At 49.1% G+C, this 69190-nt stretch overlaps 3 protein-coding genes across 21 annotated transcripts; 1 reads left to right on the forward strand and 2 right to left on the reverse strand.

Annotated features, from left to right (window-relative positions):
- Nucleotides 1–13863: 13863 nt before the first annotated feature.
- Nucleotides 13864–31989, forward strand: CLDN18 (claudin 18). Of its 2 annotated transcripts, none has more exons than XM_054836004.1 (5): nucleotides 13864–14083; nucleotides 27037–27201; nucleotides 28432–28537; nucleotides 28895–29005; nucleotides 29615–31989. In XM_054836004.1, exons 1-5 carry the CDS (start codon nucleotides 13864–13866, stop codon nucleotides 29790–29792), a joined length of 780 nt encoding a protein of 259 aa, XP_054691979.1. In that variant the 3' UTR covers nucleotides 29793–31989. The 2 variants fall into 2 exon arrangements, with proteins under 2 accessions (XP_054691979.1, XP_054691978.1); XM_054836003.1 differs by lacking the exon at nucleotides 13864–14083 and adding an exon at nucleotides 22254–22667.
- A 4506-nt stretch (nucleotides 31990–36495) lies between these two features.
- Nucleotides 36496–53341, reverse strand: DZIP1L (DAZ interacting zinc finger protein 1 like). Of its 18 annotated transcripts, none has more exons than XM_054835800.1 (14): nucleotides 53255–53341; nucleotides 50240–50405; nucleotides 49106–49633; nucleotides 48193–48277; nucleotides 47166–47290; nucleotides 46624–46785; nucleotides 46254–46391; nucleotides 45019–45159; nucleotides 44438–44468; nucleotides 43567–43611; nucleotides 42975–43111; nucleotides 41596–41788; nucleotides 41003–41207; nucleotides 38579–39280 (listed from the first exon to the last, which is right to left on the reverse strand). In XM_054835800.1, exons 2-14 carry the CDS (start codon nucleotides 50399–50401, stop codon nucleotides 39130–39132), a joined length of 2103 nt encoding a protein of 700 aa, XP_054691775.1. In that variant the 5' UTR covers nucleotides 50402–50405; nucleotides 53255–53341; the 3' UTR covers nucleotides 38579–39129. The 18 variants fall into 18 exon arrangements, 14 of the variants coding, with proteins under 14 accessions (XP_054691771.1, XP_054691775.1, XP_054691779.1 ...); XM_054835804.1 differs by lacking the exon at nucleotides 50240–50405 and adding an exon at nucleotides 52925–53126 and having other exon boundaries at nucleotides 49106–49620; nucleotides 53255–53307; XM_054835796.1 differs by lacking the exons at nucleotides 38579–39280; nucleotides 53255–53341 and adding an exon at nucleotides 36496–36545 and having other exon boundaries at nucleotides 50240–52910.
- A 1042-nt stretch (nucleotides 53342–54383) lies between these two features.
- Nucleotides 54384–61108, reverse strand: A4GNT (alpha-1,4-N-acetylglucosaminyltransferase). The gene is made up of 4 exons (XM_054835485.1): nucleotides 60940–61108; nucleotides 57754–57974; nucleotides 56555–57004; nucleotides 54384–55596 (listed from the first exon to the last, which is right to left on the reverse strand). The coding sequence occupies exons 2-4, from the start codon at nucleotides 57868–57870 to the stop codon at nucleotides 54985–54987; spliced, it is 1179 nt and encodes a 392-aa protein (XP_054691460.1). The 5' UTR covers nucleotides 57871–57974; nucleotides 60940–61108; the 3' UTR covers nucleotides 54384–54984.
- Between the last annotated feature and the right edge of the window lie 8082 nt (nucleotides 61109–69190).

Consider the following 69190-nt stretch of genomic DNA (forward strand, 5'->3'; position numbering starts at 1 on the left):
TTCTGAGTGTGAGAGCCAATGTTTTGGGCCACCAAGGCAGAGGGACAGCAACTGCATTGTTAGTTCCTTCTTCATGACACGCTTCCCTCCCCATCATTCCCCTTTTGAGGTGAACGAATGTCTTCCAGAATGAAACCATGGTGGCAAATGGCTCACGAACAGTTTTTCTGCCTCTCGCAAAATAACCGCTGGGCAGTATCACCTTTCTCATAAGAGACTTAGTGGATTCGCAGTTCTTGTGTGGTTTCAGGGCAAAGGGAAAAACGGAGCTAGAAAAGCAAGCTGATGTAAAGAAATGAGCTAATGAAGTGAGATCACAAAGTGTGCAACCCCAGCCGGTTGTATCTTTCCAGTTACCTTGGTAACTGTGTAGTGATATGATGTTGCTTGGTTTTGTATCCTTCAAGTGAAAGAAGCTCAAAGTACCCACCACGGGCAAAAATATTGGTAAGATATCATATTCATCTACAAAACATAACAATTAAGTTATGGACTCGCTAGATACTGTATCAAAGGGGGAAATATATCTTCCCCAAAGCCTGGATAAAATGATTTCTGGTTTTTTTTTATGAGCCAGCAATTTAGTGCATCTTTTGATGGGATTTCTTAGGGCCAAATCAAAGGGATCACAACAGGACAACTTTTTTTCAATGACATGGCTAGCTGAATCTCTACATCCTTGCAGTCTTACATCTTTCTGCTGATGGTAATGTTGGTTAGGGAGAGATATGGACTCCTGTTCAATAGAAACAGGACTTGAACTATGTTTGGATGGGGATGGACTTTCTCAACAGAGAGTTGAAAAAACCCCACCATCTCACAGTAGTGTAGAAACCTCTCTGACAGATGATAGACATTGATTCGCATTGATAGTGAGCCTGGGCAGGTTCGGATCCGCTGGTTGCCTTTCATGCCATTGGCAAGGGGCTGTTATAGACTCACTGGTGGGAGCTTTAGCGGTAGAGGGGGATGGATGCCGTGAGCTCGTTCTTTCCCCCAGTTGTCAAATATTGAGGCATTTCTTTTCTCTGAGTGTGACTGGGAGTGCTACTGCATCCCAGTTATGTTCCCCATCACCCCTGCAGTTCTACAGTTACTCAACACCACTGGGTAAGACAGTTTAGGGTGGTCAGCATGGGGGAAGGGACCTTTATCTGACCACCCTACCTGACCAACCACCAGCTCCTGCTCCCATATTCTCCCTTTCCAGCCTCATCTGTGGCCCCCGACCCCAAGGCCTGGGGTAATGGTGTCGCACAGGCACAGTGTCTCTGGGGCACGGTGCTGTTCCTACGGTCTGGAGAAAACCATGGTCTGCTTCAGACTGCCTTGGTCTTCTTGGCCCAAGAGTTTCCTTGGTCTCTTTACAAAACCTGCAGCAAACTATTAAAATGAAAGGTGCTAGGAAGGTGAGAGGAAGCAGCACTCCACTGAGGGGGGGGAAAACACCCAAATAACTTATTTAATACTGAACGTCATCTCCTTTCCAGCCTCTGCACCTGCAGGCATTGAAATAGCACAAGAAAAGTTGGGCTGGGAGTATTGTCAGCTCTGGATGCCAAATCTGAATGGCCAGAATTTTGCAGGTAAACCTGGAGCCTCTCTGGGGGAAATGTGAATTACATCTTTGCACTGGCCTCTTTTCCCATGCTGTTTTCTGTGCAGTTCTGCAAAGCCCTGGGAGTGTGACCTGGAGACTGGGATGCTCAGAGCTGGAGGGACATGATTTGGTTTAAGAGCAGATGTCTTGGAGAAGAGCAGGGTTGGATACAGAGCGTTATCTCCTTGTACATCCAGGTAAAGCGGGGCTGGTGAAGGTCTTAACCAAAAAGTCCAAATATGGCCTCAGAAAAAGCACGTGGCTTGCCTTTGCCAATATTGCGAAGAAGTTAAACTAGAAAAACAGTCAAACAAACCAACTCTCTGGCTGGATATTAGTCTAGGGGCTGGTCATGGGAGATCTGTATGCATAACGTTATGTTTACAGTTGGACTCAATGATCTTAAAGGTCTTTTCCAACCAAAATGATTCTATGATTCTGTTCTATGATAATTTATGTCTTAGTTCACTCACAGCCAATTCAAGCTCACCAAAACATGGAAATTAAAAAAAAAAAAAAAAATTCCTAGGGCTACCAACCTTACTTCCCTGCATAAACATCTAATATCTGCCTTTTAAAGGAGAAACCATAGCCACGTTACTACAAACAGAGCAGGTAGAAAGATCAGGGCAGAGGTGGTAGCGTGGATTTGAAGTTTGCAAAGTCACTCCACCCACTGCTCAGACCCAGCTGTTTCTGCGTGGTGAAGCACATGGAAAGGAGGAAAGGCAAATCGGACATCGATACAGTGCTGTGGCCGAAAGCTGGTCCCTGCCTTTGGGAGGAGAGTCAGAGGATGACAGACGGATGGACAGGCAGGGGGAGCGGGAGGGTGTTTTGCTTTTCCAGTGCCCTGAGCAGGTTTGCAGGCGCCTGGCTGTGCGTTCAGGGCTGTAGAGCCAACCGGCCGCTATCGACAGCACAGCCCCACAAGTCGATAAAAAGGAGGGAAGACGAAGAAGAGCAACAACGCACCTGAAATGGGCTGGAAAGACTGCAAAGCCTAAGTATGTAAAGGCTGGCTAACCGGTGCCCTGGACAGAGGGAGCAGTGAGGAGGAGGGAGGTGGACAAGGTGGATGAACGGCCTTTATATATATATTTTTTTATTATTATTTTGTAATCTGTGTTCAGTGATTCTGCAGTGTCTCAGATGAAATAGCAAACTTCTCCCATCGATTAACCCACCAGCCCTTCGCACCATGCCCTTGAGGGGTGCCCGTGTCCTGCTGGGGAAAACCCGTGTGCTGCGGGGCACAGGACATGTGCGTGGGCACCATCATCCTTTATCTTTGTACCATCTCCTTGAAATACCAAAGCAGGTCTCTGGATGGAAAACTGCAGAAAATTCCTCCAGACAATAAAATGATTCAATTCACTGCCTATAATAGAGGAAGTCCATCACAGCAGGGCGAGAAGAAATCAGGCCAGCACTGGATCGACGAGTTTCTGCTGCCATCCTGTGGCCACGGTCCACGTTGCTTTGCCTGAGCCTGATCTCTCTCTTTTTGGGAGATTTCTGGTTTGAGGAAGGTGGAGGCAGATGTCCTGGTGTCCTCTGGGCAGCTTGGGCTGGGGCTGCTCCTCTCCACGCTGCTGCTGGCATCTCCCTTCCATGTGCATGCAAACGCTCAATGCTTTTTCCCCGGCAGCCTGACATTTTTGCAAAACTATGTTTTTATGAAAGTTTCCCCCGGGTTTAGACCTGCAGGGTTCGTCTGTGCACGCTTCTCCACCATAAAAAGTCAATTTTTTCCAAGTTGGGTGGGTTTGTTCCCATCACTCCTGCAACAGCAGAATCCTGAAAACTCCAGAGATCACACAACTCCCAAAAAGACAAAGTAATTACCAAAACTTTTGTGTATTCAGTTCGTAGCCCAGAGAATTCTTTTGTTCAGATCAATCAGCTTATCAACACATTTAAAGCCAATATGAGCCAGGCACCCTGTGCAGGGTCAGGATGCTCTCAGGGTGATGTGAGGACAAAACGAGAGGCTTCGGTACGTGCCACACGCTCAGGGGTCTGCAGGATCTCCTCCTGCAGCCTGTGCCTCCTGTAGAAATTAATTAGTCAAATGTTTGTGAGCTGCTTTGAAAAATGCAGAGCCCTGGAAATATTCTTGATGTGGTCAGTGACAATATTTATAGGCTTTTTTTCTTCAAAGTAATCCACGCACTTTAAACATTGTCGTTGCTTTGGACGTGACTAATTTTTAACAGTTTTGCTACTTGCCACGTCAGGAGGCAGCTTGAGAAAGTAATGTAAATGACAAAGATGACAAGGGGAGGAAAAAAAAAAAGGCTACACTTAAGACTAGGAGAACCCAGGGGGGAGTCTGTAGTTTTACCCTGGTTTGCCCAGCGAGGAGATGGGAGAAAGGTAACTTGGAAGACAGGAGGCTGGTGCACTACACAAAACTTGAAATTCCCACCAGAGAGGGGAGGTTTGGCCAAAACAAATGCAATAATTTGGCACTCCCATCTCTCCTACTTTTTTTTTCCTGAAAAATCAACCCAGGATATGCATTAGACACCCTATGACTCTGAAATGGGGGTTCATGCAGCCTTACGTTAATGGCACTGCACAGAAACATCTGCACTGTGCACGTGAGAATGCTGTGCCAGCTCCATTTTGGTTGCTTTTCCAACAAATTTTACCTAAGAAAACTGAGTTGAAGAAGTTTTTAGATAGAAAATTGAGCCTTTTGTTAGAAAAAAGAGCACATTTGCTTTCCTTGAAAGAGCAAGAGATAGCAGCAAAGGACAGGCACAACAAAAGCAAGTAGAGAAAAAGTGTATTTTTCTACAGTGAAACTGCACTTTTCCTTGTGACTTTCTTGTCCAGCTACATGTAAGGACAATGTATAGATCTGAATGCTTTTGAGTAAAAAAAAAAAAAAAAAAAAAAAAAAAGACTAATTTAAAAGACAAATATACAATGCGAAGGATCTTCTGGCATGTCCCCTAATGGGCTGGAGATTTCTTTTCCTTCCTTGCAAGGATGCTCCATTGCAGCAGTGGGACTTCTGAGTTCCTGGGCTGTGTAGAAAGCTGCCCTAGAGGGGGAAAACAAATCCTGACTCTTCAGAGCTATGCAGGGGAAGGTGGGAGAGTTTATTTCTCACGCCTTGTCCCCAGCGGACTTTGCTGGAGCCTTACAGGGACATCTGTCCTCATTCCTCATGTTCTGCATCTTCCCTTTTTCGTTCATCCTAAAATCAGAGGCTCGTGAAATCCCCTCCTTGTTTCTTTTGCTCTACCCAGAGCACTATAAAACAGGGCTGAAAGGCACCTCGAGAGGTCTTCTAGTATGGCCCACATAGGCTTTCTTGGAAGGCAGAAGTAAACACAAGGAAGAAAAAAAAAAAAAAAGAGGATGAGTTAGAAGAGTGTCCTAGGTGCTTTCTGCCCACCAATGCAGAGGAGCACTGCCAAAGTAAATTTTTTCTTTCCAAAGAAACTGGAAACAGACACAATTGTTCTCTTCAATGCCAGGCTTTAGGTCTTGAGAAAGCTGGGGCTGTATTATTTGCAAGCACAATTCCTGAATTTCTAGAGGGAATCTGTTGGTGTCAAAGCAATGAGAAGAAAACAAAGGCTTGGAGAAAAAGACTTGAAATGGTGTTTGTGACAGATGCGTCTGAGCCTTTAGATTCTGGCCACAAAACCTGAAGCGGAAATTTACCATCTGTTTGGGCTTTAGATGTTTAAAATCACCCTCCTCCCTCCCCCAAAATATAATTGCTGCTGGTGGAGTATGTTTAATATGGTTTTCCTATGTAAAAGGAAGATGTGGTTGGCACGTGCACTGATGGTATTTCAGAAAGTCACCCACTTCTGCCCGGGTGACCTAATGGCCACGGCTGCAGCATCCTGGTGGGTGGGATGGAGCTGCAGGGGGTCACGCTTGCTCCCCCTCGATGCGACGTGGGAGAGCACAAAGGCAATGCTCTTGGCTAAGAGGAAATGCTGATCCACGTTGGGGCTCTTGCAGACAGGTGAGAGGAGCTGGGGTACAGTTGCGTTCGCTCTGGTTTCCCTCCGGTTACCTTGGGTCAGCTCCCAGGTAACCTCTCCACCCCTCCAGACTTCTTGCTCTGGTGGGCATTCATGCTGCAAAGGGAGATTTGGGGACAGAGAGGGTTTGCCAAGGAGGTTTAAGATGGGGATTTGAGCCTGAGATACACAGATGGCTGGTGGGGGTGAAGCGGAGCTTTTCCAGCAGTGGTGATCAAGAGGCTGAAAACCACCACGTTTTTGGCAAACCACAGAGAAGCAGGGCACCAGGATGTTCTGATGGGAACTGATACCACAAAACACTCAGCTGTGCCTTCTGTGAGCGGTGGAGAAAGCCGTTTTGCATCATGAAACCACCGACCGAGAGCGTCATCCTTGCGATGGCGTTCAGCGTTAGCTCTGTTCACGCCTTGGATATTGCAACTAGAGCGTGCCCACCCATCTCCCTACAGCCTCCGTGCAGCCTGGTGCTTGCTCAGTTAAAGTGCGACATCAACTTCCGGAGCCAGATCTTGAGAAATTATTACTGTCGTCTTAAATACATAAAAGCGGAAAAATTAGTTGCTCTGTGGCCCAAAACAGTGTTTAAAGTTGTTCTGGTTGATCAGGAAAACAGAGTTTACCATTGCCCATCAAATGTATATGCTTTAATTTATATATTATGTAAAAATATTTCTGTCTACCTCTCGCAGAAGCAGAAAACTTTTCCATGGATTGCTTCCAGTATAGAAAGAAATGAAGGTATCAGGGTTCAGAACACCATATTGCCCTGAAATGTTTGAGCAGCAGCATGTCATCGCCTCTGAAGTCCTTGTGCACGTCGAACACGCTGACCTTTCAGGCAAGCACTACTTAATTGAAGACGGTAGGGGCTGAGTGTGTCACAACACGCATACGAGATATTGCAGTTTTATTCTACTATTAACCTAAGTTTCTGCTTTTCTTGGCTTTTAAGTACTTAAATATACAACCTCGGTGTTGTATCGGCACAAGAGGAAGGGTTTGTAGCGAGTTGTAAAAATAATAAAAAAACAATAAAAAACCATTGATACGCTGGAGGGGGCTGAAGTTGTGCAAGAAATACAATACAAGATTAGAGAATATGATTCATGTAGTAAGATGAAGCGATAACTCCCGTGCCACCTAGAAGAAAGATAACAAAAGTGGTGCACATGATATTTGTATACAAATGCATGAGTGGAAACAGCACAAAGTGATCAGGAAATTATTTAAGGTGAGAAAAGAAGGCCTATCGATCTAAACCTGGAAAAGAAAGGAAACCTAGGCTGGCTGTCAGCAAGAGCATCGATTTATGGATAAGTACATTGTGAAAAGGCGCTGTGTGCTTGTCGGGGCTTGTCCCGCGGGACCACTCCCACCTGCTTCATGGAGAATACCTGTGCCGTTCGGTTCACAGTGCAAGTTTCTGCTGTCACTCAAAGCCACCGTGTCGAAGCCCATTATTTTGGGCCGTTCTCAGATTCTTCCTTGCAAAGCTCTGATCCAGGAGAATATCCACTGTTCAGGAATGTATTTAATTGCACGGTTAATTACACACTTGTTTGGCTTGTATTAGTGTCAGTGATACAAGATCCTGTACCTGCAGGATGGTATTGGTACAGGTACCTGTATTGCTTGTACTTCCTTGCCTGCAGAAGTCTCTGCCTGGGGTCCCGGATTGAGCTCCCTGGGTCATGTCCCTCTAGAGACTTGATTTAAACAACCTGTTCCCAAACACCAATAAATCTAGAGAAGAAGTGTTAGCAGAAGCCCTGCCAGCTGGGTTCATAAAGGTGTCTAGGTGCCGATGCAGGATCCTGTAACGGGGAGGCGGGGGGCAATGTCATTCACTTGTCCTCTAGATGCACTCAAAGGTCCCAGCTTCTGTCTGCCAGTCTGGTCCTTCTGCTTCCTTTGACAATAACCTTGTCTGGGGACGCTTCAGCGTGGGTTAGTTTTATGACTGAAAAGTCAATGGTAGAAAAAGGGAAGGCTGTAGAGATAAGTTGAGGTTGGGTGGGAATAGAGGTTTCTCTACATCTTCAGACACTACCTCTTGTGTTGCTGCTCCTTCATGGTGTTTCCTTATCACAAAACAGGGAAACAACCAGCAATTAAGGAGTTCTCCCGAACTCTTTTTGGCGGACAAAAGCTCTCCTGCCCATACGTTTCCTCCTCCTCCTCCTCCTGGGGACAGGCAGGAGTGCAGTAGTTGAGTGAAGTTCACCCTTCATGACAAGCTCATCTTGCTTGGGCATCTACAAAGAGCTGTCATGGTTGAGCTAATGAGCTTGTAGAGGGAAAGTGCTCTTTGTTGCTCTTCAAAGACCCTGATAGTGTGAAGCCATGGCTGCTGCTCTGTTGGGAAAAACAGAAACGCGCAGTGCAGCTCTACTTCCTGTGCCCTCCCAGGCTGCAAACCCATTCTTATCCTGCTCCTCTGAGTCACCCCCTCCACCCAGCCCTGCCTGGCTAATTGCAAAATGTACTTTATATAAAGTTTCCTGGTGTGCTCAGCATTTCTGGGACCACGCTTGCACGCCGTCCCCTGTTAGAGGCCACCCAGTGATGGAAGGAGTGACTTCTTGGCACAGCCTGGCTCTTTTGAGGGTAGCTGCCTTTCTTGCCTGATGACTAACATTCTCGAGTCAACCTTGGCAATAAAAGTCATGGGCAAGTAACACCATTAGAGGTCTCTAACTTCCTACAGGTAATGAAAAGCATACATAATTTTTTGGGGCATGTGGCTAAAAAAAAAAATCATAGGAAAATACATTTTGGCTGGACCTACGCATTTCTTCTGAACCTCCTTTCTGCATCCTATCCTTTCCTCTTTTAAATCTCTTTATGTTCTTGTAAGTAAAGTTAGAAACAGAAACGTCATTTTGAAATGAAAACTAGAAAAATTTTCCCTTTGCTGGATTTGCATATGAAGATCTTGGCTTCTCTCTCCCAGATTAGTTTTTAAAACCAGACCTGGAAGAAAACAGTCCTGAGTTCATCTGCTTCCACGTTCACGCCAGTTCTGGGTTCTCCAGTGTGTTCACTCTGCAAAAATCCCTGACAAACCAAGCCCCCCTCAGCTCCCCAGACCCCCTTCTAAATAACACAGTACTGCAGCGCCTGGTCCTGAAAATAATTAACCCACCGTTTCACTTGGGCATACCTTGTTTCAGAGAAGCAGCCGAGGCCTGTGCCACTTTCCAAGCTCATTTTTATTGACCTCTGGCAGGTACTGCAAGTGCAGTGCCCAGCAGTTTATCTCCATCACCATGTAGGAGTTCAGCGAGGCCGGGATGCAAACAAAAGCGTTATTAGCACGTTATTTGGCTCCTCATGGGTAGAAAAGATGCAAGATTCTTTTGGCACAGTGGTACTTTTTTTTCCTCCTCAAAAAAAAAAAAAAAAGGCAGGAAAAAGGACTTTAATTGAAGCCTGCAATGTTGTATAAATGGAAGATCTAAGTTTTAATTGAAAAATAATTATAACCACTTAATCATTTTAAATGAGGGCTGTAATTGCAGTCAGTTCATAATAGCCAAATACAGACACTTAGATTCCCGCAATAAAGCAGGGATGGTACAGCTTGATTTGCTAATAGCTCTTCCACTTCTCTCCTCTTTTGTCTCAAAGATTAATTCAGGCAAGGGCTATTAGCGCCGTTAATTGGTTCTGCAATTTAGACCTTGTGCTTGTGAATGAGTGACTGATGCAGACCTATCAGCCAATAATGTGAACACTTTGTCAATGTGTTTCTCATTGTCCGGCTGCACATAACTCCCCCAGCAGCGCCTCCGCCACCCAACCTCGTCTCCCTGGAGGGATCAAGAAGAGTGGGTCTCCTCCGGGGTGAGGGATTCACTTAGCTTTAGATAGGTCACCTAGATGCCTTTGAAATTACGGCCGGCTTATGAATAAAATAATTAGGCAGTCAAGGCATCCTCCTTGGTAGGGACAAATCCTGTATTCAGGAGAAATCTTCTCCACCGTGCTGGAAGAAGGAGGTTCAACAGGGTTGTGAAGTTCGTGAGGAGATGTGTGAGATGGAGAGCGGATATTGGTGGTGGGAAGGGGCTTCTGGCTCCAGGCAGGGTCCCGTGAGGGGTCCCCTTCCTAGGGGCAGTAGTGACGACTGAAGCCAGTCTAAATTACTAAAGCCACAGAGAACAAGACCAACTCTACTCTCAAACAGGTATCATTTTTCACTTAAGCAGTCATGGCATCAGTGATGGGCAGTGGGAACAGCTGGTGGGCACAGCTGGTGGGACTTGGGCTAGCAGGAGCAGCTGGTGGCATCCTCCCTGATGAGGCCCTTAATAAAACACCCAGGGAAGGCTTTGTCCTTGCCATGTCCATTTTGTTAGAGATAGCTGGCTGAGGTGAGGCTATGCTACTTAGTATTTACCAGAAATAATTGTCATTTTAGGCCCAGTGCTAGTGAAACTTCAGGTCTAAATTCATTGTTCCATCCTCCTTTTCTGTTCTGTCTATTTTTAATTTGGTCTTCTCCCAGAACTTTTTATTTCTAAGTTGTGTATAATTTGTTTCTTGCATTACATTAATTTATTGATATATTGCATTATACTAATGCAACACTACAATATTTATGTAGTCCATTATTTATTCATTTTTACAGTTTATCTTTTTTCCATGGTTATTTTGAGGCCATTTCACAGAAAAAGCCAAACCCACTGCCACCACCATTTGCTGAAAATCCCACTGCTGCAAGCAGTGTTTGCAGGTTATTTTTCTCCAGGGCTGATTTATCAACACAAGGAAGGTTTTTTCCTGGTTCAGCTTCGATCTGGAAGAAAACAGGAGGAAGAAGCAGAGCCAGGCAGTAGCATGGGTGAGCATCTCCCACGGTCCATCGAGGCATATCGTCCTAAAAAGAGGTAAGTTGGCGCTCTCTCTACACCTTTCTTCATGAGACACCCTGCACAGCGTAAAGGCCATTAACCTCTGTAGACAGACCAACTCCAGGTCATCCACCCGTTGTAGCATCTTCCTCAACTTCAGCATCTCTTAGGCTGTTAGTTTGGGAAATTCAGGTGGGTTGAACATCCAGGTATGAAAATAGGGTGTCCCGGGCTGAACGTTGCCTTCCAGTCACATCACTTCTTTTGTCTGCAGGGCCACCCAGTCCATCTGAGGTGGAGCATGGGGAAAAGCATCAAACTATTGCTGAGGTTTGGCAGTGCACAACAAGCACATGAATATATATTCACAGGCATATCTTTATGTTTTAATCTTATTTGTAGCATCAAATATATGTTTACAACTATGCTTCGGTAGAGTTCAGCTCTGGCGTGGCTCTTTTTATCCTGAGAGGAGATGCTGAGAGATCTTTGACCCTGTGGAGATATTTTCATCTCCCACTGGGGTTTTTTTCATACCAGAGGTGGCAGCTATTCAGAAGGGGTTTACACTGGCATTCCTTAAGGTTTTTTAGAAATTAAAAAAAAAAAAAAAAATTGGTTTTATAACAGAAATTTAGCAGACCTGGGGAGGAGATTGGGGTGAACTTAATTTTTCTGTTTAAGATATTAAATTAACTAACAAAAAATGAAGAAAAGCCACCCATCACCTTCCTTTTTTTCTTTTTTTTTTTTCCCTTGTTTAAATCTATTCCCTTACAAGGAACAAATCCTGCTGATTAAAAGCACCTGCATTTCCACTACCAAACCTTATTCTGACAATGTTCATCAGAGGGTGGACCAGTCCTCGCTCTGGGGAAAACCACAGTCTAGGAATAAGCTTTTACAGAAAACCTAAGTAGGGCAGGATGCGTTTTATTTCAATGTTGGGAAATCGAGGAGGAATTGCTCAGATGAGAGGTGCTGCGAAAGCTGGGCAGAGGAGGGGAAGCAGCAAAGGCAAGAACCCGGGATGGTGGTTGATGACCTGGGTGAGAGTCGCAGATTGCACTTCAACATGAGAAACAGTTGTTAAAGGTGCTGGTGAGTTTTGAATGAAGGAAGTAAGTGGTACTTTCGCGTCAAGTTGGTAAGTTTAGGTGGTTGAAGGAGTTCAGTCCTTGATTATTTTCACTGTGAAATGCTGTCAGTAAATAAAACTGTTGTTTTGGTTACAGCTATGAACTTTCTGCTTGTGAGTGATGCTGATGTGAATGATCACACCCCAGGACCTTACTCTTCTGGCTGCCGTGAATTGGCACAGTCTTTGAAATAAATGGAGTGATAACTTGAGCAAGAACTGTCCCTTTGCACGTATATAGCACTTCCCACCCAGAGACTGAGGCGTTCCAAATGGAGATGCATTTTTCAGGCCTCCCACATTGGTCGCATGCAAGGCGAATTTATCCTTTTAGTTAATTTATTGAAAGCAATCCCTGGCTGTCATGACTCTTTGCCGTCACCAGGTGATCCAAGTTGCGACAAACACAGGGAGTGTATTTGCGCTCTAGTCCTAGGCTCTATATTTAGTTATGCGATACCGGGAAAGCTTTCCATGATTAAGCTATGTTGACCGATACCGAAAGTCATTGCAGCCACGGCACACAGCAGGTGAGGTGTGTCACCAGGACTGGGTATCACTATGTCCAAAAAAGGGTCTGGGACAGAGAGTGAATTTTGAAAGTGTACGTGAATCGTGCATACTGTTCTTTTGGGGAAAACAAGGAAAATGGGGTAATGTTATGTTTAAACCGGAGGACTCTTGGTAAGATGCATGGAGTTATCTTTTCCCTGTTTGGTGTTTACTTTTGGGCACTAATTTGCATGAATGGTGTGTAACAAACTTCAGTATTAGGCATAAAATTTTTGGAATTTATTTTTGAGACCCTGGGATAAATTATTTCAAGTAAGAGCAACATCTCCCTCATGGATGTTCTCAGATAGCAAGTCAGAGCTTTATGAAGAGTTGCTCTACTTTGAGTTGGGAAAGGACTGGATGACTTTCCAAGGTCCCTTCCAGCTTGCTTGGTTCTCTCAAAAAGATGCAGAAACAAAATAATCTCCAGAACCCAACCACTATGTTGACACAACAGGTCAGATCTTCTTCAGAAGCAGCTTCACAGGCAAGTCTGTCTACACAGTAGACCAAGCATCTAGGAGAGACCCCATGGTCCTTGAGTGAGGGTTAATGTAGCTGGATGGGAGGGGTCCACTTCTTCATGTTCCCTGATGACCTTCTGCTTCCACCACCTAAATATCACCCCAATGGGCTCCACTTGTTCTGAAGGTCCCTTTCTGGACCCTTCACGTGTCATGTGTGAGTCTGGCACTGCCAAAACAGGATTCATCATCATTTCCTTGTTCCCACGGAGAGCAGCTTTCCAGCAATGTCCCCTTTTATTCTCCAACCTCAAACAGGTTGGCACCAGTGGAAAACTGGGCTGGGAAGGAAGTGGTGAGGGATGTAGCAGAACAGGGAAAAAAAAAAAAAAAAGACATTACCCAACAAAGTGATTTTCTGCAATAAGGTCAGGTCTCTTAGGTGCTCTTGTCTTACAGTAATGCATAGCACCGTGTCTGCCTTGCTCTCATTCTTTGTCCATCTAAACAAGTCCTTTTTCCTTGGTCTGCCTGCCAGCCTTGGTCCTCCCACAGCAAACTGCAGGTTCACACCATTCACTCTTCAGCAACCGCTGCCTTTCCTGTGGGCTCCCAGCTTGACCTCACGATGCAGCAAGGTCCATCCAAGCATCTGCTGCAGCAGTGCACTGTCCTTTGCTATATGCTATCCTCTTGGATACACTATCCTTTGTTTAAATGTTTTGGTTGCGCAAAAATCTATCCCCAGGTAGATGCATGGTAATAATTGCCTCTTCACCTGGCTCAAAAACATCATCTCTGCCAGGAGAGGATTAGGCTTTCCATAATTTTTGTCTGTTTCCTCTGATTTAAGCATCTCCGTGCTTGGCATCCTGGAGCACGCAGTCACTTCTGCAGAGGCTGTCCCTCGGCTTTTTCAGAGGAACGTGCTGGTCCCCATTTGCCCCGCGCCGGCTGCACCTCTGCCTGGAGGGAGAAGGTAAACAGAGCGAGGTGTTCATGCCATGCGTAACAAACGGCTCTTGGTACCGAGCGAGGAAAATTATCTCACCGAAACAGATAAAGGGAAAAGGGTAGGTTTGTATGGCGCGGACCAGACCTCTCCTGACTCCCGTCCGTGACGTAGGCTGTGCCTCCAGCTAAAAGTCCCTTCTGCCCTGGCTGCCTGCCCCAGACCTGGCTTGTGGAGGCTTGTGCGCGCCGAGGACCTGCCTAACGAGCGCTCGGCACCATGTCTGTGACAATATGCCAGTCCATGGGCTTCGTGGTGTCCGCTTTAGGAATAGGAGGCATCATCGCATCAACATGTATGGACCAGTGGAGCACCCAAGACCTCTACAATAACCCGGTGACGGCGGTGTTCAACTACCAGGGCCTCTGGCGCACATGTGTCCGGGAGAGCTCCGGTTTCACCGAATGCCGTGGCTACTTCACCATCCTGGGGCTGCCAGGTAGGGCTTGCTCACCGCGAGGGCAGAGAGGTGGGAGGGCAGAGCCATGGGCACGTCGCCTCCCACCTACATTGCCAAAAGCCATGTGTGAATGGTGGTGATGGGTGATTCTTTTTTTGGGGGGCAGAGCGGGGAACCCAAGTTTTAGCCAAAAGGGACCTCAGGTGCTCATCCTGTTTGGCCAACAGGTGCTTTAGAGGTATCTCAACCCAAACCCCCTCCCATGGCCAAGCTGAGGTTCAGCAAAACTCATTACAGCTGATTATGCTTCGGGTGCCTGAGATGTTGTCCAGGCAATACGCCCAGGGCAGTAGCTGCTCTGTGAGGGGGGATTTGTCCCCTGTGCCCAGCTTGGGTATACGCTTTTACCCCAGCTGCGTGGCCGTGCATGGCTTCCCACCAGAAACCACTAATATTCTTGGCATCGGAGAAGATCCTCCTCTAAGAGGATATGTCACAGTTCAGCTCACTGTATTTCTGCACAGGCTAACAACACCAGGCTGGATTTCTCCCTAATTCTCCTTTGGTTCCAGTTTTTTCTTCCACGGGTATCATTCCTGTCCTGGTTGTGCCTGGAGTATCTAGGGGTGCAAACAATTAGGTTACAACGGGATTATCTGGATTGCCCTCTTGCCTTAACACAGTGAGAAAAAAGGCACTTAGACTATTATATCCATCTAGCCTCTATGCTTTGACACAGCAAGAGTGGAGAGAAGCAGCCAATTATATCAGCAAATCATTGCAGAACTTCTGCAAAATGGCATTTCCAAAACACACAGAAATAAGCATTGTGCACAAAAAATGCTTCTTTCACAAGTAGTCCATCTCTGCGCAAATCAAACCAGCATAACCCAGTGCAGCTGTGGCCTTGGGCACCAGTAGGAGGAAGCGTTTCATCCCCTGAGCTGTTATTTCCATGTCGTTCATCCTCTGGATCCTTGTTCCCAACTGCTGTGCTGCAGCATCCCCGTGCAGGTGCCAAGGGTACCCGTGAGCATCATCTTCTTGCTGGACCCGTGGTTTTGAGTGCTCTTGTTTGTTCACGCAGAGTCTGGGGTGCAGACAAGCATTTTCCTAGAGGGATGCGCGTCTGATTCTGCCCGGGGCATCCAATTGTGCAGGCCCTAGCAAAAGTTGTAGCGGGTGCAAGGGAATGTAGGATGATATCCAAAGAGGGATGTCCATGCGGGGCTTGTATTAGCACGCTGCTGTCGCAGTCAGCAAAGCCGAGTAGTTTCACCAAGGAAAAATGCGTGCAGCAAGGGGCAGGACAGGTTGGTAAAACTTGACTCCAGCAGGCTAATTGCTTATAGGTAAAGAGATTAAAGTTGCCATCCGAGGAGCAAATAGAGGTGTAAAAAGCAAATCCTCCCTGTGCACACATACACCCATCACACGCTGCACAACTTCCTCAGCTCTGAAAGCTTAAAACTACAGAAAATGTGACTCTGCGGAAGAAGCAATTAAACTTTTCAAGTGTTCAGCTCTGGGAACTACTTTAATCTTTGAAGAAACCAGAATACTTGAGATTTGGGATTTTTTTGTTGTTGTTGTTCTTTCAAAATACCTCCATTGCTAACCTCAGCATTACAGTATAAAAACAAGAGTGGTTTTTCTGCAGTTCTCAAGCTGATATCTGTAGGATGGGCATTAAATTCCGAAATGGGAATACACAGTGATGATGAGGGGATGGATTTCCTTCCTTTGGCGGATGGGCTGCGGGACATCGGTCTGTCCCTTCTCAGCTACATCCGGCGAGCTCTGCGGTTGCTTCCCAGTTGCAGACGAATGGGCACCCTATCCCAAATGTCAGGATTTCCGATGAACCGGTCATCTTAGAGGGGAATTGCCATGCGCGATTTGCTGGGCTTATTGCTGTCGCCTACAAAAAGGGATTAAAAAAAACATCCAAAGAATAAAGCACAAACTTTAAAAATAAAGGTGGGTGGGACCCTGAACCCCCTGAAATTGCTGTCGTGATCCTCAGCAGTGTTGGAGTTGGTGACTTCCCCGCCGGTGTGTAGGTATATGAATATTTATGTACTTTTGTCAGAACAAGATGCTTTCTGTGACCGGTGCTATCAGCACTGCCCTACAAAGTGAGGTGGATTTTTTTTTTTCTCCTTTCTTTTTAATGAACAGGGCTTGCTCTTCTAAAGTCACTCCCTTGCTTCCCCCCCCTGCACACCTCACTTTTCCCTCCTGTTATATATTGTCTGACACTTCCAGTCTCTGGAGAAGCTGGTGCAAAAACAAGCAAAAACAAGCTGCTGTGCTTTATAGATTGGCTCCATCTCCTGAATTCATCTCCTCCTGCGGGCATTTCTTCCCACTCACCGCCAGCGAAGGGCGGCTATCCCAACCAGAAGGGGAGGGAAAAAACTGATGCTAAAAATCAAATTATTAATTTGCGAAGATATTATTTAAGTGGCTCATCCCAGTGTTTATTTTAACCGTGCTGCACCTTGATCTCCATTAAACCCCCCTTGCTAACCACACCGTAGTTAATGGTTTGTCAGCATTTCCATTATAAACCCCTATTTATTATTCTGACAATGGCAATTTATATTGGGAACAATAGTGCCAGAGTGAATAAAAATAATAGGACTCTAGCAAAACAGCGAGGTGACCTGAGTACATCAATGAAGTTTTGGTTTCTGAAGTGTTGTTCTTTCTTCAATCCCTCGGTCCCATAGCAAAGATTAAACTTGTCTTGCCCATCATCTATCTTCAATTTAGTTGGGAATTTTAATTTCAAATAGATTGAGGAAAAATCAAGATAATAGATGAAAATGAGAAATAACGCAGGTAGTTTATGGCTCTCACCCTCGCTGCTCAGCTATAAACAGTCAGTCTCTGGTGAAATATGCCACTCGAGAGCTGAGCCTGTTTGTTCTGATTTTGCTTTTTCTTATTATTTTTTGCTGCTTGCTTTGGTGTGTTGGCAGACCTTACTGTGATTGTCTGGAGGACGCGATTTGAATTTGAACATGCAAATAATAGACAAATAGCTGAGGTCTGGCAAGGCTGGTAGTTTCACCTAGTGTGGAAGTCACAGGGCACTTTCTGGAAAAAGGAGTATATTTCAGTTGCTTGCAAGTTTGCTAAACTACAATAACGTGGGCAGTAATTTTCCTGTTGTCTGTCTTGGTATCTTATTTTCAGACCTCTTGGTTCAGCCATTCTTGAAAAGGACATTTTTGACCCTTTCAGAAAGGCTGAGGCCTCTCTCTGCTTGTGGAACAAAAGGCTGGTGACTTGAAAAATAAGAATATTTTTTTCTTTTCCAACAGCAAACTTTGAAAGTCTGAGAGCACTCTGTTAAAATTCTCCAGCTGGTAAATGGGTATGTGCTGCTAGAGTAGAAATTGCCCATGGGAATATAGTCACGACTGTCCAGACTTTTGCATAAAACAACTGCTTCCAGTTTTGTTGATGCAGGGTAGTAGAGATGGGTGGATGGTCCCCAAGGAGAATTCATGTCTGCGAAGTCTTAATGTTGGTGACTCTGGATTTTTTTTTTTCTTCTATATTGATGTTCTGACAAGGTATTCTTTTATACAACCAACACGTGTTTTGTGGCATAACCCTAATAAAACCCTTGCTCTGGGGATTTTGGAGACAAGGCAGTCCCCTGGCCAAAGAAACAGCACCTCTGCTCCCTGGAACTGCTTTATGCCCAAAGTTTGTAAGGATGAGGACTGCTAATTGCCATATCATTATCATCCACTGGTGACAGCTGCGGCAAAGTCTCTTCCAAGCTCTGCTTGCTACTTAAAATCTTTTAACCCAGTCAGTTCAGCTGCAAATTTTGAAATGTCTGCAGGCAACAGCTGTGACTTGCCTAAAGTCTTTTGAGATCAAGTTTTGTGCACAGAAGGGTTTAGGTGGTCCGGGTGGGCTGGAGAGTTGATATAACCTACCAAAGGAGCGTGTGAGGCTATGGTGAGTTACATTCACAGCGGGAGCTGAAAGAGGTGTGAGGATGAGGCAAGAGCTAATGTGAGACCTTTAGAGATGTCTTGGACACCCTGGTCTCCAGTGATGCTCAGGGTAGGGAGAGGTGGCAGAAAGCCTGGTGGGTGATGTTGGGAAGTTAGACGCATGCATCAGATCTTGCTACTGTCTCATGCCTTTACACCGTGAAAGGACAAGAGACGTGAAAAATAATCCTAAAGGCTCTGGGCTGAGGGCCAGAAGAGGAGCAAGGGAATGAAATGGCAAGATGCTGTGGAGATGTGGGGCTGGGCTACAGCTCATAGACATGTAGGGAAGGATGCAGCTTTGTGCACCCCAACTCTCCTGAGGGACCTCCAAAGCTCCTCTGGACCACCTGAAGACCAACAGGGTAGAGTGGGTTGAGCTGGGATGTGGGTCTTCCATGACTCCCTTTCCCCACTGAGTTTCAGAAAGGCCAGTCAGCCCTTCTCATTCTATGGACTGGTGGACCACATGCTCCTGGAGGCTGTGGTCATCACAGCAATGGAGGGACAGAAAGAGAAGGGTGCGTTTGCTTTGTTTCAGTCTAAACAAGCTGGAATGGACTGGCAGGGTGTGAGCTGTATTTGCAAATTTTAAAGTAAATATGAGCTGTAGGTGATTTTTATGGGAGAGGCAGTGATAACATTCAAGAGTTGCAATGGGCCCAGTGAACGGTTTTGAGATAATATAGAGTCAACTCCTGGGTAGATAAAGCAAGTATGAACTGAAATAAAGGTTGCAGAGGGGAGCGGTCACAAAGTACCTTCCTTTTCCTACTTTGGGTAAACCACTGTGGGTGTCCCAATACTCAGAGCGGGAGCCAGCCCTGTTCCCTGCGCCTTGGTGAGGAAGCTCAGCCTTTGCGAGAGTTGTCTCCCCACCGTGTCCCTTCCTTAGATAATGCTCAGCATTACCACTTGGCATTGCAAGCCCTCTGGCCCAAGCATTCAACCACCTTGCTGGAGACTGAGCAACAGGCACATGCTTGGAGAGAGGTCCCCCTGTCCTTCAACCGCTCCTGTCTGTAGATATCTCCCAGGGGTGGCTGGTGGCATCAGGTTGTGGTAAAGATGCTTAGATATGCTCTACAGCTATCCTATCACCCAATCCCTTTTCAACTTGTGCTCTGAGCCAACAGTTCAGATAAAACTCCCAGGTGATCTTCTGTTATTGAGCTGGGTGCTGGGGAAAATGAGGTGATGAGATTTTTGAAAAGGGAAACATATTTTTCCCTATCATGAGTGGCTCAGAAACAACCGTTAACAATAAGCTTAAAATAAGACCATTTCAGAAAGGCAGAGAAAATGGGCTAGGGGAAAAGTTGGGATAGAAACAAGTTTGCAGGTTTTTTCTCCAGAACTTTGCTTCAACCAGCCACTGAGGAAGGTATTTGTGGGAGCTTTGAGTTCCCGTACTCTGATTAGCATCACACTTGTAGACACTAGGAAATGGCAAGCAGCTAATGCTGGGATGGCTGGATAGCACCTCAGGCAATGTTCTTAGGGATGAGCAAATAGAAACTCCTCCAAAACACCATAATTCCTCAAAGACAGCAATACCTGGAGTGCTGAGCATGGTTGGGTGTTTGTCTCTTAGCTAAGGACTGCAGCATGACCCTTGTTACTGAAGTTGCTTGTTCAGCTCCATTTTTGGAGGGAGCATGCATGAAGTTTCAGGACAGAATGTGCAGCCCTGTGCTGGTTTATCTTCTTCAGAGATGTTATTCAATTTGGCCCTCAAAATCAAATGTATACCAGTTCATCTGAGCTTTCTTGCATGTCTGGAGACTGTCAATGATATTTTTTGATTGCTCCACCATTGCTCTGAGGTTTCGATGCCGCTGAGTAAGAGGGATGATGAGAAGCGGCATCCCCCATCAGCAGGAGAAAACCATATCCCCAAGGAAAGACGAGGCAGCACTGCCTGGATGGCAGACTCCAGCTCAGGGCACCATAAGGGACAACCCAGGGGATGGCCCTCTTTCCAATAGGTGTGTTGGGGGGAGCGATGGGGCTTGGGGGTGTGAAATGGTGGAGGGAGAGAGAAGGAGGAGAGAAGGTCCCTATCGGTTTGAAATGCTGCTCCAGCTGCACGCAGCTGAAACCAGCAGAAAGGGTTAGAGGAAGGAGTGGTGGCTCCCCTCCCGGCAAAGCAAACACGCAGGCATGGTGCACGGGAGGGCCACCTCCACTGGAATTCGTGCAACCACCCAGTTGCCCAATTTAGCAGAAAAAAAAGTCGTTTAAAAAGTTCTAGAAATTTTTGGAAAAAACATCTGGGGAAAAAAAATTGCCCTTCATATTTCCCCCCTCTTTTTCTTTTTTCTCTCCAGGGTTGGTTTTGGGGTTTTTGTGAGGGGGTTTTTTTGTTTTGTTTTTGTTTGGGTTTTTTTGTTTGTTTTTTGGAGCTGTGACCAGTCCATGGGCCCATTTTTCTGGGCAGCTCTGCAAGCTGTTGCACAGTAATGCTGTGGGGTGACACAGCATCATCCATCTCTGGGACTTGGTTTGAAGTGGTTTAGCCTGGAAAAAGAGCGATGTGGTCTCTTACCACTAGATGGCAAGAAGGAGGAAAGTCCTGGGACATGAAGAGTCCTGGAGAGTGGCTGAGGAGCATCAGGGCTTGGGTGCCACCAGCTTTTCTGGATTGGGAAACAATTCTGGCTGTGGGGCAGTGAAGGATGGGGGGGAGAGCTGGCCACGTTACTTGTTTTAGCACTTATTGTGCTCCCAGCTTCTAGGTCCTCTCCAGCCCTGATTTTTCACAAAGCGTTATCCAAGATGAGGTATGTTAGTCAGCATTTCCTCTCCCTCACTGATGAGCAACTCTTACCATCTATGGTTCCTGAGGGCTCACTTCAATGTTTTTTATTTACGCTATTATTTTTGCTGGCAACTTCTGACCTTTAGATACATTGGAGCTAACCCTTCCCCCGATATAAACTTACCGAATTCAGTGGAAATGACTAAATTTGAATAAAACTGCTGGAAGCAAAGACATCTTCTGCCTCACCCAGGAGGGCTTTGGTGGCTGTGATTTGTGGCCACTAGACATGTGAATTGTGCTCTGGCTGCTACAGCAGAGTCTGGTGAAAAGCATTTCTCTCCGCTGCCCACCAGCTTGCTGCTCAGCCACAAAAGCAGAAGGGATGTCCTGGGCGGTCGTTGTCCAGAAGGCAGAAGCGATAGCCAATGTGTAATAACAGCTGTGTAGCTCATCCACCCACGGAAATCAGCCTCTCCTCTCTTTTTGGTGGCTTTCACATGGCTTCACCACCAGGCGATGGTATTGACGGTGCCTGTGGCACAGAGTGGGATCAGGACTGGATAAAGCAGGAATTTGTTTCTAGGTCAGGGCTGACGTAAATCATCCGGGGCAGGGCATTAGATGAGAACGGATTGAGTGTGAAGGCTGGAAGGTCCTTGTAACTCACTGCGCTCCATCAGCAGAGTGGCGTGGTGAATTTATATTGCTCCTCTCAGCCCAGCACTTCTCCACTGTGCAAAACAATAATTACTTTCATAATTTTTATATCTTCTGCTCCCTTTTCCAGGACCATCCCCTCAGCCAGTGTAGCACCTGTAAAATGGTCCCTGTGCCCTCCCTCTCTCCACATGGGGTTCAGTGAGGCCATGTAACGGGTGATGGGGATGTGGGCAGGAGAACAGAGTTGCAGGAGCTTTGCTGGATCAATTTGGTGCTCTTGGCTTGGTGCCATGGTCAGCATCCAAGGCAACCTCGGTGATGCTCAAAGTGGCTGTAAGGAGTGTCCCTGTCCCTCTTTGTTCCCTGGATTGAGCTGGTGGCCCCGCATCCTCCTGTAGACCTCGCCACTCACATCTCTGTCTACCACCACACCTCTTGTGTGGATGGTTGCATGGGTGGCCGGGTGTAGAGATGTCCCTGTCTTGGTTTGATGGCAGATCTACTCCCTCTTTGCATAAGCAGAGGGCCGGGGAGGTGGTGACCTGGGCTAGATGCTGAGTTCACCTGGGAACGTGGTCCTTCCCTCTGCCCCTCTCAGCATGTTTGCACCGTGCCAAGCACGCAGGAGAAGCCTGATGGACAGCAAAAGGGTTTCAGTAGGGGCACGGCGCATGTTCCAAGTGGGTTGCCCAACACTTGACGGAGCGTGGCTGGGGAAGGACAAGCACTTCTAAAGGACAAAAGCTCATATCTCTGGCCCTGCCAGCACAAACCTACCCGGCGAGAGTGAAACTGGACTATCTTGCAAAAACACTTTGAGCAAACACACCGCTCAATGGAAAGCATCTGATAAGAGCTGCTGCGTTTCTGGTGGCTCAGTCAAGAGGACTTCGGTGCTCCCATTAGGTCTGCGGCTTCATCAGAGCTGTCTCACCTCCTCTCTCCGGGGGAGACACCATGTCCACGACCGTCTGCCAGGTGGTGGGGTTCATCGTTTCGTCGCTGGGTGTTGCGGGGTGCATCGTGGCCACTGCCATGGATATGTGGAGCACGCAGGACTTGTATGACAACCCAGTCACGGCCGTCTTCCAATATCAGGGACTATGGAGGAGCTGCGTGCGGCAGAGCTCTGGCTTTACAGAGTGCCGGCCATATTTCACCATTCTTGGGCTGCCAGGTAGGGGCAAAAGATGCACCAGGTTTAACCCAGGAGCTCTCCTGTAGCTCTGCACAGTTTTCATCCAAAAGCAGGAGCAGATATCTTAAAGCACTTTGTGAGGAATAAAATTTCCGGGCTACTCAGTGTATGAGCATAAAAATATTTGCGTATTTGTTACCAAAAATAATACCTTTACTGAGTGGAGGTTGCAACTTGGAGCACGTGTAGGTGATCTCTGGATGAGCATCACGGGTTCAGCCCTGTTGCTGGCATAAATCAGTACAGCTCCGCTGACGTGAGGAAAGTGAGTGTGTTTAAACCCACAGATATTCTGTCCCTTTGAATCGAAACACAAGGAAAACAGCTGCATGTAATTTTGCAGTGTTATCAGAATAATGGTTTCTACAGAAAACAATTGTTTTGTTTTGTTTTGTTTTCAAAGAGAAAACGAATTGAAGACATCTGCCTGCGAACAGTGTGTGAGTAGGCAGGGTGAGAAGGGGAAAGGTGCGCTCAGTCACTTCATGCTATCTGGGGCATTTTAATGGCTACAGAAGTGGATTGCAGAGGGGTATTACTTTCTCGTTTGCTTGCTTACTTTACAAAAAAGAGCTGCTTTTCCCACCCCGCTGCATGTGAGGGTATTCAGGTGCTCCCAACCTAGCAGGACCCATGGGATGGGAGCAGCCAGCCTGGCTCGCTGTGCCTCCTCGTGACCCGTCGTGCCCGCGCCCTGCCAGCTAGCAATAAATATGGCCCTGAGAGTGTTCTTCACCCTTGGCGCACAATTGCAGATAGGTGCAAGCAAGCACTACCGTACGTAGGGCTTTTGCATCTGTTGATCGGTGTAGAAGAGATCCTGGTGTGGGCTCTCACCCTCAGGGATGCCAACCTTGCTTCCCTGCAAGGCAGGAGGGAGAGCTTTGCTGAAGACCGGTGCGTTGGCTGCAGTGTTTGCTTTTTGAGAAAAGCCTGTGACCATCCCGAGGTGTGTGATGGAATAAATGTGTTTCTGTGTACCCAGCTTCAGGATTGCTAGGTGACTTCTTTTTTCATTTGGGAGAGCAAACCTGGTGTTTTCATTTTTCCTACAGGCCCATTTGCTTTAAAGAAGAAAAAAAATAATTAAACTATATATTCACATGTTGATCAATATATATGTACAGATATCCTTATAATACTGCGTGTAGGTGATTGTGTTTTAAAAGAGCAATGAGGCAGTGGTAACCATCTTTTTGATGCCAATTTATCATAATCGGGATTCTACTTTTTACGTTATTTTTAGGTAATACAGCAATAAGGAAACATGCAAGGCAGTCATGTGCATTTTCCGTTGTGTCATAGAGATATTCTGTCAGTTTTATTCTCTTTGTGCGTCCATTTAGTTGATGAGTACCTTAAAACATAAAGAAGGAATGCCCCTGCTTGAATTTGGATAACTTTTAAACCCCTCATTTTTTCCCTAACTTTTCCATATTCCATCAGTCATAACTAGCCATAAAGTTAGATTTCGACCTTTGTGTTTTGTATTAGTAAGAGAAATGCAGGTGATGTTAGTTGTGAACTATTTCACTCACCTCTCGCTACTGACAGCAAAACTCTCCAGTTTCACTTAGGCCTGAAAAAACCCAGTGATGTGAACGGTGGTTTCAGATCACCGACGTTTATTTCGGTGAATGTGCTTGTGCTGTTACTATCGTGTGCGCGCACCATCCCTTCGTATGGAAATCAGGTGTGCAAAATGAGCAACCGTATGTGTGCAGGTACGAAGCAAAGTTATCCTGCCTCATGCAAAATGCCTATGCAAAACGGCAGGTAGTTTCTGTGCTTGACTTTAACTATAGGGCTGTTTGCTACCTAGTGCTCCTGATACAATTTTTTTTTTTCCCCCTTTGTCTCCTATTTTGTTTGTCTAAGCCCTTCCACTTCTTCCTTCTCGGGCAGGTTGTTCACCTTTGGAAAGCAACTCTATTTAGAGGACTTTCGCTGGATGCCAAAATTCACTTGAAACTGCAGTGCTCTTTTTCCAAACAGGTCTCACTTTCAGTCCCATGAGCCCAGTGAAGAGGCCTTCATGCGACAGCAGACCTGGGAGCACTTTCTTCTCCTTTCTGTTCCTTTGTGGAGACGGTGCATAAGTCAGCCTCATGGAGAGAGGAATCGCTGCTGATGGCTATTTTGCATTTTTTTCTGTGTGCCCTGCTGTGTTCCTGTCTCTCCTCTTTCCGACAGCTGCAAATTGCTCCTTTTCAATGGAGATTCACCACACTTGGACTTCAGTGCTCTAGCAGAAGTGCAGTCTCTGCAAGAGCTGCTTGGCTTTGCCTGCCCGTTGTGTCCTTCCATAGGCACCCAAGGCACTGGGAACATCTCTCCTGGGAGCCCACAATATCCCTGTGAGCTCTTAGCTTAGGATCACTTCTTCCTGAAGGGTTGAGAACACCACAGTGATGGCACCTAGGAACCATAAGGTCCATAGGAGGCATCCCAGGGATGAAGGACTGTTGGGCACAAGGACTTTCCATCACGATCCATAGTGTCTTTTGTTGCCCTGGAGTACCAGCCTCTCCTGCCTGTCCTGAAACAAAAGCAGTTGCAAAGAAACTTAAGTGACTGCAGAGACAAATGAGTATTGTGATTTTCCTCTCTTTGCAGCTTTCTGCTTTGCATCAGGTGCTGCGAACAACCTTTGAGGGCTGATAAGGCGTATCCGCCAGCTTCTAGTTCTGTGAATAATAACTAATGAGCTCACACCTGGGGGCTGATGAATGGGAGATTGAAAATCCCAGGCTCGTTAGCACTTGTTATCAGCTGATAAGGGCAAATTGAGTCATAAAAGCAGCAGCCCCGGTGGGACTGCCAGATGGGAGAAGGTGGTGTATTCCCAGCCTCTGGGATGGCAGACCTTCCTTGTGCGTTATGGTGCCAGCGTGGTTCTGCTCAGGTTTGTGGTACCCCACAAGCAAGGAGACCCACGTGGGCACCCCAGCACCTACCTTCGCCCTCCTGGGGAGGGTTTATAAACCCTTCTCCCAACCTGTGCAAGGCCAGCAGGGTCTGCTCCCTGCTCTCCTGCACCAGTGCCTCCTGCTCCAGTCGGGCCATGTGGGACCCTTGGGTACCATAGCCATCCCGGCCAGCCCAGACAAAGGAGTGACAGCCAAGCTGAGTGAAGTCCCTGGGGCTGTAGGATATCTATATCTATCTATATTGTCTGCCCCTCTCAGTCGGTCACGAGCCCACGTCACCTTCCCTGAAGATGGACAGTCGTGTGTGGGGAGCATCAAAGCCAAACCCAGGGCTGCAAGAGCTCATGGGAGGGCAAGAAGAGGCTGAAATTCATCCCAGCCAAATCACAACAGCCCTTGAAATACTTTCGATCGGTGTTCTGCCAGCCCTGCCGCCTTCCTGTCTGTGCCAGGGACACGTGCACAGGCGGGGAAGAGAAGTGTCTGGGGCCAGCACTGAATTGCAGGCAAGATGGGATATGTGCCACCTTATTAGAAAATCACCTTGGTATTCAAATACATGGCTGTTTCCCTTCACTTCTCCGTTTGAAAAGGTGCAAGTTTCCCTTTGCTTTTTTCCTCTACTTTTCTACTCTGGCCAGGAAGAGTCTGGAGGATTTTTGCTACCTTTATCTGACCCGTCAGCATCACAACCTGCCTCCCAACCAAGCATTTGCACCTTGGCAGCAGGCTGCTAAACAAATGCAGGGCTAGGGTATTTGCGTGTTGTATTAATGAATGTGGACAGATGCATAAGGGACTAATATTGCGAATAACCATGGGAAGGAGATGCTGGGGATGGTCATTGCCAAAGCTTTGTTGCTCTCCCTTGGTGCACGTGTAATGTTTGTCAAGGTGATTTTCCTTTTCTCCTGTGCCATGCGTTTTACTGTAAAGCAGGAAGGTATAGAACTTCACCTTGAGTCACACAGTAGTTGGAAATACCAATTGGGTGGAGCTGTCTCTCTTCATTGTTGCTTGGGGAGAAAAAAAAGCTTTCTCAATCATTTCAGTTATGAAACAACTCATGCTTATCCCGGCTGTACACCAGCTCAGTTTCAGCTGAATAAATTGTTACCGGTGCCAATGAACATATGCAAAAATTATGTGGCAACCATCAAACTCTTTCAGAAGTTGGAAAAAACCAGACACACTTCCAGAGGTGCCCCAAAAAAACCCCACCGAGAGTAGATCCAGTGCCCATTTTCCAAGGCATAGTCTTTGCTTTCAGCAAATGAATTGCAAAACATGTTCAGGGTTTTCTTCTTTAATACTTTTTTTTTTTTTTTTTTAGACAGAAGCAATATTTAAGAACTTCCCAGGCTCTGACGAATGTTGTTTCAGTCATTCAGTGTGGCTCTTGTCAATTTGTTTTGCAGCGATGTTCCAGGCTGTCAGGGCCCTCATGATCGTGGGTATCGTCCTGGGCATCCTTGGCCTCCTTGTGTGCATTTTTGCTCTGAAATGCATCCGTATCGGCAACATGGAGGATTCTGCAAAAGCCAACATGACTCTGACCTCCGGCATCATGTTTATTGTTGCTGGTAAGTGGGTGGTGTCGTGTCTTTCGTGTGCAAGGCATTGCGATTGCCTGGAATTGAGGACTGGGCAGTTCTTCGTGAACTTCTGGTCATAGGTAGCAGATGCTCTGGAGCAATCCAAAGCATTGCTGCTTGCATGAAGTTATTGGTATTTGTCTTCCAGCCTGTGTTTCTGGAGACAAGTGGTTTCTAGCTCTGCTTAGTAAAAGAAAACCAGAAGTTTGTATGGGACAGAACATGGAAGGTAGAAAAAGCAGCCCACAGATAAAAAAGAAATTGAATCTCTTGACTTGTTTTATGTATATTGTTGTTATGTACTACTATATCCTCTGTATATAGTTTTATGTAGAGTCTCAGGCTTTATACATAATAATTTTATGAAGACTCTCAGGGTTGTGGTAGCCTGGCTTGTAATTTTTTAATGCCTTGGTTTATCAGGGAGGCTGCAGGAATGCCTAGTGTTGCCCAGCTACCTCAGAATTGCGAATGCTTAAGAACATCACTCACACGTTTTCCCACGCTTTATTGCAGATGGGTTATCAAATCAAATCCATATCCTAATGAAGGGAAGGAGAATGTCCCTATTTAAAACCCTTACAGTTGAACAGCACTTACTTTTGCTGGGATATGAGGCATACAACACAACTTAAAGACGTACAATAAGTACAAGCTGGACAGAAGAAACCACCTTCTGCAATTTTCCACTTAAAATCTATAATTTTATCAATCTGAGTCAGTGGGTTGAGAATTTGGCCGACAAGGACACTAGAAAAGCCCACCATGCATTCCCAAAGACAAGGTGTCTAAAGCAATGATGTGGCTGACTCTTGGGATGGGACATCCCTTGGTTGAGCTCACCCATTTCAAAACAAGGTCCTTAGTCTCAGCTAGCCGAGGAGTTTGGGGATCCATGTGCCATGGCAGACCTGGCCCTTCATCACACCTCTGTGAGCTGGGGGTTGCGTTTCTTCCTAAAATAAGGGCTGCTTTCAGGACAGAAGTGTTAAAGACTGTGATACTGAAGTACCACGATAGTGACGGCTATATGGGGACCTGGGGCAGAAGCACCACTAATGGCTCAGTCCCTCCCCAGTGCTGTGAGTATCTGGGTTTCAGGAAAGACTCCAAGGTCTTGGTGGGCATAGTGAGGATAAATAAGACTTGGTCTGCCCAGAAAAGCTGGAGTCCATAATTACTATGTGGCTCTCAGTCTGCCCTTCTGTCTGATCTCAGGTCTATGTGCCATCACCGGAGTGTCTGTGTTTGCCAACATGCTAGTCACAAACTTCTGGATGTCCACTGCCAACATGTACCAGGGCATGCAGAACGTCCAGAACAGGTAGGTGATCATCTGGCTCAGCGTGCTCCGCAGCACAGATCTCCCTCAGGACCCGGGTGTGCTGCAGCTGAAGGAAAGGCAAACTCTCGGTGCATATTAGTCTGGTCCCAGGACTCGGAAGATTTGTTGAGTCTCTGTCTTATCTGCGCTGGAGATAATTTGTCCTAGCAAATTGGCTGGGATGTCTCTGTTCACGCAGCTCAAGAAGGAGGTAGAGAGCCCGTTGCGGATGAGCCTGCAGGTGGGATGGTGCTCACGGGAACTTCTGCAGGACCAGAGAGAGAATGACAATGTTCAGTGTGTTTCAGACTGGACCACCGTCACAGCACTAACTAGCCACATCTCTGTGTTTTGTAGGTACACCTTCGGCTCAGCCCTCTTCGTTGGCTGGGTGGCAGGTGGCCTGGCCCTCGTAGGAGGCATCATGATGTGCCTTGCTTGCAGAGGGCTGATTCCAGAAGAATCCCGGTAAGCCTATCTGTAGTAGAGATTGGAAGGTATTGCATGAAGTCTTGGGTGTCGGGATAGCATACAGCCAGCTCACCACAGGAAACGTCTATGCATAATACCTCTGTTGGAAAACATATCATGATGATACGTTGATGATGTTTGCCCTGTATCATGGGTCAAAAGTGACCATTTCCCGTCCCTGACCACATGACTTGCAAACAAATAGAGAAGGGAGGAGAGATCAACCTTAAAATCTAAAATTTGTGATATGCTCGCTAAGTCAGGTCTATTAATTGCAGCTTTGACTGCAAATTGCATAGCAGATCATCAGCAGGTGTAGATTGCATCAGCTGAGGTATGATTTACATCAGGTAGGGCTTCGTACACCTATGTAGCTTCACTTAACCAAGGATTTACTCATGGGAAAGAAAGCATAAGTTTATGAAAAAACATGAAAAAGACTTGTAGCCTGTCCATGGAGGGTTGGCTCTGAGCTCATTGTGTGGCTCCAAGTGATGACACAGTACGAAGTTGCCTAAAACCCAACAGCAAAGAGGAGCACCAGGTGCAATGTTGGGTAGTCACAGAGCCTCCAGTGGCTGATGCCATCTTTTGTGTCTCTTTCAGTTACAAAGCGGTGTCCTACAACGCATCGGGGCGGAATATCTCCTACAGAACGGGGCCGTATAAGGTTGGTTCAGGGTATGAACCAGAAACGAAGACTAGGAAGGGTGCAGGGTATGAAGAAGCTGCTCGAAGTGAGGATGGAAGACGCTCGTACCCTTCAAAATACGACTACGTCTAGTAGACTTTCTGGGCTTGAGATGCACTATCTTTTATAAAATATTTTTCACTTCAGAAGCAAAAAGTATACGCAAACAAAGCAGTCTGTAAATAGGATTGTGTTTTCTATCATGTTTCCCCTGCTCTGAGGTTGTATCTTAGCTTGTTATGAACATCAGTTTTATTCGACTGCCTGTTAGTGTACCTACCATAAGGAGGTCTGTAACAAAAGTAATGCCTTTTTATGCTCTCAGAGTAGAACAATTTGCTCATATTTTATATATAAACTCTGATATCCAGGAGCAGGACTGTGCCTTGTGCCCTTTTCTAATTCTTCTAATAGGTTAAAATTCCCATTTAATAATAGCCCAGATGTAAAAGCAATGCTACCCCATTGCCTTTTTCCCCTTGAGCAGGCTTTCATGCAAGTAGGTGGTGTCATCCTCTACTTTCTCAGAGTTTGGAGAGGTGAACAGCATCCCGTGACCTCGGTGTCCTCTGTTCATCAGAAAAAAACAGTGCTTTGCTGAAATGATAGTGTATTTTTGCTCTGGTTTTGCCACCTTTTTTTTTTTTTTTTTTTTTTTGAGCAGGTTGAAAAGCAAACATTATAATCTAGCAGTCTCCTATATTATTTTGCTGTGTATTTTAAGTAAATTCGGTTGTGTCCCTTTGGCTGTGGCCAATGCATACAGACTCCGTAGTCATGGCCTTTTCCTCCCTGGTGACTCTTTCTAGTCAGACACACCTTTGCTTAGCTGGTTGTACTACGATGCTGATCTGCTGTGATATTTAATCTGATTTATGTTACTTAGACATTTGCTATAACGCGTGACACCAAAGTGTATTTATTTCTTCTGATCTCTCCAGGGACTATGTATAATCCATTGTTATTCCTATGCTAGATATTTGCTGTAATAGCTGAAAACCTCTGTGTGCGACCGGTGTTCCTGCAGATGTCATCTTTAATGAAGCCAGATGAATTTCTCATTTAGAATTAATTAGAGTTACATTTGGAGCAGAAATCCCAGGGAGCATTAGATGTGTAACTCCATACTGACACCGGGACTTTCTTGTGTTAATTCTTCCCCCCAATGATGTGAAGATTAACCCCTTAGTGGGATGCTGACTCTTCTAGCCAATCCACCAGAGAGGAATTTTATTCGAAGGGGTCGGAGGAGGAGACACAAGAGCTTGTGTGGGAGGGGACAGCTGTGTGCCATTGCCAGGTCCTCCCATCTGGCTCCAGGGCACATCCTGGCAAAGCTCTGGAAAGTGCCTATGAGCAGAGCAAAGGGTACTGAGGGATAAGTTAGAAAAAAGAAGTCCCAAACCTCCAAAGTAGCCAATGTGATAGATATCTGCAATAGGGTTTAGCTCCACTTGTAATGATTATAAGTTCTCTGCAGGAGCTCACTGGCAAAATTCTTTTCGTGACATGCTGATATTCCCTTGAGTGGTTTCATGTTCTGGAGGGATCAGAGGTAGAGCTGAACATTTCTCCAGGACCTTTGGTAGGTCAAGCCACGAGCCTCGCTGGCATCTCTAGTAGCTTGTATGAATAGTGGGAGCAGGCTGTCTCACTGAACATCGGTGCTCCCAGTGAGCACAAACCATCCTAACCAGCTCTCCGTAACCATCACCTCACCGTAACTATCAGCTCTCCATAACCACCAGCTCTCCGCCACCTCCATGGAGGCACATCTCCAGCACAGGTCCAGGAGATATGGAGAGGTTGCACCTCGGGTAGGTCAATGGGAGGAGGAGGAGGGAACGCCCGGCAAGGTGCAGCGCCAGGGGCTGATGGTCAGAGGAGACTACCACCACGCAGAGAGGTGGGAAGAACTTCCATCCAAGAGAAGCTCTTGGTTCCATCTCAGCTGGATGTCGGCCCCTGCTGCCACCTGGGATAAATCTCTACCTCTGCTGCATGTCAGCACTGACTCTGCCTTTCGTACTGGCGAAGGAGTCATTTTAAGGATCTGTTTTTAAAGGAGAACAGTTCAGTTTTGCAGAGATAAATCCCCTCCTATTTTAAAAATATCAACAGTCTTTACAGCGGATTTCACCCCATCTCTCAGAGTAGACTTAGCCTTTCTGCCTCTTTTTTGCATGCTGGTTTTATTTTTTTTGTTTGTTCTGTTGGTTTTTTGTTAGTTTGTTGTTTTGGGTTTTTTTTTACTTGAATATTAAAAAAGAAAAAGTCTTTAAGACCAAAATCACTGTTTTCACTTGTTCTCTCCTTGTCATGCACAACTATCAACTTTCCCACTCACCTAAAATTCACCCAGGCTTTGGGTTCTGCAGTATGAAGAATGTGTGGTTGAGGGGAAAAAAATAAAAGATGCGGCTTTTTCTTTTCCTTTGTAAGATATAGTTAGTTATACGCTGAGACAAAATATTGGAAAAGCAGATGAATAAGCATCTGGGGCCCCCAGCTCAATGATGGGATGAAATCAGTGGTCTTTGCTGGGACCCAGGGCTTGCTGAAGAGTACAGTTCAACAAGTGCATCAGTCTTTGGGGGTTTGAGGCCACTTTGGTCAGTCCAGCATCTGCCCGACCTTCAAGGTAGCAATCAACCGCTTGTAAATACCTCATTGTTCTTAGGAGGGCAGAAAAATTACTGGCATGCTCTCATTCCTGCCAACCTCCACTGGAAAGGGGCTGAAAAGCACAGGAATGTTTAATTTAGATAGGAAACGTGTAAGTGGTGGTTAGGTAAAGGTACTCAGGGTAATGAAAAATACAGAAAAACACCCAGAAAAAAATGAAATACAAGTTTCTGACTGCATTGGGGGGAAAAAAAAAAAGAACCCCCAAAAGCCAGGTGCACACATAAAATCACAAGGAAGCACCTTCGCAAGTTACATTTTATTTTATGCAACGCAAATACTCTGACAAACCCACCGAGCCGGCTATCTCTCAGTTTTACTTTGATGTGTGCAAGCGTGTAGATGACAAGATTGCGGGCAGGAGCATTATGGAGAGCGGCAGACAGCTGAGACAGAGCTGTACCCGGGAATTCCTGCCCTCGGTAGATTTCTAATCTTCCACCATCAGTTTTCATTTCCTTACCTCGGCCAACAACTTGCAGTATGAAAAAATCTAACGTAGTGAACTTTACGGGAAAAAATATCAAATTCCGAAGCAGAGAATAATTTATTTACGAGCCTGTTTGCGGTGTAACAACACCTGATATTACAGCTGCTCCCATCTTTTTCTGGCCATGATGGACCTTATCTCGTGGTGGGCATCGTCCATCGGGGGAATGGCAGTGTGGGGAGAGCCGGGATCCGCAGCCATGGAGCAGCAGTTCCTGCTGCAGAAAGCACTTGGCGTTTCCTTGTCTTGGAATATCGACCCAAATATCCCCTTTTCGGCTGAACCGATCTGTCTCCTAAAGACCCTGCAGCTGGACCCACCTGCTTAGGGAAAGGTCTTGGTGAGAACAAAGCTCCCATTTCCAGGTTTTCCTCTGCAACCCTGCAGGCTAAAAAAAATGAGGATACCCTAATTATTTCTTGGACTTTGAGGAAAAAATCGAGATCCAAAAGCCCCCCCCAGGATGACCCAACGTTGCCTTGATGGCAGCTCGTTGTGTCCCAGCGCCCGCGTGCAAAGGACACAAAACCCCGTGCCACATCCACAGCCTGCGGTGCTCAGCACCAGCTGCATGGGGAGGGGGGACACCCGGTCCATATGCTGCCTGGGGAGGACCAACCCCCCCAAAACACAGCCCCCCACGCTGTTCCTGGATCCCCAGCACTGCAGGGAGGCACTTTTTCCCTCAAGGGTACGAATTTAGGCTCTGAAGCCAGCGCTACGTGCAAAACTGAGCTGCTCAAAGGAGCAACGCCCTGCGCTCAGCCGGTCACCCCACAGGCAGAAACTCGGGGGGTGGGGGGGGTACGGTGCTGTACCGAGACGCGCAGCAAAGCCCTCGCCATCCTGCCTGGCTGCAGTTTGGAAGCAGCAGTTAAATATTTGCCGGGCTGAAGTGGGCTTGCTGGTTTGACCGATTGCCCAGCAATAAGGGGGGGTTACGACTCCAGAAGTCTTTGGCCGAGTAAAGCCTGGAAATAACCGGAGCCCAGATACTGCATATCTCTTGGCTCCATGAATAAATCAGGTGTTTCCTCCTACGGTTGTTACCGGTGAGGGATGGAAGACCCCTTACCAGTTATTTTGTCTTTATTGCCAATAAACTGCAGGGTACAGAATGCATTTGGTAGCACTGGCAGGGCCAAGGGAGATGAGTCAGGGAAATTGTGACTGGCGACGTGTGCGTGCCTGTGTGCACGCACTCAGAAATGGGTTTGTTTCCACAAATTTGATGGTCCTCTGAAAAAAATGCATATCCTGTTTCAGAGGAGCTAATTAAATATAGGCTTGTCTAATAAAGCAAACACTGAAAAGGCTGCGTGTATTATCTGCCAGCAGAGCTCTAAGTTCTTTCTGAGCTTCTGCAACATTTGTAAGTATATGAGAGCACAGCAGATTTGCATGGACTATGACCAAGGGAAGCAAAGACCCATATCTGAAGCTACAAATTGAACTATGAGATAAGAACTCTCCTGAAATCTATATGCAATTAAAAGCCCAATCTTCCTTCCTATAGTGACAAGGTTATTGCTTTTATATAGCTGAACAGAGATGAATGAGTCTACGGATTAATAGCACTAAGATTTATGACACTGTGCTTGCCCCAAATATTATGGGAGAATAGCTCTCTGGGTGAGATATTCCAGCTGAATAAATTTGATGGGATTTTTCTTTTCCTTTATTTTTTTTAGCTTGCTATTATTCGGGAGAGGTGCGTTTTAAAGATCGTTAATGCTGTGGTTTGATTATCTACTAATTGTCCCACGCATATTCATGCTTTATAAAAGTATTACCAATAAATGGAGTCCCACGAAGACAAACGGCATTGAGAAAAACAAAATGCAAAACGTATTATTTTAAAGGGTATGAGACTCCAATGGCATTAAATTCCTGGCAAGGGTCCGACCAACAATTTCAGTGTAGCTGTGCTGCTTTGCGCCCATCGGAAGGGCATCATGCCTGTGTCCCATGGATGTCATAAATGGTATGGCTCTGTTACAGTACCTGCAAGCTGGTTGAGCAGCATCAGCTGGAATAGTGTTTGTAAAACCAACACCAGGTTTCTCTTTGCCCCTTTTTCAGAGGGAAACCCTGATTTGCACGGTTTCTCCTTCATTAAATTGGCTAGTTCTTTATGTTGCTGTCTCTGAACTTCTTTTGCCATTCCCAGAGACTCCAGAGAGGATGAAGACAAAGGAGACACTTCTGGTAGGAGAAAGGAGGTTTCAGCAATTGGTGAAGACTGTGGAAAACCCTCCATGCTGTGCGAAACTGAAGAGAAGGTTAAAAAACTAGAGGGAGGAAAATAAAAACCCACAGGAATTTAAGTGGAGCAGTTTGGGTATGGGAGGGATGGGGTGGGGGATGTAGGTCAAGGCAGAGGGGTGAGGACTGGGCTGTTTGCACTGGAGGAGAGGTAAAACCATGGCAAGAGTCATGCCCAGGAAAAAGCATGGGTACTGGACAGGAACAGCTCCTCCAAATCATGCCATGACGCTAGGGTCGCACCTTCCATCGTTTAACGAGCCTGCAGGTTTCTTCAGCCTTTCAGGGAAAGCCTCTGGGTGTCAGGCAGCACAGACGGGCATGTGTGCTCCAGCCCATGGACCGAGCCTACCCTGCCACCCACCACCAAGCAGCGAGCTGCCAGTGCACCACCACAGCGTGCCGGCGGGCAGGATTTGACCCGAGGAGCAGGTGTGAAGGTTCAAGAGGGAGGGCATGCAGTCTCAGGCTCCGAGAGGTGCTGGCAGCACGAGGGCAGGATGCCTGCGGTTTGCACGGGCCACCGCTGCCTGCAGCAGCCTCCCCGTCGCTTTCGCCGCTAACAAAGTCACGTTGTCTCATGGCGTTGCAGCGACGCATCTTTACGCGGTAAGAGAAACGAATTTTGGAGGCAGCCCTTGTTTTATTGCTGTTCTCCTGTGGGAGAAGCCAAATTTGTTTCCTTAATGTAGTCACAAAGAAATCTTTGTGCGAAGGAAATATCAGGACACCTGTCTGCCTGTTTAACCTCGGCTGCAAGCAAGCGTCCCCGCTTGTACTTCTTATTTATTTTATTTTTTTCCCCACTGCGTGCTTTCTGCTGGCTTTGTTTTGTTTTGTTTTGCTTTGTTTTGCCTTCCCCTGGCTGCAGCAATCCACCTGCTCGGGGAGCATCCCTGCTGCTCTCCACTGGTTCGGCATCGTGCAGCACAGCGCGAGCACTCGGGCTCACCAACGGGCACGGGGAAAAAAAATAAATGAGTACAATTTCTTTTCTGGACAAGACACACTGATGGAGCTGGTATTGTTGGAGTCGCTTCTCCCCCTTCTCTCCTCTCCAGACAGAGCCCATCACCTGTGATAACCCAAGGTGACGCCTCATGGCTCTTCCATGCCCACCGCGCATCCCCTTGCCGTGTGGCTCGCTGCAGCTTGCAGCATGCAGAGAACAACTTCCCATGGAACATGCTGCCTCAGAATATCCAGTCTGAAATAAAAATGCTTTGTCTGTATTTATATTTATTTATTTGTCAGAGTATAAGGGTCACCTTTCTCTTAGCACAAGGCTGTCAGCTGGTTTTGGAGTTTCCCAAACTTTTTCCACCTTTTTTTCTGGCACCATCTGGACTTGGTGTTGAGTGCGTGAAGCTCACTGCAATGGCTCGAAAGTACCTCAGGCATGAAAACTGCTGGCAAAATGAATGTAAGAGCGATACTTGCACTTGGCGGCAGGTGAAAACGTGCAGGAGCAACGAGAGCAGCCAGGGGCTGGCAGGGTTTGGTCAGCAGAATGGATGTGATTTAGATTTTAGCGCTGGGCAGGGTGCCTGCCTTGGCACCGAGCTTGCCACGTACTCAAGGCGAAACAGCTTCTGCTGTCTGCCCTTTTCCTACCTGTTTGCTCTTTTGGGTAGAAATTTATTTCCCCATTGGTTTTGGGCCGTGCCAGCGCCGGAGCCCAGCGCAGGGCTGCTGCACGGCAGGCAGTGAGGGCAGAGGTGCGTGAGGTTTCTTATCATCGCCCCTCTCCCGGGAGCAAATCCTCGCTGCTACCTCCACCTGTAATTTTTTACAGGTAAAAAAGCTGATTTCTTCCTCTTAGTTACCAATACCAGTGCTCTGAAAGGGATGAAAACACCCCTCCTTTATTTAATTTCTTAAAAGCAGTGTTTGTTATGATTTGACACCCACCAAAAAGAACAATAGCTGTTAAATTAAGCATGAAATAACACATAGCACTGTAAGCAATGTATAACACAAGCCAGGTATACTCCTTAAACTTGAATGATTAAAAAGGAAAAAAAAAAAAAAATCCTTTTCAAGGTATGTAGCAACAGAGCCACACCACCCGGGTGGGTAGAAGCACAGAGGTGAATGTGCACATACCTGGGGATTTGTAAAACATGGGGGGCGGTTTCTGCATGTTCGTGAACAGTTATCTGGATGGCAGTTTTGCAGTTCAGTGAAATTAAATTAATTCACCCTGTTCTGCTCAGCCCTGTTTGGGCTTTCTGCTCCCTAGCGTGAAAACCCACGTGTAAATGTTAGAAGTTAGGGAACGGTAGAGGTCTGAAACAAAGGCTGTTGGAAAAGAGAAGAGAAATTGAGGAGCGCCGGTTGTTTCCTGTTGCACTTTTTGCAAAAATGTCATACTTTTAGGGATCAAGATCCTAAACGCATTGCTACAAATGTACAAAATACAGAGAGAATTAGGAAAATGAACTTAATTTACACAGATGAGCCTTGTCAGCAGACTCAGGCTTATGTGGTCATGTTTACAGTGCAAAAACTCATCCTTTGGATTGGCGTTTCCACTGGTTCAGGAAGGAAAGGAGACAGAAGCTGTGGCTTGTTACTCTGTCCAAGTGCATTCAGGCCAGGTTCCTCCCGGAGCAGAAAACAAGATGTTTTTTCCATCACCCTCACCGGCAAAGAGAGACCCAAGGAGAAGGAAAGCTGCTTTCACCCCTCCCTGACTCTGGGGGGTTTTTTTGAGTGCTTAAAGAATAAAAAAGCCACACGGAAGTGCCGGGCTGTGTCCGGCGTGGAGAGTCAGCCTGCGGGATGCGGAGAGCTGCTGGGGCTCCAAAAGCAGCATTATTGCATTATTGCTCACGTGCGCGATGAAGGCAGAGCAGAAACCACTCCTCTTCAGACCACGCAGCGTTTCTCCTCCTTGGTGCGATCCACAGGGAATGCCCAGGGAGGATCCAACACACACACACACACACACACCCTGCCCCGTGCTGTCTGGGACACCCCCAATCTTGGGGTCTTCCCGAAAAGAGGGAGCCCCGGGGAGGCTGCAGAGCAGCTGCTGCCCGTTCCTGGTCTTGTGGCACCATCCAGTGGCTGCTGGCAGAGGACTCCCCTGTCACCACCGTGCGGCTGTCCCCGGGCCACCCACCCCCTGAGCATCAGCAGCCACCGGCGATGACTCGGTGTCCAGGTCACTGCTGTCACCCGCAGATTGGAGAGGAGCACCGAGGGGGTGAAGGGGAGCAGCAGGGCCGGACCCACGCCCCGCGTTTGCACCCTGTGCACCCCTGCTACAAAGCCACAGGGGGTTCATTCTCCATCGGGCTGATGCAAAAATTAGAGCGCTGGGATGCCACACAGGAGACCCTTTCTCTATTCCCATGGCTTGCAAATTGTCCCATAAATCTCCCGCTTCACTTTTTTTTTTTTTTTTAAACTTTGGCAGATGAAGGCCCAGAATTTCATCATCGTTGCAACAAGAAAAAAAAAAAAATCCCAGTATTTGTGCCAGGCCTTCCTTGGGTACAATCCTTTTTAATTTTTTTTTCCTAAAAAAGCAATTTGATTCTGACACTGCCACCACTTTAATTACATCAGCTCTCCTCCATAAATTGAGGTTATGTTTAAGTCCTGTTTTAGTAATTTAATAATTTTGCCATTGCATCACTCCAATTATCTCTGGATTTGTTCCAGAGACCTTTTCTCAATTTGATTCTCTGGTGCTTAGTGTTTTGCTCCCAATTGCATGAATACTGATTTTTTTTTTTTTCTTTTTTTCTTTTTCCACCTAAAAAGGGTGAATGGACAAACATTAGGGGAAGGACAAACAACAAGCTGGATGGAGGGGCCAAGGGCCAAGTCTCTGCTGCCCTAAGTTTGAACCCCCCGAAAACAGACTATGCCCTGCGGCACAGCTGATGGCTATGAACCGAAAAAAGCATTTGACTTGCCTTTTTTTTTTTTTTTTTTTAATGCAAATTATGTCAAGAGAACATCCCCGTGGCCACATTCTCACGAGATACCTGGAGTTTCTTGGCGGGCTGGCTGGTTTTGGGTAATGCTGAGCTCAGGGCTGGGAAGAGTTTCACCCCATCGGGTGGTCTCTGTGCCACTGCATCCAGGCATCTCTCCAAGAGCATCACCATCGTGGATGTGGCTGTCCCTGCGCAGGGCAGAGCAGGTGAAACGGGGAGCCCCGAGGCATGGCCACGGCACGGGAGGGGGCTGCTGGCCGCCCCGGGACAAATTGGTTTCTAAATAGCTTAAACTCACTAGCACTGTCTGGAGCCATCCCAACAGAGCTGTTTCAGGAAGCAAATATTTTGTGCATAGGATAAAGCACGGGGGTTTCCCTCCCTGAGCAAGCACTGGGTGTGTAACGCTCCTGGGCGTGCAAGGATGCTGGAGGAAACCTCCATCTGCACACGCAGCCTGGGCTAGTGGTGTGCGGCAGAGCACCGACAGCTCGTTTTGGCCTGGGATACACCAAAGCCACATGCAAGGAGTACCTGCTGCTGGGTGCAGTCAGTGCGTAAGCAAGAGGTGCCTCCCGCTGCCCCCCCCACCTCTCTGAGGGGCACAGGAGCAGTCCCCACCTCGCTCCCTGATACATGGTTCACATCGGGTTTTGGCACATAGAGCTTTGGGTCCTGGGGGGTTCCCTGCACCCTCTAAAGGGTCTGGTTTCCCTCCGTGCAAAGAAACAGCGGCAGTATTTATTGAGCCCCAGGAAAATACCCTGGCAGGGCCCGGCACACGTGTGGCAGATGGTTGAAGCCACCGGCGCCCTGCTGCCTGGCTAGCTATGGGGGATGGCGGGGTAAGACTCGTCCCACTTCAGCCCCAGGACGAAGGTGACACGGCAGCGCTGACGGTGCTAACCAGGACTGTCCCCACCGCCTCGCTGACCCACAGCGGTTGCTACAAGAACAACAGGCGGTACCCGAACCAGCCATTTCCTCCAGCGAGCCCAGGTCCCACCCGTCGGAGTCGGTCTCATCCCCCCAGCACCACCGTGGAGAGCGCTGGCTCTTGCCGAGAGCTGAGCCTCACCGGGCATGGGGCAGGTTTCTTCCCTCCCAGCGTGGCTTCTGAACGGGCGCACAGAGATGGGTCAGGCGTGGGGCTGCTCTGGCCTCCCCCATCCCCACTCCTGTGGCAGACACAGGGAAGCCCTGCGATGCTCCGGGCTGTGATCCGACCCTGAGCAGGGCAGCCCGTGGAGAAGTTCTGTGTTTGCCATGGACATGGACAGGTCCATCACGCCCACTGCCTGCAAACACTTTCCTGCTGGCATCTCCAACGACTGCTCACACCCATACCTTGCCTTGCATTTGGGTATTGCTCTGCTTGAGTTTAAAACCTAGATCTGGCTTTTTCTTGCTCCTGGAGCAAACAAGTAACTCCTTTTCCTCTCTTGCTCTTGGTCACAGATGAGCTCTTCTTCCTCTCTGCTGCCATCGCACACCCTCCCTCTGTTGTTTCTTCTCTGCAGGGTCCACACAGTTTCTCCAGTCTTTTGTTTTACATCTTTACTACTTTTGCTCCAAATCCCCAAGAGAACTCCTTCATCCCCTTGCAGAGCTCTTGGGAGGGGAAGGAGGAGCCGAACACCGGTGGGAAATGCCCCGTGTTTGTCTCCAGCACCACAAGGTGGGTAGAAACCCTCAGGTCTGACTTTGCCGAGTTGAGTCAGCCTGTACGGGCAGGGGCACCCCAGGAAACTCCTTTTCCAAACAAGTCCCTCCGGGGTACCACATCACTCGGCAGTTTCCAAAGGTGCTGGTGTTTGGGCAGCACCCAGCATACTTGGGGACAGGTTGCGGCCGAGGGTCCCAGGCACTGCCCACCTGTCTGGAGACCAAAAGGAAGCGATGGGACTCACCTCTGCCATGGGACAAGTCCTCGGTGGGGACTGCTAGCTTTGGAGGTCCTCAGGGTGCCCCAGGGAGTTCCTGGGGGGCTGTGGGTGGAGCGGGCTCTGCTCCGAGGAGCAGGCTGTGGGATTAGTGAGGCTTCAGGCTTTGCTGCAGCTGGGATCGCCGTGGGCTGTGACCTCCGAAGGGACCTCGGGCTCTTTGGGCTTCGAGCTGGAAGGCAATATTGAGAGTAAGGAGAACCAGCACCCACCTCCTGGTAGTCCTGTGGGCTGCCTTTGGGGAAGCCATGCTGCCCACCCACCATGGGGTTGTGTAGGAGAAGGAAGGGGAAGGGGATTTACAAGCACTGCCAAACCAGCATTTCACTCTGCTGGGGCTTTTGGGGACAGCTATTTTTTTCCTGAATATGTCAGGCCAACCCACATGAGGTCAATACGCAGAGAGCAATTGCAGAGACTCGCATGACCCCAAAATGCCCTTTCCTGCCCTTTCCCCGTCGTCTTGTCTCACTGGGTAAGGGAACGGCATGCCGTGGCCATTGGTGGGCGGCCACAGGTCCCTGTGGTTGGTATGTGGGGAGGACAGGAGGTCACTTCACCTGGGATGATGAAGACCTGTTGAGGCAAATTAGTGCTGGGCTTCTTGCGTCGCCTGACTTTCCCCATCAACGCTTGGACCAACTCATCCCTCAGGTGGAGGAGACCGGGAAATTTCTCAGCCTTCTCTTGCTGCTGAAGCCTGACCAGAGCCTGGAGGCTTCTGTAGGTCCGAGTGGAGATCCCCTTCACAACCTAAAGCAGAGGATGGCTGAGGGGCCTGACGTTGTCCTCCCACGTGCTGGGTGGTGAAACAAGCTCTCGGCAGCACTGCCCGTATCTTAAAAGCATCCTGCAAGCTCCAAGCCCTGTCCAAACCCCAAGGAAGCTCTCACCAGCCCTGGGACCCATCGTTTCCCCAGCACGATGGTTCCCATGCAAACAGCCCACAATGAGGCTTCAGTCATCATTTGCAAAGCCCTCATCTGCTCTGGTAAATGACCGCTGAAGCGTAAATCTCAGCTATTTTGGGCAATTTCTAGGCTGCGGGGTAAGCGCAGCATTTTCTCTTAGGAGGTATTTACAACTCGAGCAGGTTTTGTGACCATGAATGTCCTGGGCTTGTAGAGATGCAAAGTGATAACAAGCGAAGAGGGTCGCACGCCTGTGGGCCTGGCTTTGGGCACCTCTGCTGCTTTTAATAACACCCCAGTGTTCCTAAATAATGTGCCAGGGAAAGGCAGGACACACTAGGGCTCCAGCCTATGTGAAATGAATCCAGGAGTGCTCCTTACAAACACCTCCAGGAAATAATCACTCGAGAAGTCACTGCTTTCTCTTCAGGACCCGAAACAGAAATGCTGCCTTGCTCAGAAAAAATGCTGCCTTGCTCAGAAAAAGTGGAGGTGGCTGGAGCAAGGCGGGTCCCCAGCAGCCATGCCTGCTCACTGCCCTTGCACCAGCTCTGCAAGGTGCTAGGTGGTGGTGTTGCATTGCCAGGAGCTCGGGAAGACGCGTAGGAGGTACTATTTAATATGCTTGGCATGAAAAGGAATTGGACAGTGAAAGTCCCCTTGAAATCCCTGTGACAGGGGCTGCTGTGCCCTCAAACACCCTCCTTCCCTAGAAGAGAGGGAGCACTGGGTAATTTAGCATATGAAAGGCTGTTTGTGAGGAAGATTTGCTGGAGAGATACTAATAACCAACCTCAGAGATGGGAGCACGGCGGTTTATTCCCTCTACTACTGTGTGATTCTGCCTCCACCTTCCCATTTGCCTCTCAGGGTGTGATTGCTCCAGATAGGGATTTTTATTTTTTGACTGCCTGTTTCAGTTGTTCTCTCCCCCCCCACTAAAAAAAAAAAAAAAATAATAATCTTTGTGTCCCTGCATTGGCTCAGGGCTGGCATTGCAAACGCTGGCACTGAAAGGGCAGACTTACCCTCTTGACCCCCATGCTCTCCAGCTTTTCCTCCAGCACTTCCTCCAAGATGGGGCGAAACTGCTTGAGGAGGTTTGGGTTTCTCTGCAGGGCTTCCATCAGCCTCTGCTTCCCACCCAAGGCAGCCTCCTCCCTGTCTGGAGTAAAGACGGGTGCTGGCACCAGCACAGCCACACATGGTCTGCACCCCACGGAGGGGGCTGGTGGGTCCCTCCTCCTCTTTGAGGACACAGGTCCCACCAGTCCCAGAGCAAGCAACTGGCTGCCCTCAGCAGACTACAAAGTGGCAACTTACTCCTCGAATTTGATTAATTCCCGGCCACAACTTTTCCAAAATCCCACCCACAACCCAGCAGCTGTCTGGGACAACTCTCCCGGGTGAAGCATTGGCAGCAGGGCTGGTCATGATGCTGTCGTACTCTGCACACCCACGAAGGGACCAGCGAGCTCATCCCCTCCGCCCCCAGGCCACCCCCTCATCACCTCCAGCTTTGTCCAGGACCCCTCGTCCTCACTGCACAACACTCCAAACTAAATGTTGGCTTCATCCTGGTGCTCTCAGGACAGGGATGGTCCCAACTCCGATACCCACCTGATGACTCTTCAACAGCCACCCTTTTGGTCACCTCCTGGGTCACTGCAGGGAAGAAAGGAGCTTGTGAGGGTCAAAGAGGAGGCCGAGGCCCCAGCACAGAAGCAAGTGCTGATCACCACCTGATTTTCCTATATGGAAAGTACAGACACAACTGTCCCCTTGGGGATCCAAGGCTGGCCCAGGTCTGGCACCAGTCCTTGGAGAACATTCCTGAGGGAAATGCCAGGGCACTTGCCCAGCAAGGCCACCAGCTGGAGGATGTCAGTGGGCAAACAACCTTCTGCCACCCTTAGGGCTGGGGTCAACGACGTACCCCTTGGATATCTGCTAATATCCACCCCTGGTTTATGGCCTTTTTTGTTTTCTGAGCGGCAGGCCCTGGCCAGGTCTGTGGCTGCCACAGGCACTGGGGAGCGGAGGAGTCCCCGTTTCCTTTCCCTGGCAATCGATTATAGAAAACCCAGACTGTAAAGAAGAACCCACAGCGTGCCTCACCTCCTTATTTTTATGCAAATAACCACTGGCATCATTTTGGATGATGCAAGGTCATCCGTTTGCTGTGAGCGCTTGATTGAAATCTCATTCCTTTGGGGTATGGCTGCAGTGCAAAACCCACCCGAGAGACAAGCGAGGTTTGTGCCAGCGACCAGAGCTGTGGTCTATGCTGTTGAGGCAGACAGTCAAGGGACTGGAAGGTGTCCACCGCTCCACGGCTTCGTGTGAGAGGACGTACAGCCAGCTCCCTGGAGAGGCCTCCATGGCAAGCTCATGTAGAGGGAGGCAGAGGAGACATTGTGGCCTGAAGGGCTGTTAGCGATGAAAAGTTTATCTAGATCCAAATTGATTCATTTAAAAATGCGATCATTACCTTCAGGTTTGCTCGCAGATAGCAGCTTGATCTGTAAAGGAATAGACTGGGCATCATTCAAAGATCATTTCTTGGTCTATAATTTTGGGTAACTCTTCCTCTCTCTGCAGAGTATTATTATTAAATGCATTCAAAAAAAGAGCAGAAAATAGCAAAACCCTGAAGTGGGCATATACACTCCCCAAGTTCCCTTAAGCAGACCATACCTGCAAGGGGTTAGCTTAGGCGCTTTCCTTTCCATCATACGATCACTGGCACATCATTTGTCATCCTGTTATACCCACGTGCCATTCACAGATCTGATAGAGAGTAAAAGATACTCCAAATTGTAATGCAAAGCATTGCTCTGGTGATCTGCACCCCAGTGGGCATGGTTCGTGCCGGACTATGTGCATGTAATGCTTCATGTTTAATGAGAGCAAAAAAGAGCCGAATGTAGCAAAGCATTATGGCATGGGATTGAAACTAGGCTTAGTCTTAACTAACTCAGCAAATATTTTAAGGCTGCTTAAACATCTGCTTAAACCCTCTTGATGAACTGAGGTCTCTTTTTTTTTTTTTTTTTTTTTATTTCACTTAACCTTCTTCTCCTGGGACTTCATGACCTTGGGCTGCCCCCTGAGCCAGGTGCTGAGAGCATCCTTCTGCTGATGGACATGGTCCATAACCACCTGCTGATCCTGCGATGGGGCGGCACGGAGTGTCTTCTTCCCTTTCTTCAGCTGAGAGGGGCAAAAAAAAAAGGAACAAGAAGACTTGACCATGGTAAAAATGGGTTTGGAGCCACCTCTTCCCTTCACCAGCAAGAGCAGGTCTCTGGATTTTTATTCATTATTGGGATGCCAAAGGGCAAATCTGGCCTTGCAGAAGATATACGGCCAGCTTCGAGGTCTGCTGGTGGCAAGCTCGTGCCTTCTCATTGGTTGTGATAGGACACAGCTTTGGTCATTTCATTTATTCTGTCCCCTTGATAACCTAATAACTATACTCTGTTGCGCTGGGCTTTGAAGTCCAGCCAAGGCTCATTTTAGGCGCAGAGCCCCACTTTTTCTGGCTACCACTTGCTGGGCTGATCTGCAGAGAGAGTGTTCCTGGTTCTTCTGAGGAGACCTGACATCTCTGGGGCTTGAAGCTAAGACGGACAAAAAAAACCCTAAGGGAAACATCCAGGCCTTTTCTGAGCGAGGTGCCTGGGAGCTGCCGAGGACATCTGGCACCCACTTGGACCTTCTGTGCCTGGTTCTCCCTCAGTGCTCTGCTCTGCCAAATTAAGCACACAGGCATTTCCCTCCTTGGGTTGTGGGCTGGAGGCTTCTTGTGGGCATGGGCACCCGATCGTGTTCATACTCAGAGAAATTCAGCTTCCCTTTGGGTCCCGAAGGACAGTTGGCAGCGTAACAGCGGTGCCATTCCCACCCCACTCCATGTTCAGAGGTACCATGCATGGTAAAGCCTTCTTCAGATGTTTTTAGATGTTGAGAAGGCAGCTGATTCATGGGTAAATACGTTTCTTTTGTTTATTTGGTACTTTAAATGCTTTTCCATGTGGTGACCTTCTGCAGTGCTCCACTGAAGAGGGGTTTCCCTGCAGCAAGCAGGGCTGACCTGGGACCATGACATGCCCTCTGCACCCTCCAGGTCCCATTTCTGAACTCAGACTGTCAGTGCTCTACACCAGGAGGAGCCCATTGCTACATGAACTTGAGCCAAGACCAGACATCCACCAACCAGATGCACACATTGGTGCATGCATGCGTGGGGGTCCACCTCCATCCAAATGCACCTCCTGGAAGGACATGGGGACTGTGCTGCTCACCTGCACTGCCATCCTCTCCCGCTCACCCCGCAGCTCTGCCCAGCTTGGTGTCTGACCCCGTGCCTCCTCGTTATCATCGTTCTGCAGGGTCCCCAGGTTGGACACCGCTGCCTCTCTGACCCAAAGCTCTTGCAGTTTCTGGAGTGGGGAGAGGAAGGAGTTGTGTGCCCTGCAGGAGGATCTGCTTTCCTCCTGGGGAACATGACCTTGGCCAGCCTCTCCTTCCAACCTCACAATGCTTCTGTGCCCCAGGAGCAAAGAAATGAGGCCACTTTGGGCTGTGAACAGGTGATACCACCTGGATGGGGTGAGGCAGCAGGCTTGGACATCCCCTCGCCTGCCCTGAGGAGCCTGCGGGGTGCTGGCTCACCCCCTCCACAGCACTGCTCCTGCTGGCCACATCCTTGAAAGCTGCGAGGAAGAGCTGCCTCAGGCCATCTATCTCTTCATGCAGCTTTGTCCTCTCCTCCTCTTTCCACCTTTCCAAATCTCTCCTGCCGTCCTCTTCTTGCTGGCGAGCTCTCTCCATTTCCTAAAAGGAATGATAAAAAACAAGGCAGGAGACATCTTGGTTGCAGAGCAGAAGCACCAAGGGCTGGGCCTTCTGCCCTGGCACCAGCGGGATGAGCGCTAACGCTCTCATTACACCCATCGCTGCTCAGAGCCTGCCTGCACACCGTGGGGAGGTCAAGGCAGCACAGCCTCCCGGGCAGGCAGGCTTACACAGTCCTTATTTCCACCTGACATTTCCCACAGGAATTTTTTTGGGCAAATTTTCCAAAGAAATAAGCATGAGCCCCACCATAAAATATTTTTTCAGCGATTTTTTCACTTGTGCTTTCAAAAATGCCCCACGTTTCATCACTTCTCCCCGTTTTTTCCCAAACCGGCAGCAGTGCCCTCACCCCATACCTGTTCCCTGCGCAGCTTCTCCGCTTCCCTCTCCACTTCCAGCTGCTGCTGCATCTCCCGCAGTTTTGCCTTCAGCTCCTCCACCTCATCCTCCATTTGCTCCACCTGCTTCATCTTCTGCCTCTCTGCAAAGCCCGGGGAAACAGAGGTGCCGTGAGCAAGGGTACAACCTGCCAGCTCCTACCCAGATTTTGCTTTGAGTGGGATGGAAAAATCCTACCAAAGCACTGAGCAAAACTGCTGTAGGGATTCAGGGTGGAGGAGCAGGTAGCTGAGCTGCAGGAAAAAACATGGCAAATGCAGCCACGTGGCCTCTGATTTTTTTTTTTTTTTTTTTTTTTGTAAACTTGGAGAGATTAGCAGCTCGCGGAGCAGCGTGGCTTTGCACTGGGCTTACTCTCCCAAGCAGCCAAAGTGCCCTGCGCCGATGTTTCAGGCTGCACCAGGGAAGGTGCCTCTGGAGCAAAGCTCAACCTGTTGCATTGCATCAGCCCTGGGCTGGGGTTTCAGCCTGCCAGCAAACGGCAAAAGCGGCTTTTTTATCTGCCAAGTTCAAGTGCTGGGTGCGGGTGAAGCTGTAACGGGGCCCCGTGGCTCTCACACGGCGTGTTACACCTCCAGTTTTCAAAGCGTTTTGCAAAGGAGCATCAATTTCTTCCCAAAAAAGGGGCACAGGGAAGATGAACCCTTCTCCCGCTCTAGCAAAACACTGTCCGGAGCTCCCCAACGTAGCTCCATCCCCACAGTCCCATGGAATCTTTGGGTGGAGAAGATCCTTAGGGAAACTGAGGCACAGAGATGGGTTGTAAATACACGTGCAGTCTGGTGTTGGACTGCGTGTCCTCCCTGTGCTTGAGGGAAGGGCAGCAAGTGGAAAGCACTCGGGCAATATTCACAGAAAAGCAGAAGAGAGAAGTTGTAAGAAGCTGCCTTTAACCTCCTGTGGGCACTCTGCTTTCCAGCATCTACGTTAAACGGGGGAGAACCTGTCTGGGAAAGCGAAGGGAGAAATTGTCCCAGTGCTCACCCGCCTCGGTGGCCTCTGCGTGCCGGCGCTGCACGTGGGCTCGCAGGAAGGAGTCGCTCGTGAAGGCTTTACCGCAGAGGTGGCACTGGAGAGGGGGGAAAAGTCAGCGGAGGGACTGGGATCTGCAGAAAGGGGCACTCCCCGCGTCCCCTGCGAGGCAGACAAAGCTTCGCTGCTTTAAAGCGAAAGGGGAGACCCCGAGAGACACGGCCGTTGCGTTGGAAGCACATAGATGGAAGGTGTTAGGAGTTTCTTCTGTCTGAAACCAAAGGAGAAGGCAGAAGCCAAGATGGTGCAGGGATGCTGCTCGGGGAAAAAAAAAAATGCTGCTTTCCCCAACAGAGCAGTGCAGCATCAGCGAGGTCCTGTGCTTGCAGGGTTGACTGGGCTGTATGAACCTAAATCATCTGGTTTGGGTGGCTTTTACTCTCCAGGAGTAAGTGAGTGCCTTGATTTGGTGATGAGGAAGAAGCAGACAAAAAAGGCACCGCCAGGCTTCCTGCTGGAAGGGTGGGAAAAGCTCAGTGAGGCGGGGGGGGGAAGCAAAATCACCACCAAATCCAGGAGCATCCATAAATCTTTCACTGGTCTGAAGGATGCTTAAAGTCTCCCTGGCAGGAGGCATCCCCCAGGACAGAAGGATCTCCTGAGATCTCCCCAGGCAGCCCTCTACAGACCCCCTCTCCCACACTCTGCAGCTCTGACTACCTGTAATTAGCAGGAAAAAAGGGAGCTTCCCTAGCAAGGACTTTGCAGCCTGCGTGAAGGTGATGAACCAGCTCCGGGGAAGGCAGCAGGGGCCGACCAGCACCTTTCCTGGGGCCAAGGCAACAGGGCTACAAAGGCAGGATGCAGCAAGGAGCATCCTGCACGGGGACGCGCTTTACGCCCCTTACACCTTTCCACCACGCACCTTGCAGTAAGTGTCGGGGCCAGCTTGCAGGAGGAGCTGCTGCGTGGCAATCAGCTTCTTCCACCTCCTGCTCTCCTCCTTTGCCCCCCGGAGCTGCGTTGCCTGCTCTGCTGCCTGCTGCTGGGCGCAAGCCAGCTCGGCGCGGGCAGCTTGCAGGCGCTGTGCGTGCGCGGCCAGGCTGGTGCCCAGGCGCTCCTGGCAATGCAGCAGGTACTCGATGCTCAGCTGGGCCATCCTGAGAACCTTCAGCAGGACGGGGTCCGCCGGCTGCCCGCAGTGGGGGCACCGCTCCCCATCCAGGTTGCAGAAGGTCACGCTGGCGATGTGGTCCTGGAGCGCGGCCACGTCCACCTCCCGGGCCACCCGCTCCACGTCGATGGCACCGAAGCGACGCCAGTCCACGCCGACCCGGCGGGGCTGGAAGTGGAAGGGGGGGATGTCCACCGGGATGGTGAGTCCTGGGGATGCTCCTGGCATCCCCGCAGGCATGGGCTGGTGCGGCGGATGGTAAAAGTCTACGGAAAAGGGCTGGAAGGCAAAAGGGATGTGTTATGGCCGAGCCACACACTGCGGGCATCGGGGAGCGGGTCAGAGCTTATCTTACACGGCAGCAAACAAAACCCCTTCCCTTTCCCTCCCCATCCAGAACTGCTATCTACTGCTTTGCCAAATTCTGCAAAAAAAAATAAAATTAAAAAAAAAAATTCTGCCAACTTGTTCACCATCTGCTTTTGGTAAGGGAGACTTCTACAAGCGTCTGTTGGCACTCTTTACAATAACCTACTCTGAATGAGCTTGTAAATCCCTCCTGAGCGTACGTACCTGGGTTTAGGGAACCAGAATTTTTGAATTTTGATTTGTTATGAAAACAATACACAGTAAACTTTAATATCACAACAGTCTGCTTTGCCCTAAACCTAGATCACTTCCAGAAGCAGTTTTTGCTCATTTTCCTAGCTGCGTCCTAAGCAATAGTTAAACAAATACAGTTAAAATACAGAGTTTTACATCTGTGAAGCAATAGCCCTACGTCGTTCTCAGTCTCTAGCTAGGGGTTTGCTGCTGCCCCATGTTACAATTTCCCCTCTGCCTCTTCAGTTTTTTAAAAATGTTCTTTGCAGAAAGGCCACTTACCATAGTTTCAGATGCAGAAGGGGTTCCCGCACAGGCTGAGTGCCCCGGGACGCGGAGCGGAGCAGCCAGCGCAGTGTTGGCGTGTTGCTGGGTGTGCCGTGTACAGTGGTAACGCCAGTCCCGGCCAGCCCATCGCCCTGCACACGCCTCTGCCTCCCGCATGCTTCTGCGCTCCCGAGACGAGGACAAAACAGGGTCAGGCAACCCAGGGAGACGCTGAGTAACCGCGTGCGTGGTGCAAGAAAAGCCAAGCTTTCCTGGGCTCTCCTCTGCCAACTCAGAGGAAGGGGGGCAGCAGTTATCGCTGCCTGTTTGCAGCAGCAAAGGTGCCCAAATCAGCTTTTTTTGCCCTAATTTCAGTCCTCCAAATGTTGTTTGCAAGCAGGAGGCTCCAAGGCTCCCGCTTGTGTTTCTCCAAGGCTCGGCCCTACCAGGCACACGGGGCGATGGTGGCATGGGCAGGGCAGAGCAAGAGCAAGGGGCTGCAGGGTTTTCCAACCGAGAGCCTAGCAGAGACATTTTTCATGGTACCTGCACCTGTCCTGGGATAAAATGATCCTCGTTTCATCTTTTTTTTTGATGCTGGAGCAATCACAGAGCTTCCCAGCAGTTATCTGGGGTTGCACAGGGTAGAGCCAGTTAATGCAGCCGGCGATGTCTGCAAGCCCGCGAGCATTTTCCATCCCATGGGACTGTTTTTCCACCCCTACCCCGGGCTCTCCGCTACCCTCCCTGCCAGGATTGCTTTATCTGCACGATGCTCCCTGTGTCCTTGCGAGGTTGGTTTGCTCTCAGTCCCGCTCAGCAGCGTTCAAACCTACAGCAAACTCTGCAAAGCCCTCTCTCGCTCTCAGAGACGGAGGGTCTCCTCCTGCCCTGCACAAGCCCCTTCACATCTCTGCCTCTCTCTAATCTGCCTAGTCGGCTCGTCAGGCACCCAAATACCTTTGTGCCTGTAGCCCCATCTCCCACCGGGGCCTCTCCCTGTTGCACGTAAAAACCAGGGGTCAACGGCTGCTCTGAACCAGCCTGGATTGACATGGGTGACTCTTTTAAGCACTTTTAACTCTACCCCAGTTTTACCTGCCCCTCTCTTCTTTGTCACCCTTCCCTCTCTTATTGCACTGCCCCAATACGGCAGGAGAAGGCAAGCCTTGATTCAGGGCTGCAGCTAACCTGGGAGGAGGTCACACACCGCTGCAGATGAGGCACGAAGCCTCTGGCATCGGTGTGACATTCTCGTTAACCAGTTTCCCTCTAGGGTTTGCTCATTTTTTTATCTTTTTTGGTGCCTACTTAAAAACACCAGATCAGCAAGCCCCTTCCCTTCCAGGCTTGCACGGCCAGCAAAGATCATTATTGCTGCTACTGCTGTGATATATATGCTGTTAGCAGCACTGCAATGTCAAACAACCCAATTCATTGCGTCAGGCAAGTGGAGCGTACGTATATATGCATGCATACATATATATATACATGCGTAAACATAGCCCTGACTCATAGCTGTATGCCATGTGGACCTCTTGGGTAACGGTGCATGGTCCCCGCAGGTGAGGCTTTGTTGCACAAATTAACCACTCCTAAAGAGGAGGGGTTTGCAGAGATCACTAATTAAAAATCCCCTAACGACCTACTGCATACCCCAGGGGGTAGGCTGTGCTGCATAACCTTGTTGTTAATATTAACAAGGTCTCCACACACCAAAGCCAGCTGTGTTTCACCTGGCCATCAACCCTGACCCGCTGCTTTAGCAGCACGGCTGCGATCGCGCCATCGCCCGCTTCAGGCGTGCCTGTGGGTGCTGGAGCCTGCTAGGTTCTCCCCTCCGTTTCTTACAAAATGCTGTATATAAGGTCTCAGACAGTGCAACCGTGGCTTCACGGGGACGTTGGTACCGTAAAACCACCGCATTCGGTAACCTGGGCACCCAGCTTTGAAGATTTATTTCTTGTCTTCAGCTCTTACTTGCATTTTGACTTCTATGCTGTAACGTATTGCAACGTCAGCTGGTGCGATGGAGCTGCTGGCAAAAGCCATCTTCATCACGCACAAGGGAAACTTTGGAATTCCTTTCACCAGGACTGAGATTTGGGTGATGAAGACGTCGGCCTCAAGGGGTGCAGGTCCATTGCTGAGGTAGCAGCTAGTACCACCCAGCAGAGCTCAGAGCTGAAGGCGGTCACCCGCACCATTTCCGCTCCACTGTGTTAAAACCAGCTCCACAGAAGTGCTGGTAGAACTGGGTCTCAGAAAGCGTGATGGGCTTTCATTTTCCAGGCTGGCAACAGTGTGTTCGCTGTCCCAGCTCATAGCAGGTCCTCTTCCCTGCAACCCTCAGCCTTTGGCAGGGAAATTTCTCCTTGTTTCTTTCTCTTCGGCCCTTCCCCACCACCGCCCTGGGGCCCTTCTCACCTTCCTGAACCCTTCAAGGACTTCTTTGCTGCCTGCAAAGTGTGAGGCTGCCCCAGGTGCCAGCATCCCTCTGCTCCCCTGCCAACCCAGGAGCCTGCAGACTTTGGGAGACACCTCACCACGAAGCAGAGAAGTGTCAGGAGACTCAGAGTCTGCTCACAACCTGCTTGAGCCGCTTCCCCACCTCCTCAGGACCCTTCCCAAAAGCAGCCATCACCTCCCCTCCCTTTCTCAGCTTCTCCTCCCACTGAAATGTAAGCTCCTGGGACTCACACTGGGTGGGCACAGGAGAAAACCCCCACGCGAGACCTTCGGCGAGGTTGGTTGCGCTTGCTTGCCATCAGCCCTGTTTTGCTAAAAGTCCTGACGGTGCGCGCAGGCAGGAGAGAGAAGTGAGACGGGGTCGGACCTCCTCTGCAGAGGAGCTGCTACGTAACCCAGCAGAGCCTCGGAAATGTTTCTCGCCTGAGCTCATCTGCAAAAGGGACGAAAAGCCTCTGCCCGTCCCCCAGCCCCGTCCCCCCCTTCCACGGACACAGCCATTGCCCACAGGCGGGAGCCTGGAGAGTCGAGCCACGGGGCAGAAGGAAGGGAGATATTCACTGATTGCTAGAGATAGAACTGGAGAGAGGGGACAAGGGCGGGAGCGGAGCGATGCACGGTGGCTGGGAGCAGCTGGGACTGCGCGAAGCCGTGCAGGAAATGGGGAGGACTTTCTGGGCTGTAACCCTACGCTCCTCCCCTGCATCCCTTCAGCCCAGGAAAGTCGAAGTCATGGAGGAAAAGCAGGTCCCGATGCCGTAGGCAAGCAAAACCTGCTGTAACAGAGCGGGGAGCAAAACTAAACCAGTGCGGATGGCACCGGGGCGTGAAACTCATAGCCCTGGGCAGAGGCACGAGAGCTTCACCCCGGGAAAAGGGAACGGCAAAAATATTCCCCCACGCCACGTGTCTGCTCTGACAACCCACAGCGCTCGGTTTTGCACCGCCTGCCTTTATACCGGTGCAGCTCGACTGACTTTAGCAGTTACTGGGGGGGGTGACACACTGGGCTGGAAGGAGACTCGAGCCCCATGTCCGAACACGGCACGAAGCACACGTAAACCCCTTTCTTCTCCCGATTAATCCTGCTGCAATTTCTAGCCGCAGAAACCGGGCTGCCGATCGCAGCGTGCTCATTAGCTGCTGTGTTTACAGAAGATAGCATTGTGCAAACGGCAAACATTCGATGACGGGCGACCGATTCGCCCCCGCCTTTCTGCTCCCGAGTTAAAAACAGCTGTTCAGACAGACTCAGAAGAGATTTGCAAGCTAGGCTTCTTTTCAGGGGGTTGGGTGGATTGGCATCACCCTGGCGGAAAAAAGTAAAGGCAAGGGGATAAATTGATCTCCTGCAGCAAAAAAATCACTGGGTGCTCTGCTGGGGTTAAACGGGGATTTTTGCACAGCTGGACAACCTCATGACTACTTCATTTCCAGGGTAGTTGAACTCCATTTATTTCAAAGGGATTTGGGAGCCCTGGAGGGCCATCCCTATATCCTTTCTTGGTGCCTCAGCATCTCTTTTCCAGGGAGACGTGACTCTTTGCAGCCAGAACTGACCTCAGAGGATGGAGCAGTGCAGCCCCTTCCTGGAAGGAGCCAAAGTAGAAGTGCAGAAGCACAAACATTTGAAGAATGGGACTCATTTTCCAGGGGCGTGCAGGGGAAAGCAAGCTCAGAGCAGTGGTGGTTTATTAACCTTTTTATTTTCACTTGCACTGGTAAGGTCCCTCTCAAAAACGTAGGGTGTAAAGTTCACGTGAGAAAAACACAGATTAATGAAAAGAAAGTAGTTTGGGCTTCTCTTCATTAGCAATTGCTCTCATCCATCCTCTGCCATATGTTTGCATTACACTTGCCTCGGAGGCCTCAGCCCAGTCCAAAACCTGTTGTATTTGCAACTTTTCTGACATGGGTAGCTGCCAATAGCTCCAAGAGGTGCATCTGAAGTTCCTCCCAGGAGGTCATGCATCTCTTTGGGAACTTTTCCCTTGGAAAAGCTCACCAGCAAGGCCTGTAAGTCCCTTCGATTCAAGAAGGTTTGGTTCATGAACGCCTACGAGGAAACAGAACCAAGCCAAAGGTGTCCTTTGCGTCAATGGAGGCTACGTTTGATGGATACCCACCACCATTCTGCACATGCTCCTTAGTGTCCCAAGGGAGTAGGGATGGTGGTTATGAAAAGGTCCGTCTTTCTCCTACAAAGCCAGCTACTGACACCAATGGTGACTGTGTTTTGGCCCCAGGATGGGGAGGGCTGGAAGGATCACCCCCCTCCTGCTTACAACATGTCACACAACATCCTCAGAGTGCGTGAAATCCCTCAGCTCCACGTTTTGGATCAGGTCCTCGTACGTGGTGGGGCAGTAAGCTTTGTAGAGTTTTTCAGCCAGTGTGTTGCTGCCCGCAACCACGGCTTTCCGGTTGTGGTTCATGAAGTTCCACAAGTGCAGAGCGTAGGAGTGGTTGAAATTGGGGCTTTTGTCCCACACCTCGTAGTACCGGCCCCAGGCTGGGTACGGTATGGGGTAGAAACGCTGGGGATTGAGGAAGGAGATGTTCTGGCAGCTGTGGTCCTCGGTGCCTTTGAAATCCGTGAGATTGCAGAGGGTTTTGAGCATCCTTGTCATTAAAAAGGGCCCCTGGTTCCCCCAGATGTTCCCGTTGTACTTGAGAACAAAGTTCTCCATGCAGTCCCAAATAAATTTGTGGTGGGCAGGGAAGCCAAAGATCCCGTTGCTGGAGAACTGCGACTTCTGCGCCGCTAGGAAGCTTTCCTCGGGGATGGGCCTGATGGAGATGACATCTGTGTCCATGTAGATACCCCCGTACTTCCAAATGAGCGCCAGTCTGCTGGCGTCGGAGCTGACGTGGACCCAGTTCTTCTCCTGCTCCGGGACTACCTGCAGAGTTGGGAAGGCGAAAGAGTGATGCCACCGGCAGAGAACAGACCACATCCACCCATGGGATGCAAACGGCACCGTAAAACTGCAGCTGCACGCCTGCAAATGTCACTGACCGCCTTTTCTTCCTCCAGCTATTGAATTTTATTGGAATAAGATAAGGGGCCAGTGCAGAGCAATGCTTTGTTAATACAAATGAGCGCAGGAACATTTTGTGGGTGCTTTTTTGATGGAACCTACGACGTTAAAATCAATGATACCATGAATCATTGCCTGCTATTTCAGTGGGACACGGCCCACTTCACACACTCCCTGATCACTCCCAGCTCTTTGAAATGGGCTGGAGGGTTTTCATTGGCACTGTTGGTATTTGGAGTCATTTTTTCTCAGGAGGAGGAAGAGTTTGGAGGAAAAGTTTGCCTGCCCTGCACAGAGATGGAGCCAAACAGGTTTGACAAAGCTACATGCAAGCAGTTTGCCAGGAACTTATTTCCAGGGTGGAGCTCACAAGATCCCACCTTGGTTTTGCATGTTGCTATTACAAAAACTGAAATCTCTCCCCCATCTTGTCTACTGCCGGCTCTACTGGTGCGTGGCAGCATTAATGAGCGCTCAGATGACTCAGGCAGCACATTTTGTTCAACCAGCTTCTGTTGAGAAAGATTATGAAGTGATGTTTTATCAAAACACGTATGCAATCTATTTTTACCAATGTTTCGTTTGCCAAAAAAATTCTGATTTGCTAGATAGGGGGGGAAATGCTGATAATGTGTTCAGCAAACAGATAGACGAATACACTGCAAAACATGGCAAAAATGAATCTATTCTGAACCAAAAAATTAAAAATTACTAGTTTCACATAGCCAATCTTGCATTCCTCCATTCATTTTAAGCCTACTTCAGAACATTTCCTCCCCCCCTATTTATAACTATTTCCCTATTTTATTATAACGCTCACCTGGTTGTACCACTGGAGCAGAGGGGTCTCCTGGAAGACAGTTTCCATCTGGAGAGGAAAAATGAAGACATTCTTCATAGAAGACAAAAGCGAGAAGGCTGCATAGCTGGAGTTCAAGTCCAACGCCGTATCATTTGTAAGTCCCTTCATGAAGAGGATGATGGGCCGGTCCTGGTAAATCCTGGCGGCAGACTCCACGGAGCAGGACACCAGCGGAGGCGGCTCCAAGCGCTCCGTTGTCTCCAGAAAGATGATGCTTTTGCCGAGGTTCAAGACCTGCTCAGGTGTCAGGAAGTGCTTGGACATAGGCATATAGGAGAAGAAGCAGCCAGACAGCAGGGAGATCTCGTACAAAATGCCCGAGACAAAGAAGAAGCAGAGGCATATCTGGATTTTCTTCAACATTCTTGCTTTCCCTGGGCCTTTGGGGTCATGCCTTGGACATGGATGCTAAGGAGAGACAAGGAACAGCAAAAATTATTACTTAGCAGGATTGGGAAGCGGTAGGACATGGCTTTGGACAGCGTAGCATGAAGGCAGTTTGGTGAAGCTCATGCCTTTCCCCCAGGTCAAGCCTAGCAAGATGTCTCACAGCACAGAGGGCTTTGCCCTGGGGCGTGAAGTGCTGGGGTCCCACCTCCTCATCCCCAGCTAGGCATGGGGGACCAGGAGAGGTCTTGGAGAAGGGACATGCGGCTATGGCTCACAGCACAGCTACGCAGTCGTTGGGTTGGCAGAGAGGGAAGGACCAAGGGAGAGAGCGGGAAGAGCAAAGTGAGAAGGATCACCTCACCCCATGCAAGGACCCCCAAGCCCATCTCTGGGGCAGGCTGGTGTAGCAAACTGTTCCCGAGCACTGCAGCATCATGCCAACATGTCCTTGTCCACAAGCAGGAAACGTCCAGGAGTTTTGAGGAGTAAACCCTGATGTGCCAGTGGAATTAGGTAGCCAAGGGAGCTGTGAGTCCCAGCGAGGGGAAGGTCATGATTACAGTTTGGGACATGTCAGCCAAAGCTAAAACATTAGCATGTAGGCACCACAGGTCTTTCTCCCAATTCACCCCTTCTGCTCACTCTTCGGCCCCAAAGGCTGCGAGGGACTCATGTCCTGCAGGGATGGGGCTGCAGAAGGACCAGAGACAGACAGATGTAAGGACAGAAAATGAATGGGTTTGTACAAGCGAAGAACTAGGACCCACCTGGATTATAGTTCTGACAAATCCACATTTCCAGCTTGTTGGTTTGCCATCACGGTGGCAATCAGGCTCCCTTAAAGCCCAGCTCCCTGGTGAAGACACCCAAACTGTCTGGAACATGCAAAGGGATTTCTGAAGGCAGGAGACCGATGCACAGAGGAAAAATGGCTCCGCTGTGGGCTGAGTATCAGTCCCAGAAATGGTTTGGGGCCAACGGGACCCGCCTAAAAGGACAAAGAAAAGACAGGTTTTAGGTGAGACCCGTCCCACGCTTACATCAGCCTGGCCCAGCTCCTCATTCCTGGTCTCGCCACGACACGAGCCCATACAGCCGCAGAGTTCCTGCCGGTGAGAGGCAGGATTGGATCTTATCCGCATTGCTCTGTTTGACAGGCTCGTGACGCAAGGAAATTCCCTCCTGAAATGCCACCTGGTTACATCTGAGCAGCCCACATTTCCTCTGCAGGGACCACGAGCCAGGGTCCAATGGTGGGGAGACACTTTGAATGACAACCCAATGTCCAAGCAACCCCTGGAAGTGTTGAAAGCTTGATTAATTAAAAGGAATGGGAAGGAAATACGGCTCTGTGTGCTCAGTTAATTAATGAGACTCATTACCATGTCACCCAACCAGAATGTAGATAAGTCCGCAGCGTAGCAAACCCTGTAGAAATTCCCCTGCAAGCACTGAGCACGCGCTTGAAGCTGTGGCAGCTCCTGATCCATTTCTCAGAGCTAGATCTCATCAAATTAAATATTAAAGCAGCGACTGTTCCCATCAGTACAGCTTCCCACGCCGCATAGCAAATTTTGTTGGTTTTCATTGCCACTGCACAGAGTTTCTCATTGCACCCCACATTCCCGCAGCAGCATGGGAGAAGATGCCAGGGGTGAAGTGGGTGATGATGCTATAGCCACCAGGCACCGATGCGGCTGCAGGTATGATCTGCTGGACAAAGCCAGCTGGTTTGCAGCCTGCAGAGGAGGGAATGCTGCTATTATTAATTATTATTATTATTCCCTTTCATTGCCCCAGCACTCTGCAGGAGAGCCCCTGCTCTGAGAAGCAGCACCCTGTGCCCCAGGGCCTCTCTGCAGATATTGAATTTGGACGGAAGACAGGGAACGGAGAGCAAATACAAGCGGTTTGGAAAGGACTTGTTCCCAAGCCTGTAGATAAAGCAGCCTGTGCTGCAGAGCATTGCAGCCCCAGCCACGTCGAGGCCCAGCACGAGAGGGCTCGGGAAACAGCAGCAGAAGGGAGATTAAAATAAACCACATTACTTGAACCGCAAAATTCCCTTCCATGTTCCCCTCCTGCCTCTCTCTCAGACGCATGCTTCTGACTTACTCCAGCCATTTGAAAATAAAACAGAAGGAAAAAGTTGCCTCCTAGCAGCTCGCTCACCAATCTCAGCTTGGCCAGATTTTCAGGCTTCCCCCCATTCCCAGCTCTGACCTAAACCGTGCCTGCCGGTTTCTGTGCTGCTCCAGCACAGTCTGGTACAGGGACCGGAGCTCCCTCCCTCCGTTCCTCGCAATTTTGAAATCTTGATGCCACTCTCTTGGCAATGTTTGCTTGAAGCAGAAAACTCAGCCTTTACTTTGATTAGAAATGGGACCATCAGAACATTCCCATTACTGGATTAATATTTCTTCTTTGATGGCCTAAAGATCCGATGTCTGAGGTCTTTATGAGCAGCCTAGCAAAGCCACGCTCGCAATGGTCGTTCAAATTTAAAATAGTCCGGGAGGCATTTTATTTGCAAATTGTGGGGGGAGAATAAGTAGACACTCCAACAGATACCGGCTCCGTGTACCACATTGTGAAGAGAAACGCGAATCTTCATCGTCTCATTCTGGGAAATTGTTTTGCTTGGTTGGTTTTCCAAAACCCCTATGTGGCGAGTTATGAATTCTCATCACATTTGACCTGGAGGCTGCTGTTATCAAAATGTTCACTTCCCTGCTCAAGTTAAAAGGACTGCAGAACCGAATGTTAAAAATAAATCCCAGCCGTTGAATAGATTAGCCTGCTGAGTGGGTTGCTTTTCTGGATGCAGCAGACGGCATGCTGGCTTGATGGCCCACCTTGTAAAGATATTTCTTTTCTCGGGGCGATTTCGGTATTTCAAGTGCAGGATGAAAACGGGTGGGAGACTACAAGAGAGATTACTACGAACGTGTGATAATTCCTCCCAGGTGTCCGCGACACGCGTGCGCCGGGAAGTTACAGCGGGATTTTTTGCCGTAAAAGCCACCAAAGTGACCAAAATCGGCCTGGCAGCTGTGCGGACCCCCTGCACGTCCCAGCCGGGCCCCCCCCCGGCAGCCGCTGGGGTGCTCCCCGGGGCTCCCCTCTGCACCAGCCCGGCTTGGCAGGACAGTTAGCGGGGTCCCCACGGTGGGAGCCCGGCCGGAGGGACCACCTCCCACCCTACCCACGGACACGACCGGCCCCCCTGCAGGTACAACCTCAAGGCTAAGCTCGGGACGTGGGCTCAGCTCGCACAGGGACTAAGCCTTCTCCTCACTCGCCAAAAGGATCGGGTTTAATAAGAAAATGTCGGCACCTGCAGCTTTCCCTTTGCACGGCCCCGTAGTTCAGGTTGGGTTTGAGGTTTAGGCTGCGTTATGAATTACAGCTTATTGTCCTCCGGCAATGCCAAACTCCGCCGTCACTGAATCCTCACCCCCACGGCTCCCGGGCATCCCTCGGGATTCAAAAAGAGAGACTCCCATCCTCTTGGCTATCCCCAAAGGCTGCGGCTTTCCTCAGTGGGCTTTGCGTTTGGGTCTGCACCCATCCAACTGGGTGACGGTCCTTATTTCTCCTGGCAGGGAATAACCCCGAGGCAGTCCCCGTTTGTAACACACGCAGCATCGCTTGAACCTCCACCGGTTTACTGTCGCGCCTTTACAGAATCTGCTCAACTAAATTACAGCCGCAACCAAGTTAACGCACGTGCGTGCGCTTCAAAGCCAACTTCCTTCCAGATTTAACACCAGGCACATTTGGAAACCTCTTTCAAATGGAAAACCTGTAGAAGAACATATCGTATTCATTGCAGGCTGGAATTAATGCAGCCTTTCCAACCTCCAGCAACGCGTGCCAGCGAAGGGGCTTCTCTCTCACCTCTTTTCTCATTCTACAGCCCGACACGTTTAGAGAGATAAAGCAAAACTCACCTCTTGGCTGCAAAAAGCAGGCAAAGCGTGCAGTCTGTTGGGAAGCAAAGCCAAGCTGAACCACACTGGAAGGTGACCACAGCCGGTGGAGAGCCCTTTGCCTGTGCCAGAGGAGCTGCTCTGCCTCTCCGCTATCTTCTGCCCTGCCGGGGCTTGGAGCAGCCTCATGGCTTGCTCTGCACCAGCTCTGGTGTTTGCATTCTCGGTGAGCTGAGATAAGGCTGAGGAAGGAGCTGGGGCTGTGTTTTCAAAGGTGCCTGCACACAGGAGCACGCAGTGCGAGGTCCTGCGGGCGGCCAAACCTCTGCGAAGGGCAGGGGAGGGGGGTGGGACTGAGTGGGTGCCAAAAGGCAGGCCATTTGCACTTTTTGGGGGGTGCTTTACAGCACGTTAAGCCTTTTTGTATCCAGAACAGCACTTGTGGGGGCTACTTTGCACCATAGCTTAAATCCCCTTGCCCTACGGCAAAGCACAACTTTGCTGGAGCGGCATTGATGCTCTGAATAGTTCCAAGGAAGGCAACAAAAGGGCCTCCTGCACAAACACACCCCAAATAATACCACACATCCTGAGCTGGCTGCCTGACAAGGGCTATGAACTTCAGTGGCCGTCCTGTGCTGGGACTGCTCAGCCCATGTGAGGAGACCAGAGCATCCTGCTGGGATGCAACCCCCCGGTTCCTGGTCTCCCACCGCAATTAGGCTCTTTGCAGCTCCTCTCCTGCTCCTTCCCCCCCCTTGATTTTTGGCAAGGCTGTACATCCAGGGCAGATTTACCAGCAGGGCTGGAAGTTTTGGCCAGCCAAGGAGTGCCAGCAGCCCCACGCGTCGCACACACGCGAGCAGGGCAAACACACTCACTTGCCACTCAGAAAAAAACCACCTCTCTCCACCAACAGCAACCCCTTAGTGCTTATAAGCCACCAAAAAGTGCTCAGCTCATCCCCTCCACACAGCAAAAAGCCAACCTGCCTGCTCTTGAAAAAAAAAAAAAATTAGCCACCGAATACGTCAGGGTGTGCCCGTTTGCTCCTGGCCAGCTCGGGGGTACCCCACCTCGCCCCACGGCAGGGTGCAAAGGGCCTGCCCCCGGCTTTGTTTGCCCTCTCGCGTACGTGTTTCCTGCCGCGGAGAGCTGGCGGAGGATGCAAGAGCAGCTAATGTTGCCGCAGCCGGGCAGAGCAAACAGTCCCCACGGAAAGCTACTGAGATAGTCAGGGCTTAATCAGCAGATAGCGCCCTGGGCGAAAACGCCGGGAGGGCTCCAGTTCCAAACAAGTCCCTTGGGCAATGACGTAGGTGAGGAGCCCCCGTGCCCCGGCACACCCCTCTGCGAGAAACCCTCTCCTTCGGCAAACACTCGCTCAGGTCCATCGTTTGCAGCCTGACCTGCGAGGAAATAGGATGGCCGGCGTCCACTTCCAAAGCTGGGAGCTCCTCCGGGGATGAACGCATCCATCCGTCCGTCCCTCCCCAGCGCACGTACGTAGTGTCTGCTGAGTCTAGAAGATGCATTAATACAGGGGCACGCGTGGGAGCAGACGGCAGGTGTTATTAAAAGTTTCAGCCTAGCTTTTATCTTGCACAACGCAAAAGCATCCCCCTCCTGCACCAGCTCCCCCCGTTGCCTTGAGGTGCTACTGAGACCTTTGCCCTGGACTTAGGAGGGGAATTTTCTATGCAACCCCCATCGTGCAGAAGGGGCGGTGTAAAATTATAGCCTGGAGCAGCCTGTATCACCAGCACATAGGGGAGACGATGAAACTATGAGCCAAAACGCACAGGCTCAACGTGCAGCAAAGAGCGAGAGGGCTGTGCAGGAACACAGGCTGGCCACAGCCCTGGCTGCGTGGTGGGAGCATTGGGAAAGCACTTTAAGGCAGAAATGGGGTTATTTATCTTGGGGGGGGTGGAACTAGATGATCTTTAAGGTCCCTTCCAACACAAACCATTCTATGATTCTCTCTACCCCTGCACCTCTACAGGCAGAGCCCCAAGATTTGGCTGGGCTCTGATCTCCTCTATGAGCATCTTTGCCCCAGAAGCGTTCTTTTGAGACTCATCCTGTCTCCTAACGTGTCAGAGGAACTGAGGCAAACTTCTTTGTACCCTTTCTCAGCCCCCTGAGCTGCCAGCATCTCACCAGGACTCTGCCCCGTTCTCCTGCTCCGTGGTGTGATGGGCCAGATACCACCGCCGCGGCTTCGCCTTGTGCCCTGCCAACCCGACACTTGAGTTTGGGTCCCCAAAAGCCTGCCGGAAAGGCAAGCCAGAGGGCAAGGGGGGACAAACAGGCTCACACACACCAGTGAGCCCAGTCTGCACGGAACTGGGCGCTGCGCTGGTGGACGGGGCACTACCAAGTTACTCGGACTGAGACTGCTGCGTGCTTCACACCCACACACAAAAAATTGAGTAGAGGGAGTAGCCAAAATCCTGGTGCTGCTCCGTATTGCCCTCTGGAGGAGCCTGCGTTTTGCTTTGCTGCATGAGGAGCCCAGAAAAATGGGAGTCTGCAGGCAGAGCCTGTGCCAGGTCCTCCAGGGTGGCACGGCCAAGGGAGGCAGAAATCACACCTCTGTGTCATGGACGCAGTCTGCAGCATGAGGCCCCAGCCAGGTGACTAGTGACAAAGTCACGCTTTCCCTTCAGCTCTCCACGCTGCTGCACGTCCAGCAAGTGCGGAGCAACACTTCAGCCTTGGACACCATGGGAGATGCACTGTGGTCATAGGGAAAGCGTTGCACCAGCTTTGTCCCATGGTGTGCCTGCTCAGGTTGGGTTCACATGCAATATTGGTCACTTGTAGCAGCACATCCAGTGTTTTGGGCTGCAGATGTTGAACCATATCACCTGACGTTCTGCAGCAGGGACAGTACTCACTGGGACAGCCTGGTTTTCTGCCCTAGAGCCCACCCAAACCTTCATCTTCTCCATAGCAGACACCCTGTGGAGACTTCTCTATATCCTGAATAACCTTAGAGACAGGAATCCTACAAAATCACCCTTGCTCCACTCAGAGATGAGGTTCATTTTAATCCTGAGCTTCAGAATCCGCTTTGATTTTGCTCCATGAAAGGATGAACATATTTACTCTGGAGATCTCCAAAAATAGAGGTGCATCGATGTGACTGCTCTAGGATGCTCCAGCAATGGTTGAGCATTGCTCTCCATGAGCCCAACCAGCTCCTGGTCTGGATTTGGCCCCAGTAATGTTCAAAAGGATGATTTCTCACCTGTTCAGTAGGGAAGCCAGGGCCTGGAAGCAAGCATCCCACGTGGGCACTGGCATTCCCCTGGAAGCATAACACGTTATATTATTTCCGTACGCACTCTCAGCATCACCCAAAACAGGTTATTAAATAATATTAAACCATAGGTCATTCCCTAAACCTTGCCCAAGGTCTGCTCAGGTCTGTGCCTGTGACTGCTGCCAAGTGCGGGGGTTAGGTAAGATCCCATATCTCCCCCCTTAGACACTTGTCCCAAAGGAGCCAGCCGATGCCATTGTTTGCCAAGGTAGCTCCAAAGACCTCTTTCTAGAAAATTTCAGCCCATCTGACAACAATCTCAGGAATTTACAGCAATTAAACTCAGGTGCCTGTCATTCAGGGGCTGTGCTCAGGCTCAGCCCAGCTTTTCACCATCACCTTTCACTCTTTTGCTGTGCACTTCCAAGAAAAGCCTGGCTCAGCCTTCTCTATAAACTCTCTTGAATGGGGAGAGACAGCAGCTCCTTCACGTCCTCTCTTATGGGTTGAGCAAACACAGTTCCCTTGGCTTCTCCTTGCACATCCTCCTTCACCATCCTGGTAGCCCTCCATAACCACCCTGGTGGCCCTTAGCTATGCCCTCTCCGGTTTTCCAATGCCTTTCTTATACCAGTGGCCCAAAGCCGGAGGCAGTAGCCAGCTATGGCCTCCTAAATGCCAAGACAAGGGGAGTAAACCCTTCCTCGCCCCACAGTGCTTGGTTTTGAGTAAGACCCCTGGAAGACCAGCCTGAACGTTCACAGATATGGGGAGAAACGTGCCAGGATTTGCTCCCTTCGTACACTAATCCTTTTAGGCATCCTACTTGCCGCTGTTAACTGCCAGCATGTGTATCTTTTGGTATTTACTGAAAGCTTGTGTCTTTTTTTAGAATTATGTTGATCTGGTAGAAAACTCTTTTGTTCCTTTTGAGCTTTCTTAGTTATTTTACTAAAAATCAATAGCTGTCGCTTGGGAAACAGTAAAGTACTTATACCGTACATGCAAATGGACAGAAAAAGAAGTGAAGTTCATCTCACTTTGTTATAAACAGAAGGACCCCCTGAGTTACACCTCTGAAACACGAGCTCATCAGTCGATTCAGAGGAAGGCAGGACCCTAGGCACTAATGCACGGAGGAAAAAAATAGCAGAGGAAGGAATGCAAGGAGCTGAACTGTGCCAAATCACAAGCAATTGTAAAGCGATATATTTGCGCTTAGAGGTTTCCATATTCATACTTCTAACACTTGCAATGTCCATACTGCTTTAGATAAAGCGAGTGTAACTACTAAAAAGGCAGCCACCATATCTACAATATGAGAAGAGTTTACTTTTAAATGCCCAATTTTCCTTTGTTAATCTTTTTGCAACTTCCCAGCATGTGACAGCATCCCACTCTGCAAACACATGTGCATTATTATAAGCCTTCCTCCACTTTAATTTAGTCACCCTTTGCAATATTAATTTATGCATATCAGGACTTTGGGGAACTAACTGATTTTAAGTGTCTTCTGCACTGGACAGCCTTTTCTTTTTTTATGAGGGGCTGTTAACTGAAGACATGATGTTGTCGGTTCAGTATAGAGGGGAACGGTTCGGTTGCGGGTGCTCCCAAATCCGCCTTTACATCACGAAGGCGGTTCGTGCCAGTATATCAGAGTGCAAACACCATTAGACCTTGGGGGCCTCACTTGGCAAAAAAACACTTTCTAAAAAATCTCCTCCCATTAGAAACAGCTCTGTTACCTCTGACCAGAGCCAGTGTAAACCACCAGTTTACATGCCACAGATTATATTTCAGCCACCGAGATTCAGCCTGTGTCAATCCTGCGGTCCCTCTAAGGCAACCCCCCCCCGCCAAGCAGAGCCCATCAGGTATCTGCAGGCTCTTCGCATGTCAGCGGGGTGGTCCGGAGCAAATCCACCCAGGTCCTACACAAACATTCACAAACGCTGTGTTAGCACCATGCCCTGGGCAGGTTGATCCGCCCCACGTCGATACCTGCCCTCCGGGGACGGAGCGGCTGATGGCATCCCCAGAACAACACCAGGAGCAGAACACTGCCCGCACCACAGCGATCCCACCGCTGTCGTTGCGAGAAGGCGGATCCAGACGCACGGCAAGGCCAGGAGCTGGGCGCTGAGCGGTGATGGATGCACGTCTGGAGGAAGTGCATTAGAAATCCACAGAAAAAGTCTGTCAGACTTGATTTTATTACCATTTTGTGGACAGCGAGCAACAAGGGCTTTTTATATTCATGAATTCATCAGATTCGTATTTCAAAAATAATAAATGTTGTTATTATTATTATTATTGGAATGAATTCCTCTATTATGTACTGAGTGATTGTAACTACTTACTGCCTCCAGCACAGGAACCACCTAAAGAATAATACAAGCAAATAATATTTCTGTAGTGGTTGCTACAGGGTTGTGTTAGGCTTTTTTTAAGTGAGAAAGGTATTAAGCAGAACAACAGCAACAATCATAACAAAAAGAAAGTCATTATAAGGTTGTGTATAACACTACCAGGTTTTTTTTCAGGTAAATTTAGTTTGGGGCACACGACTCGCGCTTCTCTGACATTTTTTTTTGATTTCTTGGAGCTCTGCCTCTAATAACAGCTTCACACTTTCTGCCTGCTTTATCCTATGTACAGAGGAAGGAAAGCAAACCACATCTCAGCAGAATGACTTCCTGATCCAAAGATTGCGAAGGAGGACGACGAGGCTGCTTGCTTCAATCCCCTTATCAACACCTATTAGCCCGCTTGTTCCCATGGCCCGTGTGTACTTACTTTGGAGGTAGGGCTTTCCCTGCTCGTGGGCACCTTCACAACTGTAGCTTTTATTTTCACAAGCTCGTCCATAAAGTGCTGTGCGCTGACAAAGAGCAGGGGAGATGAACCAACTGACCATAAATTATGCACTTGCAAGCTAAATCTAGATAACTAGTGGACAGAGCGGATCAGCTGTGACAGATGGCTTTCCTCCAGCTAGCTGACAGCATGGGGAGCGGAAAAAAGGCAGAAGGGGCTGCAGAGCTGCCTGGGAGGCACTCCAACTATGGACCGGTCTCCCCTGCCATCACAGAAGGGTTTATGGTAGAAGTAATGAGTCCCTCTTCACCCCAGTTCTTTCCTCCCAGTGGTGATTAGCAGGTGCCCTCACTGCCTCCATCAGGCTCCATCCTCACCTCACATGATCAACAGGGTGCCTCTACCCAAAGAGCTGCCATGGCATTGTGATATAGAAAATTAGCAAAACACGAGACTTTCCAAGAGGCCCGATCTAGTTGTCAGTGTATTTTGACATGAGTCCAATACGATGGATTCAAAAAAAAGATGGGAACCCACCATGCCAAAATGCAACATTTGGTTGAGCATCTGCCAAAACAAAACTAGCAGACTGCTAGGAAGGCTGCATTTTCCAGGTTTTTTGTGGGGTTTTTTGATTTTTTTGTGGGTTGTTTTTTTGGTTTGTGGTTTTTTTGTTGTTTGTTTGGGTTTTTTTAAGGCATGCACAATGGCAAAAAGGATCACTGTGAGTATCTTCAGCTACCCAGCCTATGGGAGCAAGTACCCGTTGATAGCTGGAGGGGACATTTATTACAAATGCTAGGCAAAATTTAAACTTGCAGCCCCAGTGTGATGGCAAGTTGCTCCACCACCACGCTATAATAATCTCAGCATATCCCTATCCAAAATTCACAATTTTCCCCTGCAATAATGTGGAATAATTCTGCAAGCTGCAGACCCTTGGTCTGCTGCAGAGTGGAGGAACCAGTCGCTTCCATGTTACCTTCATTCCAGTCATGCCATGTCATTATCTGCTGAGAAAAATTAGAATTACATTTCTGTGGCTAAAATTCATAGGGAACTTGCCCTCATTAACTCTGCAGACCACCTGCGCGTCCATGACATCAGAGATTGTATGAGACCTTCCCATGAGCGATGCTCTGCACCAGCACATTTAGAGGAGGACCTCTTCTCTCCCAAGCGTAAGAATAATTTTTGCTATTACTTGCGAGTTGCAGAGGTGTCTCTGAGCCATGAAGATCTATCCTGCATGGACAACTTGCAGCCATCCCTTCTTGCCTTCTGCTCCCGCTCTTTGGAAATTTGTGCTCATATGAGGGACAGAGATAAGCTCCAGATCTTAAAGAGGGCTTATAAGAAAGAGAGGGACAGACTTTTTAAACAGGGCCTGTAGCAACAGGACAAGGAGGAATGGGTTTAAACTGAAAGAGGATAGATTCAGACTAGACATAAGGAAGAAATTTTTCAATGAGGGTGGTGAAACACTGGCACAGGTTGCTCAGAGACGTGGTGGATGCCCCATCCCTGGAAACATTCAAGATCGGGTTGGACAGGGCTCTGAGCAACCTGCTCTGGTTGAAGATGTCCCTGCCCATGGCAGGAGGGTTGGACTAGATGAGCTTTAAGGTCCCTTCCAACCCAAACCCTTCTATAATTTTATGATCTCCAGAGCAGGGAGAGTGGATGGACAGACAGATACGTCAGGACAGCAGAAAGTTACATCTCCAAAGTGAGGGGAAGGCTAGAGCCAGACCAAGCATGACCACACACATGTAAGGGAAAAAGAAAATCATTGAAAGTTTCCTTAGTGAAATATATAAATGCAGGCAGAGACGGGGACAGCCAGCAAAAGCAGGACCAGGCTACAGGGTAATCAAATTAAACAGGTAACTAGTTTTTGATGGTAAAGGTGATGCGGATTAGGGAGTGAAGGTAGACGGTTACCTGGAATAAGAGTTGGGGAATGAGAGCAGCCACATCTGCATTGGAAGCAGGACCCTGGAGGGGACCCTGATGAAGCCTGAAGGGTTGGGAAAATCTCCATCCCATTCAGAGAGAAACAGGACACGGTGCGCAGAGGGGAGAGCAGAGATTTCTAATGAGTTTTGTGGGTCAAATGGCACTGATTGAACCCCCACAAGCAAATGGGTTATAAAGGAAAGTAAAGGAAGATAAGGAAAA

This window comes from Grus americana, chromosome 9 (assembly GCF_028858705.1).
Source record: "Grus americana isolate bGruAme1 chromosome 9, bGruAme1.mat, whole genome shotgun sequence".
In the NCBI taxonomy this organism is placed as follows: Eukaryota; Metazoa; Chordata; class Aves; order Gruiformes; family Gruidae; genus Grus; species Grus americana.

Bases quoted from the DNA above. Each gene is read 5' to 3' on its own strand.
- DZIP1L (XM_054835795.1), bottom strand. From the start codon at position 50,758: ATGTCTCTGCTAGGCTCTCGGTTGGAAAACCCTGCAGCCCCTTGCTCT. The intron at 43,112-43,566 runs GTGGGTATCGGA...TCTTTACTCCAG, and splicing joins GGCTGTTGAAGAGTCATCAG to ACAGGGAGGAGGCTGCCTTG. The intron at 41,789-42,974 runs GTAAGTCTGCCC...CCTCTGCTTTAG, and splicing joins AGAGCATGGGGGTCAAGAGG to GTTGTGAAGGGGATCTCCAC.
- A4GNT (XM_054835485.1), bottom strand. From the start codon at position 57,870: ATGTTCCAGACAGTTTGGGTGTCTTCACCAGGGAGCTGGGCTTTAAGG. The intron at 57,005-57,753 runs GTGGGTCCTAGT...GTCTCTCCTTAG, and splicing joins TTGTCAGAACTATAATCCAG to CATCCATGTCCAAGGCATGA. The intron at 55,597-56,554 runs GTGAGCGTTATA...CCAACTCTGCAG, and splicing joins TGCTCCAGTGGTACAACCAG to GTAGTCCCGGAGCAGGAGAA.
- CLDN18 (XM_054836004.1), top strand. From the start codon at position 13,864: ATGTCTGTGACAATATGCCAGTCCATGGGCTTCGTGGTGTCCGCTTTA. The intron at 14,084-27,036 runs GTAGGGCTTGCT...TTTGTTTTGCAG, and splicing joins CACCATCCTGGGGCTGCCAG to CGATGTTCCAGGCTGTCAGG. The intron at 27,202-28,431 runs GTAAGTGGGTGG...GTCTGATCTCAG, and splicing joins CATCATGTTTATTGTTGCTG to GTCTATGTGCCATCACCGGA.